Below are 71,496 nucleotides of genomic sequence, written 5' to 3' on the forward strand. Positions count from 1 at the left end.
CAGCAGTGGTGCGAAAATCCTCCTCCGTGTCCGTCATCACCCGAGTATGCTGCGGCAGCGCAGGTGATTGACGGTGATTTTGTGTTGCAGCAAGTACTGCAGCGGCACAATTTGGCCATGATGCAGCTGATTCAGCAACAGAACGACGACTTCTCGCAGATGATGGTGTCTCTGCAGGAGATATTCTTCATTGTTTATATATTTATCTATTTATTTATTTATTCATGTAACGTTAGATAAAATCTTTTTAATGGAGCACCCGCAGTCGAGCAGTTTTTGACAGTTCGCTCCATAAGAAATACATTGTAGAAAAAAGCAAACACTGCTCGAATGGAAGCGAAAAGGCCATATGAGAAAGCGTACGTGTGTCATCTTTTGACCGTCATGGAGTCATTTGGATGACACACAGGGATGATTTGTCTGTGTACACTTACTGAGGTTGCGACTCAGTACTTGTACACAGCCAAATTAGAAGGTTAAAAGACTTGATCACACACGTACGCTTACTCATATGGCCCTTTCGCTGACTTAATTTCCGTCCTTTTCCATTTTTCTTCTAAGACACTAGTCATCTATCCACCTATCAGTTTCATTCCTTTCTTCTAAGTTGTGAGTTTAATTTCACCGAAAACTACCGGTAAAAGCCCGTAATATCAATTACACTACTCGACAAAACAAAACTTGTGTCAAGGGATTGACGATATCTCATCCGTTCCTGAGAGAAAAGGCATCCCCGAATCCGATGCAATCGACAGAATTTGATTTTATGTCCACGCGGACTGATGCGAATCTGGTAAATTTTTTAACATAAAAAATCGAACAATTTAAAAAAAACCATGCGTCTCCTCCCAATTATATGAGCCATCTACAAGAATATGGAAGCGCCTGGTGCATAGCCATTTCCTTTAAGCACAACGGAAACAACCAATACAAATGTATAAAAAAGTTGTCAAGTTCTCGGGGGGTCCACAGCTAGCATTTTTTGTACGATTATAAAAAATAAATATTAAAAGTTTAAAATTAATTTATTTAAAAAACATATTTTTTGATTTATTTGTTTACTAAAATTTTATGTATCTCAAAGGTCTATAGGTACTTCGGGATGTCCATGGTCATCCAAGGAATGCCTGGAGTTAAGATCTACGAGTCTACCGCCGTAACAAGCAAGAGGTCGTCGGATTTTGACCCCGGATCTTGTGCGTATAGCATCAGTGGATATGGTAGACTACTATATGAATGTGTTGGGATGTCCATGGTCATCCAAGGACTCTCTGGAGTTAAGATCTACGAGTCTACCGCCGTAACAAGTAAGAGGTCGTCGGATTTTGACCCCGAATCTTGTGTGTATAGCATCAGTGCATATGGTAGACTACTGTATGAATGTGTTGGGATGTTCATGGTCATCCAAGGACTCCCTGGAGTTAAGATCTACGAGTCTACCGCCGTAACAAGCAAGAGGTCGTCGGATTTTGACCCCGGATCATGTGGTATAGCATCAGTGCATATGGTAGACTACTATATGAATGTGTTGGGATGTCCATGGTCATCCAAGGACTCCCTGGAGTTAAGATCTACGAGTCTACCGCCGTAACAAGCAAGAGGTCGTCTTATTTTGACCCCGGATCTTGTGCGTATAGCATCAGTGGATATGGTAGACTACTGTATGAATGTGTTGGGATGTCCATGGTCATCCGAGGACTCCCTGGTGTTAAGATCTACGAGTCTACCGCCGTAGCAAGCAAGAGGTCGTCTTATTTTGACCCCGGATCTTGTGTGTATAGCATCAGTGCATATGGTAGACTACTGTATGAATGTGTTGGGATGTTCATGGTCATCCAAGGACTCCCTGGAGTTAAGATCTACGAGTCTACCGCCGTAACAAGCAAGAGGTCGTCGGATTTTGACCCCGGATCATGTGCGTATAGCATCAGTGCATATGGTAGACTACTATATGAATGTGTTGGGATGTTCATGGTCATCCAAGGACTCCCTGGAGTTAAGATCTACGAGTCTACCACCGTAACAAGCAAGAGGTCGTCGGATTTTGACCCCGGATCTTGTGCGTATAGCATCAGTGCATATGGTAGACTACTATATGAATGTGTTGGGATGTCCATGGTCATCCGAGGACTCCCTGGAGTTAAGATCTACGAGTCTACCGCCGTAACAAGCAAGAGGTCGTCGGATTTTGACCCCGGATCATGTGCGTATAGCATCAGTGCATATGGTAGACTACTATATGAATGTGTTGGGATGTTCATGGTCATCCATGGACTCCCTGGAGTTAAGATCTACGAGTCTACCGCCGTAACAAGCAAGAGGTCGTCGGATTTTGACCCCGAATCTTGTGTGTATAGCATCAGTACATATAATAGACTACTATATGAATGTGTTGGGATGTCCATGGTCATCCAAGGAGTCCCTGGAGTCTACGAGTCTACCGCCGTAACAAACAATAGGTCGCCGTTTGGCTTAAGTGGTAAGCAAGGATATACGCACAAGATTCGGGGTCAAAATAAGACGACCTCTTGCTTGATACGGCGGTAGACTCGTAGATCTTAACTCCAGGGAGTCCTCGGATGACCATGGACATCCCAACACATTCATATAGTAGTCTACCATATGCACTGATGCTATACGCACATGATCCGGGGTCAAAATCCGACGACCTCTTGCTTGATACGGCGGTAGACTCGTAGATCTTAACTCCAGGGAGTCCTCGGATGACCATGGACATCCCAACACATTCATATAGTAGTCTACCATATGCACTGATGCTATACGCACATGATCCGGGGTCAAAATCCGACGACCTCTTGCTTGTTACGGCGGTAGACTCGTAGATCTTAACTCCAGGGAGTCCTTGGATGACCATAGACATCCCAACACATTCATATAGTAGTCTACCATATGCACTGATGCTATACGCACAAGATCCGGGGTCAAAATCCGACGACCTCTTGCTTGTTACGGCGGTAGACTCGAAGATCTTAACTCCAGGGAGTCCTTGGATGACCATGAACATCCCAACACATTCATATAGTAGTCTACCATATCCACTGATGCTATACGCACATGATCTGGGGTCAAAATCCGACGACCTCTTGCTTGTTACGGCGGTAGACTCGTAGATCTTAACTCCAGGGAGTCCTTGGATGACCATGAACATCCCAACACATTCATATAGTAGTCTACCATATGCACTGATGCTATACGCACATGATCCGGGGTCAAAATCCGACGACCTCTTGCTTGTTACGGCGGTAGACTCGTAGATCTTAACTCCAGGGAGTCCTTGGATGACCATGAACATCCCAACACATTCATACAGTAGTCTACCATATGCACTGATGCTATACACACAAGATTCGGGGTCAAAATCCGACGACCTCTTACTTGTTACGGCGGTAGACTCGTAGATCTTATCTCCAGGGTGTTCTTGGATGACCATGGACATCCCAACACATTCATATAGTAGTCTATTATATGCACTGATGCTATACACACAAGATTCGGGGTCAAAATCCGACGACCTCTTGCTTGTTACGGCGGTAGACTCCAGGGACTTGGGTGACCATGGACATTCCAACACATTCATATAGTAGTCTACCATATCCACTGATGCTATACGCACAAGATCCGGGGTCAAAATAAGACGACCTCTTGCTTGATACGGCGGTAGACTCGTAGATCTTAACTCCAGGGAGTCCTCGGATGACCATGGACATCCCAACACATTCATATAGTAGTCTACCATATGCACTGATGCTATACGCACATGATCCGGGGTCAAAATAAGACGACCTCTTGCTTGTTACGGCTGTAGACTCGTAGATCTCAACTCCAGGGAGTCCTTGGATGACCATGGACATCCTAACACATTCATATAGTAGTCTACCATATGCACTGATGCTATACGCACATGATCCGGGGTCAAAATTATTATTCGTATTGTTTAGGTAGGTGAGCAAATCATGTTTGAAAGTATATTCAGATATAACGAGTTTAATACTGGTTGTTAAGCTGTTCCAATTTACAATGCCTCTAGCAAAGAATGATTGACTGTAGTAAAATGAGTTATGATTTGGAATAACGTAACTTTGGGAAAGGGAACCAATTTTTCAAAAAGATAATGTTGTAATCTTGATCTAATGATTCTATGAATAAGAACGCAAGAACGATATTTACAGAATTTTGAAAAATTGCATCCAATGAGATTCGCTTGTAGGTGGGAGACTCGAGAATATCTATTCAAGTTGTAAACATATTGAACGCACGCATTTAATGCAATACGAAGTCTGTCCAACGAAGCGCCCAGTGCGTTAGAATATATTAAATCAGAATATATAAAGTGCGGGAAGATCAACGTTTTGAAAAGTTTTAATTTAATAGCTGTATCTAAATGTTTAGTTCTCATGTTTAATTGTTTCAGAGCTATTTATTTTTTTCGACACTGAGAATTAATTTGAGCATCCCATGCCAAGTTATTTTTAAAGATAACACCAAGGTTGTTTGCTTCAACTACAAAGTTTATCACTATTCCATTCATTTTTATAATGGGTATTTCGGGTGTTTCCCTTTGATTGTGAATTAACAAAGCTTTTGTTTTTGAAGAATTAATGGGAAGTAGATTAGATACCGACCAATTTATCACTTGTTCTAGGTCGTAGTTTATATTTTCTTAAACTACACTCATGTTTAAATTAGAAGCTACACAGTAATAAATTTGTACATCGTCAGCAAATAAATGCACTGAACAGTGACGCAATACAAGTGGTAAATCCTTGATAAAGAGAGAGAATAAAAGGGGACCTAGTATGGAACCTTGAGGGACCCTAGATTCACAGAGTATAAAAGGTGAAAAAGTGCTATTGGAAAAAACAGACTGATACCCGAGCTGATACCTATCTTTTGAGTAACTTTCAATTAACTTTGCTACTGAGTCAGAAAAATTGTAACGAGAGATTAATTTATTGATTAGTCTAGCATGCGAAACTCTATCAAACGCTTTGGCAGAATCGATCAATAAGAGAATAGCGACACCTTTCTTATCGATAGCAAGCGCAACATCGTCATGAACTTTCATGAGAGCTGTTTCAGTGCTGTGGTTTTTGCGAAAGCCCGATTGAAATGGGTGCAAGTAATTCATATCAGCAATGAACTGTGAGATTTTATCTTTAACTATCTTCTCAAAAGCTTAGTCTCTGTCAAAAATTTTCTTTGTTTGGAAAATCACGAGCCGGTAGAACCAGCTTGGTAAAAGGTTTCAAAGAATCGATTGCGCTGCGTGTCGATCTGTGTTCCAGATCCAAACTACTTGCTTCCCACCTGCGCCTGCAGCAGCCACTTAGTAATCAGTGTGCGCAAATAGCTCGATTCTTCTTTCAGGATCGTGTGGTCAGCTCGTAATATCCTCCTTTCTGACCTTCTGACCGCGCTCTGCCAACTGAATATCGATTCCAGGCTACCCAGTTCACGGTTCGACCCAAGTTCATGTACGAACCGGCTTGTCGCTCTTTGGAGTTTAATACCAATAAGATTGAAGAACTCCGGGACACGTGAACCGTTTTCTTATTCTTCTGAATGTTATTGAGGGGAAAGCTTGAGCTACGTTAACTCTGGAATCCTGACTAACCTCGACCATCTCTGGCAAGAAAACTACAATTACAACCCCTAAAACGTCGAATTCGAAGCCATTGCAAGCACTAAGGTACACTGCCAACCCGAACACGCACCGCCAGGGATGATATCAACCAAAACTCAAGAGCGTATTCATTTATATCGTCGGATTGGCCGTGCACGGCCCAGAGATTCGCATTCTTCCATGTTACCGCAAGAATTGGAAGGTTAAGCAGTGCAAATAACCCGACGTGTTGTGAAGTCGGACGAGTATAATGAAATAAAATACGAAGTGTTCATTGTGCTTAAGTGTTTGAAAAGCTTGGTTTTAAAATTTTAAGAATCATGTAAACTATGTGGATTAAATTATTCGACAAAGCCATTTTCATTTTCATTTATTTATTATTCATGTAGAGTAAGGAAATATCCTTTTAAATTACTACACTTTGTTGAGAACCAGAAAAGCATTTTTTAAATATTAACTAAATTCTAAACTCCTGATTAGTGTAAACTATTGACATTTTAATTAATTTATCCTCTAAACCAAGTGATGCATTCTTTGCGGAAACCTGCAATGGTTTGAATGTTTTTAATCGCGTTAGGAAGTTGGTTCCAGATAGTAGCACCCCTTACTATGAAACTATTTCCGTAATGTGTTGTGCTGTGTCTTGGAATTATTAAATTTCTAGTTCTAGTACTGCGGGCAATTTGTAATTTATCTGCTAAATAGGGTGGAACGGAAAAGTTTACTATTTTAAACATGGTTAAACAAGATCTGAATTTAATAAACTCTTTGAAAGGACAGCCTAACAATTCTTGCTGAAGGTGAGTCACTCTCGAATATCTATTTAAATTGTATACAAATCGTACACACGCGTTTAAAGCTACCCTTAACCTGTTCAAAGAAGCAGATGAAGCATTTAATAGCAAAACATCACTGTTGTGAATGCGGTTGGGAGGAGGGACAGGCGGGACGCAGAGAGAAGGAACACGGCACTAGTTACTGACTAAATACTTTAATATACTTCTAAATATGTAGCACGAACACTAAGCACAATGTTGTTCCTTCTGCTGCTGGTGATGGAGTGACGGATGTTGTTGTTGGTTGCGCGGCAGCTCAGCTGTCAGCGCGCACGACCAGGGTGGTGCAGAAAAGGTGACGCCAATCCTGGCGCGCAGTGTTGCCAAGACATGACAATCACCATACATGAAATGTGGCAACAATAGAGATTTAAAAAGTTTGAGTTTTACATTAACCGGTAACATACTTGCTGAGAGCTTTAAAGTTCTAAGTCCGATATAGATTTTTCTACATTGCCCATTCACATGACCATCCCATTCTAAATCATTTTTTAGAATGAAGCCAAGACTTGGATATTTAAGCACATACTCAAGAACGTTTTGACCGAGCGTTATTAAAGGCTGCTGATGTTCTGAGCTGTTTCTGGAAAAGAGCATAACTTTAGTTTTGGATGAGTTAATTGGTAGAAGATTAGAACATGACCAGTCATAAATGTTAGCTAAATCTTCATTTAATAATTGCGCCATTTGTGGAATAGACAGTCGATTAGAAGCTATGTAAATCTGGACGTCATCAGCAAACATGTGAATTCTACAATGATTAATGTCAGTCATTAATGAATAAGGAAAATAAAAGCGGCCCTAAAATAGAACCTTGAGGTACGCCTGAAATAATACTGGCTGAATCAGAAAAAAGGCCATTTGCGAAAACAAATTGTTTTCTGTTACATAAGTAATTTTGTAACAATTCTGTGGCACCAGATGAAAATCCGAATTGCAGTGATAACTTTTGAATTAATTTAACATGCGACACGCGATCAAATGCTTTTGCAAAATCGATAAAGACCGAAAAAGCTTTTCCCTTTTTGTCAATTACACTAAGAATATCGTCTAGTACCTTAACTGTAGCCGAAGTCGTATTATGATTTTTTCGAAATCCTGATTGATTACTGTTAAGAATATCAAAATTGTCCAAATAGGTTTGGATTTGGATTTTCAATATTTTCTCAAAAACTTTTGAAAGTGAAGAAAGAATACTTATCGGGCGTAAATTGTTCAACTCTAGACTTCTAGACTTTTTTCTGATTGGTATAACTTTAGTCATTTTCCAAGCTCGGGGAAATTTTGATGATAATATGATCATATTGAAAATGAAAGTTATTTTATGAATAATTTCAGGCAAAATAAGTTTAATAAAACGGATAGGAATATCATCCATACCTACTGCATTTGACTTCACCGAATTAATTGCATTAATTATATCATTAGCATTTACCTCTGAAAAACGAAAGCCTTCATTGTTCCTTGGTACTATTGGAGGGTGTGACAAATCTTGAGTAAAATTTGAGGTAAAATAGTTGTTGATTTCTGCGTTAGAGTTGGGGAATTTCACATCATGTTTTGATTTATTAGAAATATTTAGTTGTTTTAACTTGTTCCAAAGGTCTTTACTAGACACTGAAGAATCAACTCGAGATAATTAGATTTAGCCTCATTGATTAGATGTGTGACTTTATTTCTCAATCTCTTAAACTGACTGTAATTAGTAAAATTCTTATCAGTTTTCCATATATTATATGCGAGATCTCTTTCGATCATTGCTTTCATAATATTGTTGTTAAACCAGGAATTCTTTCTAGGTACAAATTTGCGAAGGTGAATAAAACGGTTAAATAAGTTACGAATATGTTGATTGAAAAAGTCAAGTGCAATGTCCGGATCATTCATAGAAAATAATTGTGACCAGTTAATGGAATTAACTGCTTCAATTAAGGCAGGTAAATTGACATTATTGTAATCCCTGAAGTAATATATTTCATCTTCAAAAGAACTTAGATTTAACGATGCAAAAATCATATCATGTTTTGAAAATCCACCAGCTGAGACTTGATTAAAATTGTGAACAAAATTTGTATTATTTGTTAAAAAAAGATCTAAAAGAGAACAACCTCCACTGTGGAAGTGTGTCGGGAAAGAATTCACGCAACAAATTCCAAGATGATCTATGGCATTCAAGAAATTATTTGAAAGTGTTCCTGATTTGCTAATATCGGTGTTAAAATCGCCTACAATAACGACATTTTCATAACTAGTAAAAAATTCTGAAAATAAAGAGGACACAATTTCAGAACAGTTAACACGAGGTGGATTGTAAAAAACACCCAGCAAAAACTTTTCTCTATTGCAATGAATTTCAATCAGTAAATATTCAGTTGTGTTCAATGTATCATTTTTAGATAAAGTCAAAATTTTACAGGTTAAGTTGGATTTATAGTACACAAGAATTCCTCCACCACGAGCGCATTTTCGATCATTTCTTATTAGATTATAACCTTCAAGAGAAATTAGTTCATCGGGTATGTTGTCGGTTAGCCATGACTCAGTTACGCATATTATGCTTACTTTACTGTTGCTAAAGCAAATTTTAAATTCATTGAACTTGCTCAACTGTCGAGCACAAATACTTTGAGCATTGAGATGACAAATATTCAATTTACTGGAGTCGAGAGCACAATTCATCACGACACGTGGAATAAAACAGTTTAATTGTGAAGGGGTGGCACTACTATTATCCAGCATTAGTTAAAAGATAAAAAGTCGGAATTGAAAAATGCATCACCATGGTTAATGAGGACAAAATAAAAATAACTAAGACTAAGAAAAACAAGTTTGAGTTCAAAATAATTAAAAAAAACAATTCAAATAAAGTGAACCTTAGATCCCTACACATGCTCTTTGTGATTCGAATGGAAATAATCAAAAAGGTTTCAACAAAGTGTGATATAAGTGTTTAATCACCAACGACACGGCGCAGCAGCATGATCCAACAAATTCGGTCCATCCAGCAGATCCAACGACCCAGCGACAGCAACGGACTCCACTCGGTCCAGCCGAGGAGTGATCCCAACGATTCTAACGGGCAGCAGCAGCAACGAATCATCAACAGCAACGAGCTCAACTCGATCAAATCGAGGAGCTGGAAGTTGATTTACGAACCGGAACAAGACTTTCAGGAAGGATGGAGTCAAGGATAACGAGGGATCGGAAACAAGGACTAGCTTGGAAGGAAAAAAGAAAAGCAAATCTGGATAGGTTGAACGTTGGTGCTATATTCATAGCCGAACTTTCAGGAGGGGAAGATAACACGGGAAAGAAGGAAAGGAGTCAAGGAAGTTGTCGTGGTAGGAACGGGTGTTTACTAGGAAAGGTTACTCTGCCAACTGCTCCAACGAATTCACAAGCTTCGCTTCGCCCCCCTCCGCCGGTTTCACGAAGATGAATCCATCCTTGGTGTAGACGCTGTGAAGCTTTCCTGACTTCTTGAGTTTGAGTGCCGCACCCTTGATCGACCGAGCTTGATCCGTCAGGTTCTCGTTCAGATAAACCCTCTTGTTCACATTGAAGCCAAGATGCGTCAAGGAGAGATTGTGCGACGATAAATAGCGGAAGTAGAAGTCATCTCTAGCAGCACGGAAGGCGAATTGCAGCAGAATCGGTGGAGTTGAGCCAGGTGCAATCGGGGGCCGAGCCAATCGCTTCGTGTAGATAAGTGGAAGTTCACGTTCGCCATAGCCAAGTGCCGCCGACGCACTCTTCACAAAACCAAGTAGGTCTTCGGGTTGATGATATGGAACGCCAGAGAGCAGCAGATCATTCGATTTGGCATTTTTGAGGTGGCGTTCATGATTGAGATTAACGTTGTTTTGAGTAAGTGCGAGGGCATCAGACAAATTGTTGATCTCCACAGAGCACCGGTCCTTGAATGATTGCACATCCTCGCGAAGTGTAGTGAACTCGGCCTGCAGGTCACTTTTGCAGGTGTCGATTCTGGTGTTGGTGTCATCAAACATCTGTTTCATCCTGGTCAAAAGTTCGTCGAAGGACTGGATTCGGTCATCGGTCTCGTCCAAATCGTCTCTCGAGCGTTTAAAGTTGGTACCATCCTTGCTGGAAACAGATGACTTTTTTTTGTCTTCTGTTTTCTTCGTTCCACTCATGATCGCTGTCAAATGATGAGTGGTTCCAGTGAGTGACTTAGGAGAAGGAGAGTAATCCGACAATATGGCGAAGGTTTGAGGAAAGTCTCGTGTCCAGCTGCAAAACTTCGTCGTCGTATTTGGCTTCTGGCAGCAGGAACTAAAAATGTACTCCAGCAACTACGGGAACTAGCACTCTGTGGCGCGTTGCGAGGGCCATGCGAAGAGGTTCCGTTCCGAACGAGAGTGTGGAAAAATCGGACAAGTGGATATTGGATTTCGCCAAGAAGGTGTGCCCGGACTCGGTGCCGACACAACCATCATTCGACGTTGTTGATGGGAGCGATGCTAATCCTCCCTTCTCGATGGTAGAGCTCTCCATAGCACTATTGACGGGCAACAACACTGCTCCTGGTCCGGACAAGATCAAGTTCAGCTTGCTGAAGAATCTTCCGGACGTCGCCAAGCAGCGTCTGTTGAATCTGTTCAACAAGTTCGTGGAGCAGAACATAATTCCACACGAATGGCGACAGGTCCGGGTGGTTGCCATTCAAAAGCCCGGTAAGCCGGCATCCGACTACAACTCGTATCGTCCAATCAGCTTGCTGTCGTGTCTACGCAAGTTGCTGGAGAAGATGATCCTCGACCGCCTCGAACCATGGATGGAACGAGAGCACTTGCTGTCAGACACGCAGTATGGCTTCCGGAGAGGCAAGGGAACAAGCGACTGTCTAGCCTTGCTGGCCACAGGAATCGACATAGCCCGTGGTAAAAAACAGCAAATGGCTTCTGTCTTCCTAGACATCAAGGGTGCATTCGATTCAGTCTCCATCGAGGTGTTGGGAGTAAAGCTTCGGCGGAGCGGTCTCAATCCGACGATGTGCAACTTCCTCATCAACCTGTTGTCAGAAAAACACATGCACTTTGTGCAAGGTGATCTGGCAATCACCCGGATAAGTTACATGGGTTTGGCACAAGGCTCACGCCTTAGTCCATCCATGTATAACTTCTACGTCAGCGACATCGATGATTGCTTGACCGGAGACTGCACCCTTATACAGTACGCAGATGACGCAGTGGTGTCAATCGCTGCCAAGAAGGAAGTCGATCTGCTAGAACCCTTGCAAGATACCCTGAACAACTTGGCCCATTGGGCAGTTGGAAAGGGTATTGAGTTCTCTCCGGAGAAGACGGAACTGGTCGTTTTTACGGGGAAGCATGAACCGGCACAGCTCAATCTTTCTCTCTCGGGAAAGACTATCGAGCAGTCGGACCACTTCATGTACATGGGTACCATCTTCGATCAAAAGGGAACATGGGGGAAGCACATCAACTACCTGAAGCAAAAGTGCCTGCAAAGAACTAATTTTCTGCGCAGTGTCTCTGGCAACCGGTGGGGTGCTCATCCTTCTGACCTGCTTCGACTGTACAAGACAACGATACTCTCGGTGCTGGAATATGGCAGTTTCTGCTTCCAGTCAGCTGCGAAATCACGCTTGTTGGTTCTCCAGCGGATACAGTACCGAAGTCTTCGCATTGTCTTGGGATGCATGCACTCAACTCACAACATGACCCTCGAGGTCTTGGCGGGAGTATTGCCTCTGCGAACTCGTTACTACGAACTGTATTACCGGTTCCTGATCCGGTGTGATTACAGGAATAAACTGGTAATTGACAACTTTGAAACGTTGCTGAACCTTCACGTTGAGTCTCGGCGCATGCTTCTATACTATGACTTTATGTCATCGTGGGAGTGGAGCCCGAGCACAACGGTACAGCGCACGCCTCCGTTAACCAGCAGCACCCTGATTGGCTTCGACACGTCCATGAAAGCCGATACTCGCGGTATCCCAAACCATCTTCTGCGGGGAGTTGTACCGTCGATCTTCGCATCAAAGTACAACCATGTTCCTCCAAACAACAGATTCTTCACCGATGGCTCCAAGCTCGATGGCTGTACGGGCTTCGGTGTTTATCATTAATCTTATCAGCTGTTCTTTAAGCTGAAGGACCCGAGTTCGGTTTACGTCGCAGAGTTAGCCGCGGTTTACTGCGCACTGCGAATCATCGAGACCATGCCACCTGACCACTACTTTGTAACTTTTGTCTTGCGCGGCCTTAGAGTTACATGCTACCAGGCAAGGGCATCGAAGCATAAAACTCAGTGAGGGTTGTGGGAGGTCCAAATGACTCCCAATTTCTCTCAAGGGTCGGCATGCGCTCCTGCTCACGAGGCAGGAAAACACAATGTGTCGCTTCAAGGTAAACTCCTCGGTTTATTCTTGTTGACGTCACTTTATTCACGGCTACCTTCTCTACCTGTCCTTTCCCTAACCCACTTCCTTACTGGCTATCTCCTACCTTTTCACTCTCTTCTGTTCCGTGGGTGGTACTTCTCTTCGGGGCCCCTCAGCTACGCCTGCCGCTGCTCTGCTTCCGGATCTCCGGAACCAACCTCCGGCCGTCTCGTTCTGCTGCTCGCTGGCCTGGGGGTGGACGTTGAACTCGCCGGCGTCCCGGCGTCGTTGTGGTTGCTGCTGCAGTCTTCGCTGACCCCTTCGTGTGACTGCCCTAGCGCCCTCGAGTGTGGTGACGGACTCGAGCTTCCACGTCACCGAAGCTCTGTGGGACTTGCCCGGTTTCCGGCGCTGGATTGTCGTGGTAGGGCAGGTCTTCGGTGTGGCTTGTGGTTCGGGGGTTTCCAAAATGGAGGACGCAGACGACCTAGCGATGTCGGCTAGTCGCTGCTCGTCGATACCGCAATTGACGACGGTAGACGGTGACGCTAGCGGTCACGGATGTTGGGTGGAACCACGACCGAACCGGGGAATGTTCCGTAGCGAAGCTACGCGAACTTTAGTCCTAGACTAAGGGGTTCTGTGGATGAGATGAGGGGGGGGGGGGGATTGTAATGGCGGTCCTATCTAGTCTGGTCACACGCGGCACGGATCAGGGTTGTTGGAGGGTTCGCGGGGAATTACCTGGAGTTCCTGGAGTTCTCGCTTCTCCCAGTCTCCTCTGTCCTCCGTGAAGTCCTTTGACCGCTTCCTGGCACTGGCACTTCACAACACTCCGTCGAGCTGTAGACGAAGCTACGACGGCTTTCGCGACTTGTCGCACTTCAATACACCGGGCAAATGGCCGATGAAAATCCGGGCCTCATCCCGCGAACCTCTGATCCGGCGAATCCTGGAAAACCCGCCCATCATCATCATCAGTTTCGCCACCCCCAATGGCCGCCCATTCGTTGATCCTCGGCCCTCTGGTGGTGGCTAGCAGAACTGCTCCTCTTTATAGGCGCTTTAGTACGGAAATGGCTGCGTCCGTACACGGGAGACATAAACCGACTCGTCTCACTATCCACGAACACACGCACTCCCCTGCCTCTGTGTCACCGGAATTCTCCCACAACACACCCACTGGTTACACTCTCCTCCCACTCGGGTAAAAAAATATTAGTGAAGCTAATATTTTTTTTAACATTCACTTTAATAAAAGGCTGCGTCCTGCTGAACCTTGTATCATTACCACTACACATTGACAAACGAACTGTACACTTCTTATCTTTTCCGCGCAGTTGTTGACAAAATCTACTGGAATCAATTCGTATTCTACTAGGTCCTGCAGACGAATACCTGAAAGGAGACGTTTCGCACAGTGTGGACTTGTGTTGGGGTCATAAGGTTTCATCGTTGTAACCCGAAGGTCCAACTCCACGCTGTTTAATTGGTTTCACCAGTGTACGGGCCCTCAATGTTTATTCAACTCCGGCCTCCAGCAACACAACACAAAGTACTACTAACCAACAAAGTCGAGGAACAATTCAAAACCTTTAATAAATATTTACAAATATATACAAAACAAAATATTTACACATTAAAAGATATTTACAAATCAAGACTATGAAAAAGTCTGATAAAAAAACCAACGCATGCAAATAAATAACAAATTAAAATTTTGAAGCATGCAAATAAATAACGAAGAAAACAAAGAAAATTATTCCGGAATATTTACAAAAATAAATTATTTACATATTTCAAACTACCGCCCATGTACGGTTTGAAATATTTCATCGCACGTTACGATCTATGCGTGACGCGGTGCACTGTCGGATAGTGCGCTACCGACCTAGTACTTCACTACTTTTGACATTCTTCATCTGTGTATGTGCGAACTCTGTAGAACCATCAGACTGTCAAATTCAATAACAAATGTGGTAAAGATATTTTGTGAAAAAGTACTGCTTGAAGATTCAGTCCGAAAAACTGAGATTTGGGAAGGTTACCGTCAGAAACATTGGCCAAAATGAACAATGACGTAACTAGTTCTCCTCCAAAGTGACTTGTGTCGATTTTTCGACTGAATCTTTATCAGAGAAGTGATTGTTTTATGTTTATGATTTTTAGGTTATGGCATGAGGATTAGATGCGATTCCAGGTAAGTTTAATGAAATAATTCTAAACTGAAGTGAAATTTCTGTTGATTTGGCATTTTCTTGTTAATAATGACTAAAGATTGATTTATGTGGGTTCTAGATTTTCTTAAATTGGGTTCATTGAGTTTATTGCCATCTCAAAAGCTTTGATTTATGATCGTTTCTCAAGGTCATTTTGGTTCATTCAATTATTTGGCACATACACTTACGACAATCGGTTGATCAATGGCTAACACACCTTGACAAAACTCTAAAAACTTTTTTAACAGAGTTCTGACTTAGGTCGTACGGCACAATCAATCATCCAATAACGTTTCATTCTATTATTTCCAATCATCAATTCAAATTCATTCATAGTTCATTCATTCCTCAACATTTCACTCATACTTTTCCATTTTCTTCAACTGCTTCAATGATTTACATCATACAACACCAGCATACAAACTGGTCGCTACTACAACCACAAACTTCTCACGTTACACACGTGTCTACACTTGCTCCACCTGGCGTTACGAGTAAGGAAAGATAGATAGTGTTTCTAGAGAAATTGTTAACAGAAACCACTACTACTAACCGAAATCAACCAAGTTTCGCGAAGCCATCTACTACTTCACCTTCTCAGGTACAACAACCCAAGTTACGGCTGATACCAACAATTATGCGCAGCATAACTCATGCTCGCAGCTGGATTCACTCAAACCGCCGAACTAACTCACCATCCCGATGGATGTCCTATGAGTAGTTATAAAATTGGCAACTCCTGTGCCTAAAATTGGCAACTCCTGTGCCTAAACTTCTTCTTATTTCTGTCCCGGGACTCCCACTTTACTAAATTTTGCCACTCTTGGGCCAAACACGGGTCCTGCACCTTGCAGTCTCGACCCTGGAGCAACGGACACAGTCACCCTAGCCGGTTCGGAGTGATTATGTACAAAATTAGATTGGTAGACCTCTAGAAAAACTATTAGCAGAGGTAGCTACGCCCCAAGTGTACCACTTTCTTCACCAAACTAGTCGCTGTTCCTAATCTCCATTTAATTTTAGGGATTTTTTTTTTGGCCGAATTCATCGCACCTCCCTAACTCCTTCAACATCAACACAACTCACCAACAGGTAAGTCAACACGAAACATACAGTTCCTACTTCTACTAACACGCACAAAAATTCCTAGACACCACATTTATGTTGCCATTGACTCACTGTAAGCATACCTTACAGACTGAATCAGTTGGAGAATCGACGAAAAAAGAACTATTAACTTCCTCGAAACCCATTGATCAGTCCAACTGGTTCGCTAACAGGACTCTGGCTAAAACATAACAATTTTAAGGACTTTTCTAGTAGTTCTAGTACACATTGTTTGCCTCTTAAACAACACATAATCACACTTTACAACATGTGGAAACTCAACTCCACAAACACTTACTTTCCTTTTTATCAGCCTTCAGCTGAACTTCCTTCTTTACTTTTGAACAAGATTAGGTGGAAACATCTAGGAATTCTATTAAAAGAATCAGACTTTCATTAAAAAATTGTTCTACGGTAAAATTTCTTCTTTGTCTCACATAACCCAAACAAAATTTGTGTTATGGAAACTCCTACAACATACATTCTCACAAAACTCACGACAAAAATACATTCAAAATTGTGTGCACATCTGCACAACACCTCATTATTTTTTACTGTGTATAGAAAGCAAACTTTCACAGTTGCTCTAAAGCTTAAGTTTGTTTACTATTCTCTCTTCTAGTACATCATATTTTTTAATATCTTATCAAAAGAGCTTTTTAGTACAAAAATTTTTCCTAGTACAAAAGTTGTACACAAACACATTGGCCATTTTTATGCTTTTCAGGGGTGGTGGGTGGAAAAATCTTTGAAATATTTCATTCTAGGGTCGAATTGGTAATTGTCGCATCATTCATTCAATTCCTTTCATTCAAACTCACTAAAAATTGTAAAAGATCTACTTTCGCTTTCATGCAATCAAATATTAAAGTTTTTATAGCTTTCGTTGATACTAATTTATCACATTTTCGTTTCTTTTCAGCAAATATCACAGAATTTTATCACAGAAGTCTCATCACAGATGTCAAATTTCAACTAGTTTATCGATCATCGTGGACCTGAATCATCAGAACAAATCAGCTGATCCTGTTTTAGTACAATTAAGTAGAATTAGAAAAGAACTAAGGTGATTTGCTTTCCTGTTAATTTATTATTCTTGTTTGAGACAAACGCTTGTTAATTTGAAAAATTGCTAGTTATGATGCATTTAGCGAAAGCATAATTAAAATATTCTATTTGAAACAATCTCAAAAGAGACGAAAAATAATTGGAAAATCCTAGACTTGTTAAAGCTTTCAAAATCTGTTCATCACAGTAAATCACAGTTTATTTCATGTTGTAACTAGGTAGAGTTCCAAATAAATAGGTTTGTTTGTCCGGTGTTTTATTTACAGTCCTGAAAGAAACGCACTCCACAGATCAAGAAATGATCCGGATTTTTGAAAAACTTAAATTTATGACTAGATCTGGTAAATTTCCGACACCTTTTTAAATTGAACCTTCTCTTTGTTGGCAGTCTCTCACTATCATTGACAGAACTCCAAAACCCCTCAAATATGAACTGATTCGTCAGGTAAATTTGGTCAAAGACAGCCGTGCAAGTGTAACTTGTAAGTTTATCAAAGTGCATTGGGAACGACCAAGGGCGTTTTCCCAGAGACTTCGGCAACCTATTATTAAAGTTGAACGTGTTTCCTACACAAGTAGCATGAACTAATTTTAAGTTGGGCGCCAAATTGTAACTTTTGTCTTGCGCGGCCTTAGAGTTACATGCTACCAGGCAAGGGCATCGAAGCATAAAACTCAGTGAGGGTTGTGGGAGGTCCAAATGACTCCCAATTTCTCTCAAGGGTCGGCATGCGCTCCTGCTCACGAGGCAGGAAAACACAATGTGTCGCTTCAAGGTAAACTCCTCGGTTTATTCTTGTTGACGTCACTTTATTCACGGCTACCTTCTCTACCTGTCCTTTCCCTAACCCACTTCCTTACTGGCTATCTCCTACCTTTTCACTCTCTTCTGTTCCGTGGGTGGTACTTCTCTTCGGGGCCCCTCAGCTACGCCTGCCGCTGCTCTGCTTCCGGATCTCCGGAACCAACCTCCGGCCGTCTCGTTCTGCTGCTCGCTGGCCTGGGGGTGGACGTTGAACTCGCCGGCGTCCCGGCGTCGTTGTGGTTGCTGCTGCAGTCTTCGCTGACCCCTTCGTGTGACTGCCCTAGCGCCCTCGAGTGTGGTGACGGACTCGAGCTTCCACGTCACCGAAGCTCTGTGGGACTTGCCCGGTTTCCGGCGCTGGATTGTCGTGGTAGGGCAGGTCTTCGGTGTGGCTTGTGGTTCGGGGGTTTCCAAAATGGAGGACGCAGACGACCTAGCGATGTCGGCTAGTCGCTGCTCGTCGATACCGCAATTGACGACGGTAGACGGTGACGCTAGCGGTCACGGATGTTGGGTGGAACCACGACCGAACCGGGGAATGTTCCGTAGCGAAGCTACGCGAACTTTAGTCCTAGACTAAGGGGTTCTGTGGATGAGATGAGGGGGGGGGGGGATTGTAATGGCGGTCCTATCTAGTCTGGTCACACGCGGCACGGATCAGGGTTGTTGGAGGGTTCGCGGGGAATTACCTGGAGTTCCTGGAGTTCTCGCTTCTCCCAGTCTCCTCTGTCCTCCGTGAAGTCCTTTGACCGCTTCCTGGCACTGGCACTTCACAACACTCCGTCGAGCTGTAGACGAAGCTACGACGGCTTTCGCGACTTGTCGCACTTCAATACACCGGGCAAATGGCCGATGAAAATCCGGGCCTCATCCCGCGAACCTCTGATCCGGCGAATCCTGGAAAACCCGCCCATCATCATCATCAGTTTCGCCACCCCCAATGGCCGCCCATTCGTTGATCCTCGGCCCTCTGGTGGTGGCTAGCAGAACTGCTCCTCTTTATAGGCGCTTTAGTACGGAAATGGCTGCGTCAGTACACGGGAGACATAAACCGACTCGTCTCACTATCCACGAACACACGCACTCCCCTGCCTCTGTGTCACCGGAATTCTCCCACAACACACCCACTGGTTACAACTTCATCTTCACCGATAGCTTTAGCTCTGTTGAGGCTATCCGGTCTCTGAAGCCGACCAGGGAGTCTACGTTTTTCCTCACGGAAATACGCAAGACTTTAAACAACCTGGCGGCTCAGTCCTTCAGCATCACGGTGGTGTGGGTCCGCGCTCATTGCTCGATTCCGGGTAATGAGAAAGCGGACTTGCTCGCCAAGAAGGGTGCTGAGAGTGGAGACATTTTTGAAAGGCCAATTAGCCTACAAGAATGCTACGGTTTGCCGAGGCAGCGTGCGCTCCTGGATTGGCAAAAACAATGGGACGACGACACCAAGGGACGTTGGATGTATTCCATACGACCTAAGGTGCAAAGAAAAGCCTGGTTCAAGGGAATGGACTTGACGCGTGGATTCATCAGAACGATGTCCCGCCTTATGTCGAACCATTACTCGTCCAAGGCTCATCTTTACCGTATCAACATGAGTGATACGAACTTGTGCGACTGTGGGCAGGGTTATCAGGACATCGACCATCTCGTATGGGCGTGTCCAGATCACCAGGCTCACAGAATTAAGTTGAAAGATACCCTCAGGGCCCGAGGAAGACCACCAGAAATCCCGATGCGAGACGCACTATCTCAACTAGACCTTGATGTTCTCTATCCTATCTATCAGTTCCTCTCAGATTCCAAAATATCTATTTAGTTTTCTTCCAGTTAGTTTTCCTTCAGTTAGTTTTCCTCCAGTTAGTATAACTCGCCTTCACACAAAGCCGTCGTTTCTGGTTGCACCGGAAGCAAAGCAAGATCGCCCCAGCAGCTGAACACCGAGTTGCGGCTGAGGACAAAACGCAAAGGCCAGCAGAGCCAAACAAGACCCTTACACAATCCCCCTTCCCATCCCATGCCTTGTCTTTAACATCAATCCCTTCCCTACTAACCCCGAGTAGGCCGCGGGTAATCGGCTCCCCTCCCACTAACATTTACACACAAGATCCTCTGTAATTATCAAGTTTTTTGTAATTACAAAAGCCGACTCGGTCCTAACCAGGTCCCAGTACCGAAAAGGACCTAATAAAAATAATTTTATGAAAAAAAAAAAACTACGGGAACCGCACTGTCGGAGATATGGTGGGTTGATGAATGATTTTAGAAATATTGTGAGTATAAATAAACGTGTCTGTTATACATTGTTAAATTAAATTAACAATTGATTAAAAATTGCATGGTCTCATTATCTATGTCAAACGACGTTTCGTAAGGGCGAAAAGAGAGAGAAGGCTTCCCTAATGATGGTGAGCGCAAGCAGGGTTACCAGGTCTGAAGAGTAAAAAATCTGGCAAAAAATCTGGGAAAAATCTGGCAAGCCACTTTTATCAAAGTAATAAGTAATTTTTTGTTCAAAAACTGTGTATTTTAACTTTTTATACATTATAGCTTCACAAAATAAACAAAATACGTCAATAAAACAATGTGAGGAAGAAATAAAAAAATATTTTTTTCTAATTGGCGCTCAAAAAATCTGGCAATGCCAGATTTATCTGGCAACCTGGCACCCCTGAGCGCAAGAGAGCCGCAAGCTCTCTCACGATTGTTGATCAGTCTGTTGGATACTGCAGTGACGAGCGGTTCGCATAGCGCCTCGGCTCAACTCGCTGAAAAAAATAGAATACCTTCCAAAAGGTGCGACAATGGCGCAGGAGGAGGAAGTAGAACCAAGCGGTGAGTGTAATGGCCGGCAATTTCGGAAACAAGTTCGAAACTGTAGACGAAAACACGGTGTGAACGGCAGGAATAAACTGATTGTTGGCTGGTGATTTTTCGATGGGCCAAATTTCCAACAGATTCCGTTCGATACCATTTGCTGTTCAAGGCGAGGCGAGGAGTTTCGAAAAAAAAAGAAAAGTGAAAAAGTGCGTTGGCCATGCGATGTGGCTGTGAGACAAAGCTTGCTTTGTTGTACACACCCGCATGCATGAGACGATCAGGGGAAAGAAATCACGTTGGCCATACGGTGTGTTTGTGAGGCGAAGCTGTAGTCGCTGGTCACACACACATTGAAACGTATGAGACGAATAAAGATAAAGCAAAATGAGTTGATTCATTGGACATGTGGTATGGTGGTGAGACAAGTTGGTTTGTTGGACACTAACACATTGGTAATCATGAGATGAAGGTAAAGTGGGGGATGAAATGAAAGAGTTGAAAGTTTGGTGTAGTTGTGAGGCGAAATAAACATCGTTGGACACACACATGCAAAAGAAAGTTGGCCATGACATTGAGAAGCAAATTTGGAACGGGAGAACAGGAGAATTCAAAAGATTGAAGAACACATGGAAAGAGAGTGGCAAAAGAAATGTTGGGCCTAAGATGAGATTGACAGGCAATTTGACATATTCAGATCGGGACGAAGTGAGAAATTTATGATGCTGAGAGGTTCATTTGTTTTGTTGCGAGTGTGGCGAGCTGTGTGATTTGATTGCTTTGTAGAGAGAGGAGCAAAGCGGAGGATTTGGGAAATTGAGAGGAGCGACTTAATTGGTTTGTTGTGAGCGGGATGACGTGCATGATTTGAGTAGTTGGTAAATTTGTGCGGCAAAAACAAAATTGCTCTGGACGCACACACATGCCAGAACCTGAGCAAAAGCTGTGTTGCCCATTAAATGGGGTTGAGAAGTATATTTTTTGTTGTCAGCGTAGCGAAATGTGTAAATTGAGATATGACTTCGTAGGCGATGAGATGGTTGAGAGCAGATTGCTTTGTTGAGAGAGGAGCGAAGCGGAGGATTTGATAAATTGAGAGAATCGACTAGGTTCTTTTGTTACAGCGGGATGGCGTGCATGATTTGAGATATTGGTGTAATTTTGAGGCAAAGTATTCTCCACTGAACGGACACACATGAGAAGAATGAGAAAAGAAAAGAGGTGCGTTTGTTTTGTTGTGAGTGTGATAAAATGGGTGATTTAGATATGGCTTTGTGGGCGATTTGGTTGAGAACTAGATCACTTTGATGAGAGTGGAGCGAACTGGAAGCTTCGAGAATTAGATTGAGAGACTAGGTTGTCTTGTCAAGTTGTGTGGCAAAAAAAAAATAAGGCTTTACTGGACACACATGAGAGGACTACAGCAAAAGATGAGTTGGTTATAAAACGTAGTTGAGTGGTACAATTGTTTTGTTGTTTGTGGCGGAATGTGTGATTTGAGATGCGGCTTAGTGGACGATGTGGTTGAGAGTAAGATTGCTTTGTAGAGAGAGGAACAAACCGGAGGATTTGGGAAATTGAGAGGAGCGACTTGCGAGGCGACTTGGTTGTTTTGTTGTGAGCGGGATGACGTGCGTGATTTGAGTAGTTGGTAAATTTGTGCAGCAAAAAAAAATCTCTGGATTCACACACACATGCGAGAACCAGACCAAAAGCTGAGTTGGCCATGAAATTAGGTTGAGAGGTACATTTTTATTGTCAGCGTAGAGAAATGTGTAAATTGAATCGACTAGGTCTTTTTGTTGTGAGCATGATGACGTGCATGATTTGAGATATTGGTGTACTTTTGAGGCAAAGTATTCTTCACGGAACATACACACATGAGAAGAATGAGAAAAGAAAAGAGGTGCGTTTGTTTTGTTGTGGGCGTGACAAAATGGGTGCGATTTGGTTGAGAGCTAGACCGCTTTGTTGAGAGTGGAGCGAACTGGAGGATTTGAGAATAGGATTGAGAGACTAGATTGTTTTGTTAAATTGTGCGACAAAAAAGGGCTACATTGGACACACATACATGAGAGGACTAGAGAGATTAGTTTGAAACGCAGTGAGAGGTACAAATGTTTTGCTGTGTTTGTGGCGAAATGTGTGATTTGAGATACGGCTTCGTGGACGATGTGGTTGAGAATAAGATTGCTTTGTAGAGAGAGGAGCAAAGCGGAGGATTTGGGAAGTTGAGAGGAGCGACTTGGTTGTTTTGTTATGAGCGGGAGGACGCGTATGATTTGAGTAGTTGGTAAATGTGTGGGCAAAAAAAAATCTCTGGATTCACACACATGTTTTGTTGTGTTTTTGGCGTAAGGTGTGAAACGATGTGATTGAGAGCGAAATTGCTTTATTGAGAGAATAGTGAAGCAGAGGACTTAAGAGTAGGATTGACAGACTAGGTTGTTTTGTTGTGAGCGGGATGACGTTCATGATTTGAGTAATTGGTAAAGTTGCGCGGAAAAAAAAAGAAATCTTTGGACGCACACACATGCGAGGATCAGAGCAAAAGATGAGTTGGTCATGAAATGGGGTTGAGAGGTACATTTTTTTGTTGTCAGCGAGATTTGAGATTTGGCTTCGTAGGCGATATGGTTGAGAGCTAGATCGCCTTGTTTATAGTGGAGCGAACTGGAAGATTTGATAATAGGATTGAGAGACTACACCCAAAGTTAAAGAATGAGGGGATAGTCCTCACGAAAAGAAACGTGAGGAAAGTGCTATTTTGCGAGAGTATAGTCCTCTCGAGTGTTCATTCGTTCATTGGAACAGTTCATCCTATTGAGTGGCTTATATTGACAAATGACCGCCACGTAGTCACCGAACCATGGAGGCCCATACGGCAAAGGCACGGTTCAATATGCCGAAGGTCTTGAGTTCGAGTCTCAGTACCGGTACTTTTTTTTATAAATGAACTTTTTTTGAAGATGAACCCATGAGTAAAGTACTCTCGGTAATTTCGAGATTTACCCCCCCGTCCGCACACAGTACCATTTTACTACCGAATCGTGCTCTTTATCCTCTCGTATGCCGATGCCCAGTTCTGGGCTGTTTTGTTATGTTGTGCGAAAAAAAAAACTTCACAGGCTCCAGTACACACATGAGAGGATCAGAGCAAAAAGATTTGTCCATAAAACGTAATTAAATTTGTTTGGTTGTGAGCGGGACGAAATAAGAGTTTTGAGGTATGGTTTACCATGCGATGTAGAGGTTGGTTGAGTGCCAATTGCTTTGTAAAGTGGGGCAAAGTGAGATATTGAGATCTTTGTGTGTAACATAAGATACCAAGAAATTGAACAGTGGAAACTTCGGGTTACGGGTATCATTAAAAAAACAGATTTGTTTTACTGTTCTTCAGTACAGTACAGGTGAAGGCGAATGTCGGAGATATGGTGGGTTGATGAATGATTTTAGAAATATTGTGAGTATAAATAAACGTGTCTGTTATACATTGTTAAATTAAATTAACAATTGATTAAAAATTGCATGGTCTCATTATCTATGTCAAACGACGTTTCGTAAGGGCGAAAAGAGAGAGAAGGCTTCCCTAATGATGGTGAGCGCAAGAGAGCCGCAAGCTCTCTCACGATTGTTGATCAGTCTGTTGGATACTGCAGTGACGAGCGGTTCGCATAGCGCCTCGGCTCAACTCGCTGAAAAAAATAGAATACCTTCCAAAAGGTGCGACACGCACTACTCGCGCAATCAATTAGCAAAACGATAGTCGTTGTCGAGTTTCAAAAACGGGGTTAAAACTTCCCACGAATCACGAGCAAAAGTTTCACTCACTATTCCAAGTCATTGTTTTGACAGGAGTCTGGATTTTTTGCAATTTGCTTGGTTTAGCCGCCACCGTCGCCGAGGCTCTGATCAGGATACAGATTCGCATACTTTTTCAGCTGGAGGGTTTTGATATTAAAAATGGCCTCTTTTGATCACCATGAGTCTGGAATTTGAGGCCGCCTTCTTGACGTTGTTATGAAAAAGATTGAGAAAATAAAATAACGCTAAATATTCTATACCAAGAGACAAATTACAAACCATTAGAATATTGTCCAAACTCCCCCAGCAATAGCATGCATTAAAGAAGTGCTTCTGGTGGCATATATTTCTCAAATTGTGACCATGTCCTCGATATCCGTAGGGACACTTTCAGAAGCGCAAATGCGCCTGCTAACCTCTCATTTGGCGACGTTCCTTTTTACTCAAAGAATTAGACTACCTCCTGCTTTGGGTGGATTAAAATCCGCTCCTTTTAGAAGCATTCTGAAAAACAAGACATCTAATTTAATTTTCCCGATAATTTTCAAATTTGCTCACCACAATTTGTTTATCTTCAAAATGTCAATGACAGATTTTGTTGAGGAGTTTGCTGCGATGGAAAAATTTTGCACCATTCATTTGCATTCATTTGCCTGAAAACAGTAACGCCTCATCATAGGCGTTACGAGTGTACCTTTGGTTGGTACCATGAATCTGGCGGATATTTGCTCCATGTCCGCGCTCTATTTTCAATACTCTTTGCTATAGCCTTTCTCGTTCTGGTTTAGTTTGTTTCTCTTTCTTTGAATTTTCTAATATTTTTGCCTGCAGTTAAAATATGTTAATGCATCAGCAGCTCAACCAAGGGCACATTTTGGTATTTGTTATTATGCCCGAGCCACGTAGCCTAGTGGTAACGCTTCCGCCTCGTAAGCGGTAGATCGGGGTTCAAATCCCGACTCTGACCAACACAACTGGTGATCTTTTCCCTTCTGGATTCGATTGCTTAGTAAAGGGAAGGTAGTGTATCGCCACAAACTGGACCTTATCACGACACCTTAGGGAGGCGACCTATGGAATGTTAACATTAACCTAAACATGTAAACATTAGTTGAGTGAAAAACTGCCACTGAATCCGCTTTGTAAATGCCGGCCCCGATACTCTTCACGGGTGTTCCCCCAGGAACTGGGAAAGATTTACTTACTTTACTTACTTATTATGCCAAGTAATACCACAGAGAACAGATATATATCATTGAACAAACAGCATTGAAAAACGTGTGTACAAATTCAAACCAAAATACGTTGAAAAGAGCTAGGGTGTGCAGCATCCGCCTAGATATCGCCACTTCCAAAATCATGATGGGCTACAGTAGCAGAACGTTGGACCATCTAATCAATGCATAAAACATTCCGTACGAACGACATCAGACCAATGTCTGACTGCCCTTCATCAGAGGGTTGCAATTTTACGCGCCAAAGAAGGTAAAAAAAACGAAATCGGACATAACATGTGTAAAGGGACTATTTTAAGTTGTCGCTTGAAAAATCATTTTTGAATGAATTTTCTGTTATGTTTTCGTTAATGTTAATGCATTTTTGCATTATTTTTAGTCAACTGGAATTATACAGAAGAGAATTTTATATTTAAACGAGGTTATCATTTATTTTCTTTCGAAATTATTGAGCCTTTTTCATTGTTAAGTCAAGTATTCTCAGCCGCGACGGTGGCGCCGCCAAGCGTATCCTGCACACTCTAATTTGATTGATGCAAGATTGTATGCAACGCATTTTTTTTAGTTTTTTACGGTTTACACACAAGTTAGAGCCAAGATGTACATCTGTTCTCTGTGGTAATACCAAAATATGGTATTCCCGTGTTATTTACCTCTGCTCGGGCGATGAACCGTGGACTGGGAGTAGCTCGTCGCTTCAAGTTAAGTTTTGCGGTCACGCAGCAAGCAGAAGTCGTCGACAAACCGTCGGAATGTTCCTTGTTGAGAAGTTGAAGTTCGCCAGCAGAGATGAAATCATCTACGGCCAAGATCCCGCGGTGTTTATAAGCCGGGATGTGCCGACATTCGTCCTACACCACAAAAGAGCCATTCGGAGAGCGAGAATAAAGAAGCTGTTTCGCTCTCATCAACCTCGTCTGCGCCCAAGACTTTGTGGCGCCAGTCCGTCGAAGCGTGAACCATTGCTTCGTAGATTGGGTTCACCGTTTCCCGAGCGGGTCAGATCTCCTCGCTGTTCTTCCTTGTCCAGAGAACCCGAGTCGAGTCCGGAAGTTGACCTTCGGAATTTAGAGGGGAGATGTTGTGGACGGCAACACTGCGAGAGTGTACACCAGAAAGCCGAGTCTATTCGTGCACTCTGCGCGCCGCTGGGCTCTCCAGTTGCAGCATAGCTGTCACTAGTTAATGCGCATAGATGTGATCTGTCATTTTGAAGTGTTGTTATGTTTTGTTGATTCTTTCGTTGTTCGTGAATAAATATAGTCGTTCGTTTGTTAGTTCTAGTAAGGAACCTTTTTTTAATTTGTTTGTATCTGTCCGTAATCGTCTGGTCTTTGTGGTGTGGACCGCGTTAAGATGGGTCGCGGTCGGATCCAACACTAAACCACGACTACTTCTGACACCATGTTTTAGTATGTGTGATTATATAGCCAAAAAAGAGACCGGTTTACTAAATAAAACAGAGCGAGTTATTGTACGTCTTGGCTCTTGCACACTCAAGCACTGAATGCGCGACCCGATGAATGACGTTTCAGGGGATGTTCACAAACTACATTTGGGGGTCTTACACAAATGACGCATAATATAACACCAAATTTCTGTCGGAATTCACTGACCTGTTCCAATCCGTGGACCGTCTTTGCGCTAAAACTTGCAAGAAAGTTTCCAAAAAACTGCTTAATTTCGCTAAGTCCAAAATTACACTTTTGGAAGTTGGCTATACACTAGGGTGCCCAGAAAAAATGACCCTCTGCTCCACAAGCGGAAAACGGTCTTTGGGTTATTTTAAGCATCTGTGTAAATTTTGAGCGAAATTGGATGAGATTAACCCATTGATACCCGTGCCTGAAGTTGGTGGAAAAAATGTTTTTCATGCAAAAATAACTTTTTTAAATCGCTAATAACTTTTAAGGATCGAGTTTTACAGCTTTCGTATGTTCTACAAAGTTGTAGAGCATTAAATTTCCAATAAGAATCTCACTTTTGAGAATATTTGGATGGAAGTAGCGCACCGTGTAGACCAAACCGTAAGAAACTTGGGGTTTCCATACATTTTTTCGATTTTTCCCATACAAACTTCACCTCCGAGTATCAATGGGTAAATATTGCCGGTTTTGCTCATAATTGGTCCAGAATCCTAAAATAGGTCAAGGAACAATATTCAGCTTGTGGAGCGAGGTTTTGAAAAAAAGTCCCATATTCTGGGCACCCTACTATACACACACACACGAGTTCATTCATCAGCTGGGTGTTCTCCTTGTCGACCGTGGTCGGAGCCTGCTTGTTTTTTTCGCTTCAACCACCGCTTCGTCAACCGGAACCGGAATGTTTTGCTGTTGGAAGAAATTCGTTAGAAATTTGTCAAACAACAAAATTTAATTCTAGTCATACTTTGATTTTAGCTCTTGGTTTGAGATGGAAAAGTTAGCTGGGTGATGCAGAGGTACTGGCACGCCTCGATAAATGATGACATTCGTCGTGCCTATATACAGCTTGTTCGCGCTGAGATGCACAATCACGTTGATGAGGGCGTTGCTGCAATTGCCTACGCCGGAACACGCATCAATGTAAACATTAATTCCGGCCATCGGCCGTCGGCGTGCACCATAACTACCCCGTGATGTTCTGGACACGTCAAACTTGCCGTAAGTGTCTCTCCAAGGCGGTGATTTTAGCGCCCTCAGCTCCCGGATTTGCGTTGAAGTCGATGGACTCAATCATTAGATCTGAGCAACGCAATTGATCTACAAAAAACAAACACCCAAACAGTTATTCTGGAACTTCCAGAAATCTAATACAAAAGAAAATCTCTTACCATCGGATAAGATCAGCTGTTCGATCGGAGTTCCTAGCGAGCAGCGGCCCCGGAAAGCTAGTTGACCACTCGATCGTGCAGCGCATGGTCACCGGAGTGGCCAGAATCTTCAGATTATCATGTTAACGACATGGTTAGCGACACGGCCCTTTTCCGCTGAGATTTCCGATAATTTTGCACCAGCTGCTGGATCTCGAACACCCGGCAACGGGCCGCGTCCAACCGCACCTTCGCGCTGGGACATGTGGTCAATCATAATGGTTAGATGACGCACCTGCTATCCGGCCGGATGTTGCACATTCAGCCATCCGGGAAACCGAAATATTTCTGCAATAAGAACGCCTGTAAACAACCTGACAAAAACAAAACCGACCAAAACAAACTTTATTGCAAGAGATTTTCGATGCCCCCCTTTGTGCGGATGTCACAGTCTTCTACGACGGAATGGTGGTAGGTGTACGAAATTGGCTAAAATCTGGAACAACTCCGGTAAACTAAAAAAACATTAAAAAAACACGCCACACGCACGAGCACGATCAGCACAATCCAAAAACTCACAACAGATTTAATTAGCTGCCTGTATAAAAACCAGGGCGGCGCTAGTGGTACTCGCTGCAAAGGGAGTTACCCTTTTGAAAGGGTTGTCGGAATACATGTCGGCTGGCTTTCCCCGACGAGCCACAAACCGACGCAGTGCTTGGAGGAACTTGGCGGTGGACAGGTCCGAAACCAGCTCCAAATGGACAGCTTTAGTTCCAAAGCAAACGAACACAGCTACGTAAGCCTTAACCGGCCCCCTTCTATACCCTTGCCTAATGTAGACTGGCCCAAAGTAGTCTACGCCTGTATTGGTGAATGGTCGAGCGGCGATTGTTCTTGGAGTTGGTAGTTGTCCCATAAATTGCTGTAGAAGTTGAGGTTTCGCCTTGAAACAGTCCTTGCACTGGTGTGTGGTCTGCCGACACAGGTCTCGTCCTCTCAGCGGCCAAAACTTCTGTCGCATCGTCGCTAGCATCAGCTGGGTTCCGGCGTGAAACAGTCGTAGATGTAGACAGTCGGCCAGAAGTTTGGAGAAGTGGTGGTTTCCTGGGATGATAATCGGGTGCTTGAAGTTCTCGTTTCGGTCGGAGTTGCCCAACCGTCCTCCCACGCGGATGACACCTTCCTTGGAGAGTTGCGGGTTGAACCACCGTAGCTTCGACGTGTTGTGAACTGGTTTGCCCTTGGCCAGGTCCTGGAGTTCTCTGCCGAAAGCTTCTTGCTGGACCAGCCGTGCGAGACACCATTCCGCTTCTCGTAGTTCCTTGGTGGTTAGCGGGACTGACAGGGTACGCTCGGCTTCCGGTAGACGACGATTGCGCAGGTACCGTCTCCAGCAGGCGGTCGTGCGGATCAGCTTCCAGTATTCGTTGAACTTCCCAAAGTACGATTCGTTGAACGACTTGGCAGAAACTGCAGCAGCTGACTCGACGTGCTTTCTCCTCTCCTTGGCGCAATCTTCGGTCTCCTCTTCGGGTGTTGCTTGGGCAGGCCAGGAACTCGTCTCGTACATCCACAACGGGTCCCAATCTCCGTCAATGAACTCCTTGGGGTCCAGTCCTCTGGACAGCTGGTCAGCTGGGTTCATGACTCCGGGTACGTGAAATAAGTGACAACCTTGGGTAATATGCTGGATAAAGGAGACACGGTTGGCCACGTAGGGATTCCACGTTCTTGGGGGTTTCGCAAGCCACTGAAGGACCGTTCTGGAATCCGTCCAGAAGAAGGTTTCGAAACGGAAGGTTGTGCACTCCTTGAACTTCCGGTACATGTCTGCGGCTAGCCAAAATCCGTTCAGCTCGAGCCGGGGAATGGGTTGTCGCTTGAGAGGAGCGACCCGGGATTTGGACGTGAAGAAAGACACCTTGACTCTCCCCTCCTTGTCCTCAGAACGGATGTACAGATTCGCCCCCAGTGCCTTCTCGGAAGCATCGCTACAAAAGTGGAGTTGAATGTGGACTGGATTGGGAATCATCGCGAATCTTGGAATCCGCAGGTTGTTCAGGTAGTGCAGCTGCTCGTAGAACTGCATCCACTCGTCCAGCATCGACTTCGGCAGAGGATCGTTCCAGTCCCAGGGTTTGCCCTTCGCGTTCTTCAACTCCCAGATTCCCTGCATAAAGATCTTTGCCTTAGCCACCACCGGTCCAACAAGCCCCAAAGGATCGAAAATTTTGGCAATGATAGAGAGGATTTTGGCCTTGGTCAGCTCGTTCGGTGGAATCAGCGCCGACTCAATCTTGAACCGGAACGTGTCAGTTTTCGGCTCCCAGACCAACCCAAGAGTCTTCACGGTCCTCTCTTCGTCGAAATCGATCCCCTTCTCTTTCGGTAGCGCCAAGTTGTCCTCACTCACACCCTCGAGCGCTTCCTCACAGTTGGAGACCCACTTGCGAAGCGGAAAACCTGCTCCCAGCGTCATCGTGTCGAGTTGCTCACGAATTTGTTTCGCTTCGGCAGGGTGGTATGCACCAGTGATTACATCGTCCATGTAAACATCTCTCGCAATCCTCTCGGCAGCCAGTGGGTACTTGGTTGCATCATCGACGGACAGCTGCTTCAGGGTTCGGGTGGCCAGGAACGGCGCCGGTTTGGTGCCGTACGTCACGGTTAACAGCTCGTACGTGTCGATGGGATCGTCCTCCGAGAAGCGCCAGCGAATTCTCTGCAGCGGTAGGTCCTCGGCGTCCATCCGAATCTGCCGAAACATTTTCTCCACGTCTGCGACGAGAAGGATTGGAAACAGGCGGCTTCGGGAGATGATGGTGCGCAGGTCGTCCTGGATGACTGGGCCGTTCAGCAGAACGTCGTTTAGGGATGTCCCAGTGGAGGTTTTGTTTAACGCATCAAACACGACGCGGACACGCGTTGTTGTGCTGGAACTTCGGATGACGGGGTGGTGTGGGAGGTAGTAGGTGGTTGCGGTACTTGTCGGGTCTTCGATGATCTTGCACATGTGGTTCCTGTCCAAGTAATCCTTCATGAACGCATGGTACTCCTTCTTCAGGTCATCGTCACGAGCCAACCTTCTCTCCAGGAAAAGAAGACGACGATCAGCAGCGCTTTTCGATTCTCCTAGCTTGATGTGCAAATCAGCAGACTTTGGCATTCCAACGGTATACCGACCGTCTCCACCTCGCTTGACGGTGCGCACGTGGTGGTCCTCGCACGTGCTCTCCTCCACGGAATAATCAGAAGTTAATCCTCCGTCCTCGCATTCCCAGAATTTGGTCATAATCTCCTCCAAGGTTTCCGTTACGGTTGAGTGCTGGCATACGATTGGTGCTTCTCCACGGTTCCAGCCGCACCTGCCAGTCACGATCCAGCCGAACACCGATTCGACCAGGGATGGTAATCCTGCTCCAAGCGAGATCCTCTGTTTGGATGGGAAGAAGTTAAAGAAGAACTCTCCGCCGAGCAAAACATCAATAGGGTTGGTTCTGAAGAATTCAGGGTCCGCCAGTTGGACACCTTCGGGAACAGTCCAGCTTGTTGGTTCCACCGGGGAGGTTGGTAGATCTTCAGTCACCTTGGCCAAAACGTAAAACTCCATGACCTCGCAGTACTTCGACAATCTGGACTTGACCGTGGCACGAACCTTCTGCGAAGTTTTCGTAGGAACTTGACCAACACCGGAAATCTGCACGTTTGCCTTGTTCCTGGACACGTGCATTCGTTGAGCGAGTTTGGTGGAGACGATGTTGCACTCTGACCCAGAGTCCAAAAGTGCCCTTGCTGGAAACTCCTGTCCAGCATCGTCGACGAGCAAAAGTACTGCGGTTGCCAAAAGCACCTTTCCGACCGTAGCTGCAGAACTGGTGTTCGTCGGGCGTGTCTCCGTGACAGCAGCAGAGGACGACTCAGCGGTCGCCGCCGTTCCTGCCTCCTCCTTGGTTGGCCTTGCTGGGATGGCTGGACATAGGTTGGGTTTTACTTCCGGTTTGTAGCAGACCAGCGTATGGTGGCGTTCCTTACATCGCTGGCACGAAAACCTAGAAGTACAATTCCTAGCGATGTGGCCCTTCCGGAAACAGTTTCTGCACAGCGCGTTCTGATTTATTTATTTATTTATTTATTTATTTATTCAATTAAGTAACGTAAGACTTCATGTCTTTTAAAATGTTACAATGTTTCAAACTGAGTGAGGTGGTTTTTGTTTAAGCTTCTTGCTAATTTTGTGTTGCTCTCATTCCCTAACTAATTAGTCTAAACGATTGAGTTCTTCTAATAAACTCTGCTTAAAACTCACAATAGTGGTACACGATTTGGTAGATACTGGTAATGAATTCCAGAAGACAATGCCTCTTGCAAACATTGACTGACTATAATAAGAAGAATTAAAATGAGGTAACAAGTAGTTTAATGTGCGCGTTTGTCGAAAAGGTCTTAATTTAGATAACAAATAATTAGGTTTTTTAGTGAATATTATTTTCTGTATTGTACAACATGATCTGAATCGATAGAACTGGGCAAAAGGACAACCAATTAGTGATTTTTGCAAGTGGGTAACCCTGGAGTAACGAGACAAATTGTAGACATATCTGATGCATGCATTAAGTGCGATACGAAGTTTGTTGATAGCTGCGGCCGAAGCATTAGTATATACAAAATCTCCATAAATGAAATGAGGAAATATTAAGGTCTTAAAAAGCCTTGTTTTCGTGGCAGAGTCAAAATGTCTAGTAACTAAGTTAAGGCGTTTTAGCACTCCAAAGATTTTACCACATTGACTGTTTATGTGGGCATCCCAATCTAAATCAGATGTAAAGATAACACCTAAATTGTTAACTCTATTTACAAATTCGACCTGTTCGTTTCCAAAAAGTAAAGCAGGACAAACAATAGAAGATCGCAATTTGCTAAAAATTATTGCTTTAGTTTTGGACTGATTAATTGGCAAAAGGTTGTGTTGAGACCACTTGTAAATATTTAAGAGATCTTTGTTTATTTTATTTCTAATAACAGACAAATCAAAAACGGAATCAGAACAAAAATAAATCTGAACATCATCAGCAAACAAATGGATTGAGCAATGTTCTAAAACTAAGGGTAAATTATTGATAAAAAGAGAAAATAGTAACGGTCCTAAAATGGAACCCTGAGGAACACCAGATCCAATATTTTGAAAAGTTGATAATATCCCATTACAAAAGACAGCTTGACTGCGATGTATAAGGTAAGATTCAATAAGTTTTGCAGCTGACTCAGAAAAGAGAAAATCAGAACGAAGTTTGTTTACAAGTTTTCGATGTGATACCCGATCGAACGCCTTAGCAAAGTCTATTAATAACAGAATTGCAATTCCTTTTTTATCTAAAGTTAAAGCGATATCGTCATGGACTTTCAGCAAGGCTGTTTCTGTGCTATGATTTTTACGAAAACCAGATTGATACGGATGCAGTAGGTTCAAATCGTTGATGAATGAAGAAATTTGAGTGTTAATAAGTTTCTCAAAAACTTTTGAGAGTGCACTCAATATACTAATTGGTCGAAGGTTAGCAATTGCAGAGGAATTACCTTTTTTCTTAATAGGTATCACTTTAACGGTTTTCCAGCCCTGGGGATAGATAGAGGTCTTAATGATGCTATGAAAGAGGTGTTTAATCAGCGGTAAAATTAGTGGAAGCATAATTTGTATAAATTTGATCGGAACACCGTCTAGGCCAAAAGCGTTGGATTTTATTGAAAAAACCGAATTAATAATTTCATAATCAAGAAAAGGTTTGAAGGTAAAACCATTTGGACAGGCTGCAAAAGTGGGTATCGTTGAATCATCCATGGTAAAATTAGAAACGAAATAGTCATTAATTTGCTCACTAGAGATATCAATACTATTACTACATCGATTATCATCTTTGAGTCCTAGTTTTTTAACGTTATTCCATAGTTGTTTGCTTGGAAGATTTGTGTTGAATTTCTTTCTATCATGAGTTGATTTTGCTTTTCTTATCAAAAAATTGGTACGATTTCTAAGAATTTTATAATTCACTTTATCACTATCAAGTTTAGAGGATTTCCAAGTTCGATAGGCAAGATCTCTGTTCAACATGGCTCTTTCAATATCAGAATTGAACCAACAATTTTCATGTTTTATACGCATTGACTTTAATGGAACAAACCGATCATGAAGATATGTTAAGTTTCTCATAAAAAAATCTAAAAGAACATTAGGATTGTCAATACTATAAAAGTCACCCCAGGCAAAGTCATAAAACGCATTTTGGAGTTCAGCAAAATTAATTCTTTCGTAATTTCGAAATTGTACGGTACTGTCAGAGGTTTTAGATAAAGAGTAATTTAAAGAAAAAATGATCATATCATGATGAGAAACTCCAGGTAAAGAGATCTGATCATTATTAAGAACCATGTGAGGGGAATCAGTGATAAAAAGATCAAGTAAAGAACAACCTGAACTGTAGAAATAAGTTGGCTCGGAGTTGATGAAAGAATAACAAAAATTAGATACAACTTCTCGAAGGTGTTGCAAACGATATGAATTATATAATAAGTTGGTATTGAAATCACCTATAAAATACGTAGAATTGTATTTAACGCTAAAATTTTCAAAATGGCTTTTTAAAATATCTGCACAGTTAAGATTAGGGGGATTATAATATACCGCAAGCAAAAAGTTTTCATTAGCATGACGAAAATCAAGTAGAAGAAATTCTGTAATTTGTCGGCCATAATCAGCATCGTAGATGGATTTATTTACAATACGACAGGACAAAGTGTCACGATAGTAAACACAAATGCCACCACCATGTCTGTTTCGATCATTTCTTATAATTTTATAACCCTCAATTGCAATCATTTGATCAGTAATCTTATCACTCAGCCATGATTCAGTCATACATATAATATCGAGTTTACTGTTTAATAAGACCGATTTAAGTTCATAAAATTTTGAGAAATTCCTAGCACAAATGCTTTGAACGTTAATGTGACAAATGTTTAGATGATCTTGATTCAACATAGCATTTAAAACAATACGGGGAATGTTTGCAGAGACACTTCTAATTCGGGAATTATCCATAATCAAAAATAAGTGGAGGTAGTTTCAAGACAGAGCATACTATAGGACCCAATTCATTTAAACTAATATCTAGGGATGAGAGGCAACACTTAAATCTACTTAACATTCTATAAGATTCCAAATCAAACTCCTACAATCGTCGCAGTTCACCCAGTACAAAAGTAAATCAGCAAATCGATGTTAACGGTCAAAGAAATGTTTAAAAATACAAAAAATATTATCAGTACACCATCACCTTCAGACTTCATCAGCAGCGGCACCAACGCGGTTCAGGTGAAACCAGGCTCGTCTCCAAGGGGCAGCAGCAACAGCGCAGCACCCATAACAGCACCCAGATCAGCAGCAGCAACTCCAACGGCACCCAACAACAGCAATAACTTTCAGGACGGAAAAGGGAATCACAGGATAACTCAGGGAACGGAGTCAAAGGATGGGGGCTTACGAGAAAGAATAACTTGAAGGAAAAGGAAGATTGTTAACTTTAGGGTTTTTGACTTTCAGGAGGGGAAGGAATCATGGATAGCTGTGGATGGGAATCAAGGGAAAAACTGGGAAGGAAGGAGAAAAACTTTTAGGAAAGGGGTTTCTTGCAGCTCGCCAACAATTGCCCCGTCGAAAATACGCCAACAGGATCGGCACCAGCAGCAGAACGGACGCAAACGATGCCATCACGGGAGTAGACCTGATGAAGATGTCCTTGCTTCTTCAACTTGAGGGCTTCAGAGCGTACTTCACGGGCCTGGGGTGTCAAGTTTTCATTTAAGAAGATCCTGTTGTTACTTTCAAAGCCTACGTCTCGCAGTGTCAGGTTCCGACTTCGTAGGTAGCGGCCATACAGCTCGATCCTCTCGTTCCTGATAGCAAACTGGCACAAGATCGGCGGGGAAGTTCCAACGGTTATGGCTTGTTTGGACAGTCGTTTGAGGCTCACAATAGGCGTGTTTGCGGGGTTGTACGCAAGTTTGGCAGCAATCATTCGAAACAGCACCTGCAGATCTTCGTTCTGGCTGAATGGGACACCGTTGAGGATCAGGTCATGGGCACGTTCCAGGCGGTCCAGTTGATTTGACACAGCATACAGATCATTGCGGGTTTCGTTGAGCCGTTCGGAAACTTGTTTTACGCTGACACTGCAGTCAGTTTTTAGCTCCAACAACTTAGCTTCCACGCTGGTGATACGGATTTCCAGGTCCGACTTGCAGGAATCGATGCGTGAGTTGGTATCCTCGAACAACCCTTGAATTTTGGCCCACAGATCGCCAAGCGAAGAGACGTCATCACCCATTTCGTCGATTTCCCTTCGACTACGTTTGTTGATGTTATTCTTGAGAGCGAGAGTACTCAACTTGTTCAGACTGGAAGAGCGTGTCACAGGTCTGTTTATATTCATCTGTCAACAGCGTTCGCAGTTGAATAGAATAGGCGATCTTCACTTTGCACAATTCTGAAGGGCTCGCAAAGAAAACGTGGCCAATCGCAAATTGTTTTCGAGAAAAAATACACCAATTGGTGGTGCAGCTGCAGGCCTCCACGATCAGACGATCACAGCACTGGAGTTCTATCGCGACCGAACGTTTTGAGACAGTTTAAAATCAAACTTCAGGTAAAAAGTACCGATTTCGCCGCGACGATAGAGTTCTATCAACCGATTGTACACATACCCTTCAGGATTTATCTATGACGATCTTCTCCCTCTCGCTGACTGACATCCTCGCAAACGATGGACATTTGAAGAGGGGGTGTGAGTCAGAACATGCCAAACAGCCGAAGTTGGGGTTGGAATGGACCGTGTTTTGGTTGGAGACCTTGGTGGCGAAAACTTTACGGGGTTTGGACTGGTGGGACTCTTGGTGTTTGGTAGGCAGAGATTCCAGAACGCAAATATGCCGACGCAGGAAGTCGATCAGATCCTGGAAAGTCTCTTCAGTCTTCGTGGACACGTGCTCCTCCCAGCTGCGCAGCGTTTTGTCGTCCAAACGAGAGCACAGCAGATGAACAAGAAGAAGATCCCTGTACTTGGCGTACTCCACAACTTGATCCAGAACTCGAACGGTTTTGTCGAATCCTTCCACCAGTTCGCGTAGCTCAGCAACCGACTCCTTCCGCAAAGTTGGCAGGTCAAACAAACTCTTGATTTCCAGCTTCTTCATGTGCTTGGTGTTACCGAACCGCTTTTCCAGTAACTCCCACGCCACAGTGTAATGGTCTGCAGTAAATTTCACATTCGCGATCTCCGTTTTGGCTGGACCGTCAAGTTGATTCCGCAGATAGTGAAACTTTTCAATATTTGGCAATTCCGACGAGTGAATCAGCGACACGAAGAGATCTCGAAAAGGCAACCAATCCTCATAGTTCCCAGAGAACCTTGGCAGACTGATAGTAGGCAATTTAACGTGTTGGGTAGAAGGGGTGGTGTGGGCGGACTGCGAAACCATGGGCAGGGCTTGGGCTTGATCGGGGAGCTCCCGAATTTTAGACTGCAGGAATGCTTTGACCGTAAAGTATTTATTTTGGAAGGCACTCCGAATGTTGGCGTACCTCTCCGGTTTGGACCCCTTTTTCTCACCACTCTCACTTTTATCCTCACCCTTATCCTCACCTCTCTCCTCCTCGCCGGTCCCCTCCTCACTGTCCGCTAGCTCCGCCTCCGTGATGGCATCGTCGATTTTGTCCCATAGCGGTTCGAGCTTCTCCAGCCGCATAACCAGCTCGCCGGCCTGCTTGCTTGCGTCGTAGCTCTCCATGAAAGCGTAGATCCCGTTGAACGACGTCATCAGGTTGCGCAGGCGGGTCACGGTTGAGCGTCGAGACATCGTGGCAGATGGAAGAATGCGCAGCTAGAATAAACAAGCACGAAAGGAGCACCCTTGGGATGCGCGGGGAAATATTGGAATGGTACTAACCGATTGCCAATTAATTCGTGCCTTGAATTAATTATGCACCGTTTTCCTGGTACGGGCCTTCACCTCAAGGTGGGAAATGGAGCGACCTCCTTGTGCACGAACCTCAGGGCTTTGGGGAATGGGACGGTTCACGAACGATCGCTGCCCTCGCCGACAGTCCGCTGTCGACTTCAGTGGGTGGGATTGTGGGTGGTTGGCGCCGAATATCCAATCGGCGGCACGCAGTGATCGATTCCAGGCGACGATCACTCTCTCTTGATAGGCGGGACCACACGGGGTGTGGTGGACCAATGCCGACTTCCGGTCGACGGGTAGCTCAAGTCCTTTCGAGCTTCGCTGGGCGTGGTCTCGTTCAAATCCAGTGCCGAATCCAAATCGGCTCGAACGATCGGTTGTCGGGCGCGTGCAACGGGGTACCGATGTGCGAATCGGTTCGCTGGGGTGGACCAGGACAGTCCAAGCACGGGTACGGTCAATTCCGATGACCGTTCGGGAACGTTGCAGCGTCGGGAGGCTGGCACACCTGGATGCGATTTGACTCGCGGGAGGGAAAAGTGCCAAAGCGTAACACCGACTAAACCGATTTTAGGGAATTGGGGCGGTACTAACCTGCTCCCGATTAAAACGGGCCTTGTAAAGTTTAAATCAGGAACTCTCGTACACTGGCCGGCGCGGTCGGGACGGCGCTCGGAAAATGGCACCAAACTCGGGAACCTCGTACAAGTGGCGATCGTGGTAATCGCCGTCAATTAGTGGCACAGTCTGGGATGAGTGCCAAACCGTTGGAATCAGGCCAATCCTTGGCCGGGACGGGTGAGATGACGCTCGGGAAATGGCGCCAACCTCAGGGAACCTCGATGGCGGAACGTCCTTTGTACCTCCTCGACAAAGAACTCGGGATTTGTAGGGCTCCTCCGACAATATCCAATTGTCCGCGGTGGCCTATTGTGCGTCCTCGCGACAATGGCGGTCCGATCGGCTTGGTCCGGCGTGTTCCGGACGCGGAAACCGACTCCAGGCGGGTACCTTCAACCGATCCGGTTCGAAGGACCAAATGTTGGAACCGGTTTTGGTTGAAGGTACCTGGTTGGTTGTTGGGATGTGGGATGCTCCGGACTCCGGAGCTTTCGCGCGGCCACTCCTGCGGCAGGCGGTCCTTAAGGTTGACGGCCGGAACCGGGACGGGATGGAGTACTCCGGCGGTCGTTCTGGCACGACTTCAGCGGCTTGTCGTCGGACCACTGGGTAGGTCGCCGACTTCGGGTAACCGGATTTCTCAGGCGGTTCTATGGCCTACCGCCAAAAATCACTCGCACACACGGTTTAGGTTTAAGAACAACGACTTTATTTAACCACGAATATTTATTTAAAAAATTACTAAGTCTCCTAACTTTATTGATCTTAAATGTAAAAACACAATTTGTTATTTGTCGTTCAGAGAAGGTTTTCGTGCGGGTCTTCGCGGAGTGAAGCGCTGAAGCGTACTGTCGCGCAAACTGGATCGCAGAATCCTCGAAGGCTCACCAGCGGAGATCGCGGTCCAGTTTCTCTCTCACCTCTTCTCTCGCGGCCTTCGCGGCGAAATGGCGATCAGAGGGACCTGCCGTTCGCGGTTTAGAATTCTCGGTCCACACGGTCCGAGGGGTTTAAAGAATCCGAACAGGGTAAAGCCAGTGAGGTGAAGTCAAAGGGTGGTTTTCACTCTTTTAAAAGGATAAAGTGTACCCTTTTGCAAAGGGTAATCCTCGAATACCGTTTAAAAGGATGAAAAGGATACTTTCAACCCTTTGAACCGGTAACTTTAGTTTTGAGTGTAGCCAACTCCCAAAAGTTTAATTTTGGACTTAGCGAAATTAAGCCGTTTTTTTGGAAACTTTCTTGCAAGTTTTCGCGCAAAGACGGTCCACGGATTGGAACAGGTCAGTGAATTCCGACAGAAATTTGGCCAATTCTGACAGAAATTCGTCACTGAGTGCCGCACTCGTTAAAAGCCAGTTTTGGTTCAAACGAATGGTCTAGTTTTGCTCTTAATTTTTATGATTGTGTTATATTATGCGTCATTTGTGTAAGACCCCCAAATGTAGTTTGTGAACATCCCCTGAAACGTCATTCATCGGGTCGCGCATTCAGTGCTTGAGTGTGCAAGAGCCAAGACGTACAATAACTCGCTCTGTTTTATTTAGTAAACCGGTATCTTTTTTGGCTAATCACACCTACTAAAACCTGACACCATGTTACCAAGTAGTCGTGGTTTAGTGTTGGATCCGACCGCGACCCATCTTAACGCGGTCCACACCACAAAGACCAGACGATTACGGACAGATACAAACAAATTAAAAAAGGTTCCATACTAGAACTAACAAACGAACGACTATATTTATTCACGAACAACGAAAAAATCAACAAAACATAACAACACTTCAAAATGACAGATCACATCTATGCGCTGTCACGGCATTAACTAGTGACAGCTATGCTGCAACTGGAGAGCCCAGCGGAAGGGTACTGGCCCAGTATCCTTTGAAAGGATACTTGTCATGGAGCGGCGCGCTCACTAGCGACATCTATGAGTCAATCAGATTTTGTTGAACCAGTGGCGCCATCTGTTGGATTTTTAATAAGTAGTGTTAAAAATGCAGTTTATTTGAATAAAGGTTAAATTTAATTTGTTTATTTAAAGAAACAATTAGTCAACAGTAATATTAGATACTACTAGGTGCCGTCCACCTCGAACCCTCCGGTGGCGGTCAGATCCGACTTGTCCTCCAGAAGGTGGACACCTCGCGGTGTGAACCAATCACGGGTGTAGTAGTCACACACGCGGTAAGTTTCTTCGCGGGCTGTTCCGATCACGATGTCTGTGCAGTCCATCGCGTTGAAGTCGTGCTGCGGGGTCCACGTGTGTTGGTGGTTTTTGGTTTGAACAACTCTAAAAGTTTAAAAATAACTTGGAAAAACTTAAAAAACACGCACGAGCACGATCCAAAACGTCAAACAGATACTTTTAACCCTTTCAACCGGTAACTTTATTTTTGAGTGTACTCTTTCTCGAATTTTGAAGATTTACATCATTTGGTGGGTTCGCGATTTTACACTTTTTCGAGTTTGCTTAAGTGAACTGGTAAAAGTGTGATATCTGAACTCCCAAAATTGGGATTTTCTGTAACCGTGCGGAACGATTTTGCTTAGTTTTGTTATTGTTTACAATCCATCGGAGAAAAAAAGGTTTCCTGCGTTAGTTTAAAAGTTCAGCTAAACATGGAAAATAAAAATAGCAACGTAAAGTTTATCCCGCCCAAATCATTTGTCCATTTGGACTTCTGGTTTAAATTTGCAGATGTTAAATTAAACGTGGATAAGCTTTCTGATGCACCGAGGCACTTATTTGCATCCATCAATAGCACGTCATCAACACAGCCAGTAATCGAAATAGATTGTACTGGATTTAATAGGTAGGAAAACCATGAAGTGAATTCTAGGGTACGTTATCCATTAGTGGACCACACACATTAAACGTACGCAAAAAAGTTTCGTCAATTTTAAATGACTAGAATGTATTACAATTATGTTAACGGGCCTGACCCAATATCAATAAACAACAACTAGAGTGGATGGTCGACACTTCTCGGACGTGATGGACGTCCGATCGTACGGAGGAACCATCATGATCACTTCCTGGTAGCGTGCAAGATCCGAGCTAGGCTGTCGAACGTGCTGACGGCGAGGAAAGCGCGGTTGAACGTTCAGTGCCTCGAGCAGCGACGTTTCTGCAGAGTACAGTGGGAAGTTCGACGAGATCGAATTTTAAAGTTTTGAGTTTTTGAGATTACTTACATCAGCTTCATTCGCCGCATCTGCTAGAAGCACCCAGGCACGCTGATCAATAACAACGACCAACAAAATTTCTGCACAGGCTCAACTCAAGGGGAAGCAAAAAGTTTAGGTTCCCCTGAAACGCTTGTACTTTGAATTTTTATGGAGAATTAGTGCTGTTCGCTCCCACATATTACATGCAATTTCTGGACTGTATGCAACAGCGACGAATCGCCCTAATTCTCTATACAAACTTTGGAGAAAAACCATTCGGCTATGTCTAAATATTTTTAAAAATTCTAAGAGCACGTGATTCTGGGGACCTTAAACTTTATGCTTCCCCTCGAGTTGATCCTGCGCAGTCATTTTTGTCATTTTGTGTGGGTCAGTGTAACTGCTACCTGGTTATTTATTGAAATAAGATTTTATCGCAAATAATTAGGGCTAGTGATTTCGGCTAGTGAAAAAATCGAAATTGGGCGGCATGTTAGTTTTTGAAACCATGGATTTAACGGCACTCTAAAATCTGCTGAAAATAAACAAAAATGTTTATTTTAAGCATAATTCTGTACAGAAAATCCGGGACTGGGTGTAGGGGTAAGCGTGATTGCCTCTCACCCAGTCGGCCTGGGTTTGATCCCAGATGGTCCCGGTGGCATTTTTCGAGGCGAGATTTGTCTGATCACGCCTTCCGTCGGAAGGGAAGTAAATGTTGGCCCCGGACTAACCTAGGTCGTTAGCACAGTCCAGGTGTAGGAGTCGTCTCCCTGGGTCCTGTCTCGGTGGAGTCGCTTGTAGGCAGTTGGACTAACAATCCAAAGGTCGTCGGTTAGAATCCCGGGGTGGATGGAAGCTAAGCATGAGCATGAGAGACCACCCATGGTTGTCCTTCTCCGTTGCTGAACAGGACCGTAATATCCTATCAGCACTACCACTCAACGGATTCAACGATCTATGATGTTTCTCTTATCAACAGCATGCATGAATGCGCTGAAAAGATAAAACAACAAGATCATCAAAACTAGAGCAGGTGCGAATAAGTAACAGTCATTGGCCACCAACGGCGCCCGCCATGTCAGTTTGTAGATCTCGGGGGATTGGGGCGGGAATGTTAGTTAGCACAGGTTGCTACCAAGGGTGGGTTCTATACGATATCAACACCCCCACGTGTGCCGGAAAAACTACTTCTACTTGGGATTATGTTAGTGGGTAAGGGTAATGGTCAGGATTCATCATAGAAGATGATGATGTGACCCAAAAATCAATAAGTTTTGTTTATAGGGTGATGTATTATTCTCAAGACAAACAATCGGAATTTTAGACAGCCGGCTGTGGAAAGAAGAATCAAAATTGTATGTAATTAAATGTTGAAATACTATACTCAGCATAACATTTACATAGACTAAACCGACCATGGAGTAGAAACGATTTAAATTTTTGAATTATTATAAAATAACCAATAAATGACTGAGAAGTTACGATGTTCCCTGGGCCTTGTAAAGTCAAGGGGCATGATTTGATCCTAGTGCATTAGTTAAAATTTGGGTATACATTCTTTTTAATAAGCACTATGGACACCACTTCATGCTACGAGAACTCGCTTTGCCGCAGCCCCAGGGCTTAAGCGTTGACCGATAAGCTGTCTTCGTGAACTAGGTAGTTCTCCGATAGTGAAAATATCACAATTGCACAAGACACCGCTGCTTTTGTGACTTTTTCACTATCACAATGTGGGATTTAGGTGGGACTTTTTGATAGTACAATTGATTTGTTGCTTAGCATTAGCATTTAAAATAAATCTGTATGCTTTCCAAATCTATTTGATGATAAATTTAGTTGCAATTGTTAAGTTAGAGTAATGCTGTCAATAAACTTTGATTGATGTAGAATACTAGGCATTCTTTTATGTCAAATTGTCCATAGAATCTCGATCAATCAATAATGTAATGATATCGGACAAAATTCGTTGATCTGTTGAACTAACGGTTTTCGGATTATGGTTGTATTGACCATTGTTGCGAATCGAGGAACTACGGATCTTTTGACGTAAATGGTCATTTCTTTTTCAAATCGCGATTTCTATCCTATTTGTATATCAGTTCACACATTTTTATTGTTTTTTTTTATAGAAGTAGTACTACAACAGTTAAAGGAACGTTTAGTTTTGAACATTAAGTTTAGAGGATTTTAGATTAAAATTTAGATTTTCAATCCAAAGTAGTTAGCAAATGAATATTTGGACATAAATGAATAATTGAATTAGTTGGACTTATGAATAACACACAACTGTGCATTTATTCTAGAGTCAGATCCATACAGCGTCAGTGTTTATTTGGTCGAAGTGTACTAATTCATTGGCAGATCTGATTCTAGTTGTAATGTACGACAAGACTACTGACGGACGTGACAGGACGAGGGCCCAGTTTAGAGGTTTCAACATCAACGATGTGCGGCTGGATCACCCTCCAAAAAAAATAAAAAATAAATAAATGACTGAGAAGTTACGATGTTATGGACAGGAATTAAATAATCACGTTGAATTAACATTCATTGCCATGCTTCACGAGCAAAATTACTAAGCGGAAGTCTTATCACGGGACACGACTAGTCGAGTTGTAAGGTGATGTATATCTAGCGCGTAATTTAAAACGAATCTTCTTATTAAACAATTACATAAAATAAAGAAACCCGGCTGTAATGTGTATCTCGACAAACTAGAAAAACGATCGCGACATTTCAACAACAACATCTACCCGGGTAGAAAATTAAATTTAATAGGCTGAACGAAACGTAGATAAGATTGACTAAAAAATATTTCAAAAATCATTCGAGTAGAATGTTCCTTAAAGGAACGAGCTCACCAATTCAGTGTCTGCTTGTCTCTGGAATCCATACGATCCCGAAAAACACCAAAATATTCCGACGACGAACGCGAAAAATCAAGCGACCCGACGGAACGACGCTCCAAATCGAACTGGCGAACTGGTTGTCATCGAAGCAACCAGAGCCAGCCGCAGACGCACGCGCACACGCACACCCGAAAAACACCAAAATATTCCGACGACGAACGCGAAAAATCTAGCGACCCGACGGAACGACGCTCCAAATCGAACTGGCAAACTGGTTGTCATCGAAGCAACCAGATCCAGCCGCAGACGCACACGCACACACTCACCCGAAAAACACCAAAATATTCCGACGACGAACGCGAAAAATCAAGTGACCCGACGGAACGACGCTCCAAATCGAACTGTCAAACTGGTTGTCATCGAAGCAACCAGATCCAGCCGCAGACGCACACGCACACACTCACCCGAAAAACACCAAAATATTCCGACGACGAACGCTAAAAAATCAAACGACCCGATGGAACGACGCTCCAAATCGAACTGGCGAACTGGTTGTCATCAAAGCAACCAGAGCCAGCCGCAGACGCACGCGCCCGAAAAACACCAAAATATTCCGACGACGAACGCGAAAAATCAAGCGACCCGACGGAACGACGCTCCAAATCGAACTGGCGAACTGGTTGTCATCGAAGCAACCAGAGCCAGCCGCAGACGCACGCGCACACGCACATCCGAAAAACACCAAAATATTCCGACGACGAACGCGAAAAATCAAGCGACCCGACGGAACGACGCTCCAAATCGAACTGGCAAACTGGTTGTCATCGAAATAACCAGAGCCAGCCGCAGACGTACACGGAAAAAAAAGTGTGCGAGAAATCGTGAATTTCGATTCATGAATTCTTGAATAATTTTGTGCATGATTTCGTGATACCTTTCATGATTTTATGAATTTTATTCATGAAATCATGCATAAAAATGCACGAATTTATGAATTTTATTCATGGCAAAAATATTTTTACGAATATTCATGAATTTTCCTTCATGAAATCATGCACATCACTATTCATGATTTCATGACTGATTTTCATGAAGTCATGACTAAACTTCATGGATTTATGAAAAATATTCATGATTTTACGATTATTTATGCATGCGTAAATTTTACGTCGTAAAATTTTATTCGCAAATTTATGAATCATGTTTTTCATGATTTCATGAAAGTTTACATGTTTTCATGAATAAAATGCATGAATTCGTGCATAACATTCATGGGTTTATGAATTTTTATCCATGTTTATGACGAGTGATCTTGATCAATCAGGGACAGTTTCGTTCGAACTGTCAAGTTTGTTTTTCGCTTGCCAGTTCAGCCGCGTGTTTATTTGCCACGAAGTCAATCGCGTTGTGACTTGTCGCGTCCTGTTGTGTTTGCCGGTGAAAGTGACCGTGATTTGCGGACCCGGGATTGTGAGGTGCTGTCCATAGGAACCGGGAAAAGATCTGCGGCCGTTCCGTTGGAAAAGGCAACGGAGCCAAGGGCTAGCAGGAAGAGGACCGAGCTGCAGGAGGAGGACCGAATGGCAGGAGGAGGACCGAGTGGCAGTAAGAGAACCGAGTGCGGGAGGAGGACCGGGCGGCAGGAGGAGGACCGAGCGGCAAGAGTAGGACCGAGTGGCAGGAGGAGGAACGAGCGCGGGAGGAGGATCAGGCGGCAGGAGGAGGACCGAGCGGCAGGAGGAGTAACAAGGTAAGAGACAGAACAGTTCCCGGTTTGTTCGCGTCTTTGTTCCCGTGTTTTATCTCCGCGTGTGACAGTTTCTTGGTCGTGGACTCGTAGGGATTTCGGTTTTCTGTCAATTGCCGGAGCATTCTACGCGTGTGACAGACAGTGAGGTTTGTTTTGATTTTGGAAACGAAAAAATTTAAGTTTTTGTAAATATTATTATTTTAACAGGTATATTAATATTGTGACTTCTAAAAGTATTTAAGTATTCAAGTATTTTATTTATTAGTATTTAAAGTTTGTTGAGTATTAAAATAATTTTAAGCATTTGATTTTTTCTAGGTATTTTAATATTGTAAGTATTAAAAATATTTTAAGAATTTGAAATATTTATTTTTTAAGTATATTCATTTGTTCAGGTATTTTAATATTAAATGTTTTTAAAGTTTTCAAGTATTTCAAGTATTTGAAATAATTGAAGTGTTTAAAGTTTGTTAAGCTTTTAAATAATTTTAAGCAATTAATTTTTTATAGGTCAGCAATTCCCCACGAAAACAGCATGATTCGAAAAAAAAGTTATCCGATCGGGCTCAAAATTTTTCTGGGGGATCCTTGGCCGAAATAATTAGACCCGTATTTTTTTGTTTGGCCATTAGGGTGACCTACGCCGTGTTAGGGTGGTTCAAAAAATGGCAATTTTCATCGATTTTCGCAAAAACCACTTTTTTCAAAAAATCATATCTCCGCGCCATTTCATCCGATTTTAGCTGTCCTAGACGCAAAAGAAAGTTGATTAGTTTGGCTATTTGGGAAAAATAGTAAGAAGTTTCGAAAATCTAGCTTAACATTTGAAAAGGTCATATGAAAACTTAAAATGCTGTTTTGAAGGTCTCGGGACAAAAGAGCCTATGTCTGAAAATATTTTTATCGGATTCCTCGGAAAATTTCACATAACATATCAAAAATTGGTGAAGTTATGTTTTCGATACTCTGAGATACGAATTTTTGAAAATAAAAACTGTGTTTTTCGACGCGCCACGCGCAAAAATTAGAAAATGACGAAAACGGGAAAAAATCGACTTTTTTCACTAAAACTGCGATAAATTTAAAATTTCAGCGATGACCTAAACATGTTAGGGTACTAAAATTTTCGTAATTAAAAGACGCAACTTTTGGTACCATAACATCTATAGGTCATCGCTGAAATTTTAAAGTTATCGCAGTTTTAGTGAAAAAAGTCGATTTTTTCCCGTTTTCGTCATTTTCCATTTTTTGCGCGTGGCGCCTCGAAAAACCCAGTTTTTATTTTCAAAAAATCGTATCTCAGAGTATCGAAAACATAACTTCACCATTTTTTGATATGTTATGTGAAATTTTCCGAGGAATCCGATAAAAATATTTTCAGACATAGGCTCTTTGGTCCCGAGACCTTCAAAACAGCATTTTAAGTTTTCATATGACCTTTTCAAATGTTAAGCTAGATTTTCGAAACTTCTTACTATTTTTCCCAAATAGCCAAACTAATCACCTTTCTTTTGCGTGTAGGACAGCTAAAATCGGATGAAATGGCGCGGAGATATGATTTTTTGAAAAAAGTGGTTTTTGCGAAAATCGACGAAAATTGCCATTTTTCGGACCACCCTAACACGGCGTAGGTCACCCTAATGGCCAAACAAAAAAATACGGGTCTAATTATTTCGGCCAAGGATCCCCCAGAAAAATTTTGAGCCCGATCGGATAACTTTTTTTTCGAATCATGCTGTTTTTGTGGGGAATTGCTGAGGTATTTTAATACTTCAAGAACTTAAAATATTTTAAGTATTTTTAGGTTTTTAACATAGTTAAAGTATTTTAAGTATTTTAAGTAATTTAAGTATTTTCAGTATTTTAAGTATTTTAGGTATTTTAAGTATTTTAAGTATTTTAAGTATTTTAGGTATTTTAAGTATTTCAAGTATTTGAAGTATTTTTAGTATTTGAAGTAATTGAAGTATTTGAAGTATTTTTAGTTTTTTGAGTATTTTAAGTATTTTAAGTTTTTTAAGTATTTTAAATTTTTTAAGTATTTTAAGTATTTTAAGTATTTTTGGTATTTTAGGTATTTTAAGTATTTTAAGTATTTCATGTATTTTAAGTATTATAAGTATTATAAATTTTTTAAGTATTTTAAGTTTTTTTTAAAAGTATTTTTAGTATTTTAAGTATTTCTCCCGGGGTGGATGGAAGCTAAGGTGTAAAAAGAAGTTTGCAATTGCCTCAACAATCAATCTACGAACTATTTTCGATTTGATTGATTTGATTGGATTTTTTATGTACAGAAAAGTGTCTAAAAAAGTAAGCAGTAGTGTAAGATACAAATAAAACCCCTCACACATATTATTTCCCTTAAAAAATATTGATTTTTTTTTAATTATGCAACAGAATATCCGTCAGCTAAGCTAAGGTTTAGCTATTTCAACTTTACTGAGATTTTAGAAATTGATTTTGCTAAAATATTTCAAAAAAGGAGCAAATCTTAAAAGTATATGAGCAATTCTCTACGAATTCGGTCTTTTTTCTTCAATTTTAATTTTTGTATTTTTTAATCCGACTGAAACTGCTGCCCCCGTCGCACCGAGTAGAAACATTTGGTTTTATTGTGAAAACAAACATTCGATACGGATCATACGCTTATGATCTTTATGCTTTTATAGCAATGAATATATTAAATATTATTTCTTTGTAAGTGCAAAACTTGACTTTTTTTTCTTTCTGGAAACTGCAAAGGATTTATAAAAGATTTAGCCAACATTAAGGACTCATAACTTTTAAAAAGGCTGTCGGAACTTAATCTATTGAGCCAATCGCAAAGGACCTCTGATTACTCGATTAACTTTTCATAGGGTTATCAGATCTTCAATGTTTTAAGCTTAAGCTCATTTGAAAGGTTTTTCCATAATCTAACTAACGACGGGTCTCATAATTGAGTGGTAAATCATTTACATCAATAAATTTTGAAAACCGGTTTCCAAAAAGTGCATAAATAACACTTGAGTGCAAATAACTTTTGATAGGGTCATATATCTTCAAAGTTTTGGGATCTTTAGAAAGATCTTTCAATTATCTAACTAACGGTGGGTTGCATGATGAACCCGGACATAATTTTCTTCGAATTTTTTGAGATCCGGCCTCCAAAAAGTGCATAAATAACACTTAAGTGCTAATAACTTTTGATAGGGTTGCCAGCTCACCATACAAAAACCACCCTTTTTACAATTTTGCGTACTTGAGTTAAAATGGTTTGGCATAACTAACTAACCATAATGGTAGGAAAATATGACTCATGGGAACTGAAGACGGATCTAAAAACACAGATCCGGACAAAATCAGTCAAGCCAGTTCCGAGAAAAGTGAGTTAGAAAAATCTACGCCCACCAAAACACACACAGACATTTGCTCAAAATTTGATTCTGAGTCGATATGTATACGCGAAGTTGGGTCTACGAGGCCTATAGGGACGTGGCGTTACATCGTGCTGCCATCTGGTTTTTTTATGTGCAAGAGTGGAAAAGTGCTGAGTCATCGTCTAAAAATAGACGGCGTCCTATCTCGCCCAGCAAAATGAAGTAGATAAAGTAGTCGGTTTCGATGGAGAAAAAGTGGAAAACGTGGTCTAAAAATAGCGACGCCATCCCCCTATTAAAGAAGTTCATTTTTCGAGTGATTTTATAGTGAGGAAACTCTTTTCAACTTTACATTTCGAAACATTTACATCAGAAACATGTGTTCCGGATCGAGCCCTTCAAATGTGGACTGTATTTTTGGGGGGTTTCACTGCTCGTCCAGAGCACACTTTCGGGAGGTCAACGACCTCAACTTCAAAACACGGTCGAAGCAAAAACACGGCTTGTTGCGCGGAGTAGCTTTATTCGCGGCGATCGAGACGGTACAACGTACGCGGGGGCTTCTACAAACCGAGCCGTTTGGGTGTTGGCTGAATACTTAACCTTATTTCTAAACGTAAACAAATTGAACCCGTCGGGCACTCCCGTACGGTCTCTCTCACTCTCTCATACACTCTCTAATCACTCACTCTCTCTCTCACAATTCATCTCGAAACTAATCTAATTTATAGGGTAAAGGGTGCAACTATCGATCTCAAACATGCCGCCCGCCTTGAAACCTGTGGTTTCAACAAATTGAAAAAGAACGCTACCTACTTTCTTACACTAATACTAACATAAAATTGAACACTCTTAGGGCTAACTTCACGTCACATCGTTTCAATAGCATCAATCGATCTTCTCTTCTGGATGTAAACAATCTTCTGCTGCTGCCATCGTGGATGCATCGTGGACGACAACGCATTTTGTGCATTATCGAGTGCAGCTGAACTGCAACTCTCCTCCCTGGAACTCATCTGCTGCTTCGGTGCTGCCTTGGTGCAGCATGCGCGTGGGGTCGTCGCCGAGTAGCGTTCATGGTGGTGTTTTTGCTGCTGTTGCAGCTTGCAGCCTCGAACTTCTCGTCGTCAGCGTTCGCCAGACCGCTGGCCGTGTGCCACGATCGCGAACCGTGCTGAACTTCTGGGGCAGCCTCGTGCTGCGCTTCTTCGGTGTAGGTGGGGGGTGATGCTCCAGCGGAACATGCTCTTCTTCGGGTGGGACAAACGTCGACCACAGAGTGCACACGGTTTGCGGTTGCATCGGTTGATGCCTTCCTTCTTCTTCTTCGTGCGGTGTGCCATCTTGTTGATGCTGTTGCTCGTTGCAGGTTTCCTCGGGAGAGATGCGATGTAGTGCGTGTAGAGAAAAATGTAAAACCGGAACAACTTACCCAGCCAGGTAACGTTGATGCTGGGCCCGCAGGCAATAAAGGTGTTACGCTGGGGTGTCTCGTTCGCCGGTGTGCTGCTCGTCGGTGTGCTGCTCGTCGGTGTGCTAGTCGCCGGTGCGCGGTTCGCCGGTGTTGATGCGGACGTGGATGTGCGTCGTGCGGGTGGTCTTTCGGACGTCGGTGTAGGTGGTTGAGTTGGTGGTGTGCCTCGAACAAAACTTGATGTAGTAGGTGTATGTAGCGTGCGTAAACTGGAACAACTTACCCCACCAGGTGAATTCTGGACTCTGGTGCTCGATCCGCAGATCATCGGTGAATTCCTGGGGGCGTTGTTCTTCTTCGCTGGTTAGGGATGTCTTCTAACTTCGACTTCAAAACTTCGTGGTCGGGATGTCGATCGGCGCGTGTGAGCTGGCCAAGCCCAATGTCAAGCGAGAAATCGAGACCGACTGGCAGGATCCTAGGCTTCCTCCAGTGAGATGTGGTAGCGTGGGTGGGTGTGCTACCGATGATAGGGGTGATTAGCGACTTTTTGACAAACATGCAATCCCTTAACCAGGTGAGCGCCTTGTGCGCTGAGCTCGGGCAGACAGGTGTCTACCGAAACACGAAACTGGACAGCGTCCAGCGAGCTTTCTTCAACAACAAACATGCACACATACAAAACTACAAATACCAACATAAACTTCGAGAATGGGGGACGCATAAGCGTCGAGGCGCACTCAGCGAGTGCTTAAATCGAGGTTTGAACAAATTCTTGACTATTCCGGATGGAAAGCGAGCAGATCTTTGAGCTCACACGATCGAAGCGTCCGTTTGCAAAGCGAAATGTTCGACAGACGAACACAGACTCGCATGACGCCGTCCACCAGTTGTGTGTTGGGGCGCGTAACCTTCTCCGACGCCTTGACCATCTGCCAGGTGACATCTCCAACCGTGGAATGTTGACCTTCTTCTCGACCATGAGCTGTCGAAACGTGACGGAACCGTCAAGCGCAGTGCAGCGGAGGTAGAGACTCGCACCGTAAGCTCGCTCTGTCCTCGACGCAATCGTTGCTGAACCCAATGCGGCACGACACATTTCTCGTCGCGACCGCTGTCAACCTCATCTTAACTCTCCACAGCTGCTGCAACGATTCGTCTGACGGTTGATCCCGGTCGATCTTGACTCTCCACAGCTGTTGACACAAGACACAGGCGTGCACGACACTGTGCAGCGCGTTGAGCGTGCTGCGCTCATCTTTCAGGTGCTTCGGGAGCTGCTTGAGCAGCTCTGGGCAGTGGGAGATCCACTTTTTCACCGTGACATCAGCAGAATCGGTGACCTGCCGGACTTTCTTCATCAGCGTGCTGGCTTCTTCAACGGTGTCTGATCTTCCCGTCGCATCTTGTTTCGTCGTCTTCTTGAACAGCTCTTCGCGGGTGGGCTCCTCCACAGAGTGGGTGCTGTTGACGTGGCTCGACTCCAGTTCGCCGAATTCCTTCAGGTCAACTGCTGAGCTGAAGTAGGTCGCCGTACATGGAACGCTGGGTGACGAAACTGGAACTTTCCCCGAGACTATCCATCCAAACACAGTCTCCTGTAGCGTCGGACCGTCCTCGACGATCTTACGACGACCAGCCGCCAGCAACTCAAAGAAGAACTCAGCGCCGATGATCATGTCAATGGGACCAGGTTTCCCAAAGTGCGGATCAGCGAGAATGATGTCACAGGGAAGCATCATCTGGCTGACGTCAACCGGTGTGACGGGCAAATCGATGGCGATCTTTTCCAGCACGTGGAACCGCATTTCCTTCGAGAACCTCGAGATCGTAGCCAGCCGTGGCTGGATCTTCGCGCGTACGGCCTCCAGCGACAACGCTGAGCCGTTTCCAATGCCGTGTACCCTCAGTACATCTGGAGCTGTCCGGAACTTCAGCTTCTTCGAAAACGTGTGAGAAATGTAGCAGGACTCGGAACACGAATCCAACAGTGTACGAGCGAACAAGAAATTTCCGAACTGGTCTTCCACGCGAACAACAGCCGTAGCCATGAGGACTCGGCGGGAAAGTGTGGGTGCATTTTGTGCGGGGAGGGATGCCGCTTTGAGGGTGGTGGTATTACGAAAGTCTGTGGGTGGTGGTGGGTGAGTGTTTCGAGAAGTGGATTGGATCACGGAGTAGAAACTTGTGGTTGGTTGGCTGGAAATGTTCTGTGTCTGGTCTTGCTGTCTCGTGGGTTGTTGTTGTCCAGCTTCCTGGGATTGACTTTGCGTATTGGGAACGGAGGATCTTTCTTGTCGAGCGCCAGCAGAAGCCGGCGTGTCGTAGTGCAGCAACGTGTGATGTCTACCGCCGCAGCGGGAACAGGAACCACGAGAACATCCGTCAGCGTAATGACCAGCATGCAAACAATTTCGGCACAGTCGCCATCGATTCACTTCCTCCACTCGTTGGGACACAGACATGTTCCTCAGCTGCAATTGAACGGCATGTGGAATGTCTCTTCGCAGAACAGGCAGCGCCGTTGCGAGGACGTGTGAGCGGTCGAGACTCTCGAGCGGTTCTGCAGACCGTCTCCTTCGCTGGGCCGATTGGCCCTGATAGATTGCAACACCGTGCACTGACCACGCAAAAACTCGATCAACACGTCGTACTTCGGCACAGCTTTCGAGTTGTGGTGTGACTCCCACAGACGCAGCGTGGTATGGTCCAAACGCGCACAGAGCATGTGAACCAGGATTGTCGAAGGAACGGACAGCTGTTCCTTCGCCGAGCTTCTTCAGCATCTGTAGGTTCGTCTCGAACTCGCTGATCAAGTGAGACAGACCGTCACAGCTCTCCTTCCGCAGCGGCTCGATGTCGAAGAGCGCGTCCAGGTACGCCTTCACGATGCGCTTGTGGTTGTCGTACTTCTTCTCCAGTGCCTTCCAAGCAACGTCGTAGCCTTCTGCAGAAAAATCGACCGACAGGATCTCCAGCTGTGCCTCACCTTGCAGAGCGGACCTCAAGTATGTGAACTTGTCGATGTCCGGCAGCTGCATGTTGGAGTGGATGAGGCTCTTGTAGGTGTCGCGAAACGGGATCCAATCCTTAAGCTCACCGCTGAAGTTGGGCAACTTGATGTCCGGCAACTTAATGCGCGAAATCGACCGATCGAAGCAGGTTTCGTTCAGGTCAGCACCAGGAGTGGGCTCAACCTTGACTGGACGCAGCGCGACCAGCCTTGCCTTCACCACGAAGTACCTCTCCTCGACGTTACGAAGAGCATTGTTGTACTCCATCTCACGCTGAACCATCAGATCAGCCAACCGCTTCTTCCGAGCCTCCTTTGACTCTCCAACAACTTGATCCTCATCCTCGTCATCGATCATGGCTTCGATCTTGCGGCGCACCTTGAAGAACTTCCTCATTGCCTCCTCCAGGGTGTCCAGCCGAATCGAGATCTGGTTCTCATGCTCCGCCTTCTTGTACGCCTCCACGAAATCACATACACCATTCATGGTCAGAATCAGCTGCCGCTCCTGCTGCAGCAAATCCTTCAACTCGTCCATTCTTTACCGCCTTCACTCACCGTTGACCGCCAAAAATCCAGAACACTGCAACCGCGAACACCGAAACGATCAACTCAACGTTCTACGCGACCCGATTGACAGTGGGGAGAGACAGCCAAAGTGGAGAACCAGCAGTGGACCGACCGACAGAGACCAGAACAATCCAAAAATCAGGGCTTGCGCAGGATTACCCAGACCACAACTCCGGAAAGAAACGCAAACGCGTAAAAAATCCAAATAAATCTTTATTAAAAAAACCTCTTTCGAAAAACGCTCATTCACTCAAACCCAAATCGCACACACCTCACCACAGACACACACACACACACCTCATGCACCACCCGGTCCGTGGGGACATGTGGAGGGTCCCCGCGGGAGCTTAGCTGAGGCTACCGGGCGGGTTGCAGTCGGCGGATAGCTGTATGCTCTTGCATGTTTACACTGCTGAGCACCCGGACCAACAGCGGGAAGTCGATCAGGACGTGGTGGAATCCAACTTGGGCGATGATGTCGTTGCTTTCCTACAAAAAAGCCACATCAGTCCGTTACATAAATCCTTCCGACAAAGCGAACGAACGCCGCTTTAAGCGTTCAAAGGCCCACACTTCACAAACCTAGATCCAAGATGTGCGGCAATCCGTGTTGAGGGATTCGTGGCTAGGGGGGTTTAAAACAGCCTAGTCGCTAACGGTAGCCTGTGGGGCACCAGGGCGCACCCCATAGTATTGTAGCCCTTACCGCGCTAATGCAGGGCAATGGCGGGGCGGACGGTATAATTCCCTAGCGACTCGTGGGATTAACCAGCATGTTGTCAAATCCAAAAATTTCCAAAGAGGGTTCCGATGCACCCAAAGCATCAGATCAAGAAGAAAGTCCGGTGGAAAACGCGGAGTCTGGGGGGACTACCTCCCAGCCTGCCTTAGTAGTACCGGCCGTGGCGATAGCGAACCAGCCTGAGACTGCGGTCAATGGCCCGCTGATCGTTAAAAATGCTGTGTACCAGTTCGCGAAGACTGGGGCAGGGCATAAAGCGGTGGGAACCTACAAGCGATCACTCTCTGAGGAGAAGATCCTAGGGGACCCAAAACGTGTGAGGACAGGGCCATTAGAGCGGATGATAACTCCGAAACTACCGCCCATACCGGGACGAAATAGGAGGAAACCTCCTACCATAGATAGTGACGCAATACGCGAACGAGCGCACGTGACGCTAAGCGACCTCCTGCCCGAGGGTAGCAAGACTAACGTCTACTACACCCTCGAGGAAGTCGCAAAGCTAAACGAGCACATCAGAAGCGCTGGCAATATCAGAAGTGACATCACCCGATCCGGACTGTCACTAACGGTGCTAGTGCGTCAAGCGGAGGAACTCTGGAAGGAGATGCGATCGAAGTACAATACCCTCGCTGAGGAGGCCAGTACGGAGAAAGCTGCGAGATTGTTGCTGGAGGATAGGGTGAAAGCCCTTGAGGTCCACAACGATTCTCACTCCTCCATCGAAGTAGAGGACCAGGTAACCCACAGTGAATTTAATTCGCTACGGGAGCAGAATGCAGCCCTACAGGCAACGGTCGAGGAACTATCCAAGACCATTGCGGAGCTTGCAGCTGCTAAGCCGGCCTCCACCCCAGCTGTGCTCGACAGCGAAGTGTACGCACTTCGCGAGCAGAACCAGGCGCTCAGCGCCGAGGTAGCAGCCCTGAGAGAGACGACCGTCACACCTCCTGCGTGTGAGTCTCAATCAGGGGCCCAATCGCCTCTTTCTTCAGAGCTTGCGAAGGCACAGCAGGAGATCCTTAACCTGCGCGAAGAACTGAAGGGCCTCAAAGAGGAAAAGGCCAAGTGGGAGTCGGGACCGAAGCCTGGAAAGTCTGACAAGACCGGAAAGGACAAGGGCAAGAACAAGGGTAAGAACCAACAAAGTCAGAAGCCAAAGCAGGCGAAGGGTGGCGTCCAGAACGCAGATCCCAAACCTACAGCTCCAATCACGCCTTCAGGTAGCAAGGAGGTTGGCACCAGCCCCAATGGGGAGTCCCAAGGTGGCAACCCGGGCGACGAAAGCAGTGATGGACACGCTAATGATGGGTTCACGGTGGTGAATCGAAGGAAACCTAGGTCTAAGCACAAGCCCCGTACGAGGAACGAGGCTATAGCGATAAAGGCCGACGAGAAAAGTTACGCGAGCCTATTGCGAAACTTGCGCTCTAACGAGGAATTTAAGGAGCTTGGTGAGGCTACTAAGTCGGTGCGGCGAACTCGTCAGAACGAGCTTCTCCTCATTCTCAAAAGGGGTACGAAGCCCAGTTCCGAGTACGCCCGACTGGTCACCGAGAGCGTTGGAAGTGACGAAATCAAGGTCCGGTCACTCTGTACAGAAACCACTCTCCAGTGCAAGAACCTGGACGAGACGGCGACGGCAGAAGACCTCCTTGACGCCATAACAACACAGTGTTTATAAATGTTGAATACCAATAAAAGTTTTAATTGTATTGATGAGTGGCTTATTTCCAATACCAATCTACCCCATGAGTCGTCTTTGAGAATTATGCAGCTCAACATTCGCAGCATGAACAATGTAACAAAGTTCGACAGCATAAAAGAGGTTCTACACAGATTCGACAGAAGGGTAGACATAATTGTACTAGGTGAAACGTGGATTCAACAAGATCGCGTTTGTTTGTTCAGCATTGCGGGGTACAAGTCTATGTTTTCCTGTCGGAATGAATCAAATGGGGGCCTGGCAGTTTTTTACCGAGATGAACTCGATGTGGATGAATGCTGCAACACAATTAAGGACGGTATGCACCATATCCAACTGGTGCTGAAGCGGGGTAAGCCGATTGATTTCCATGCGATTTATCGTCCACCAAATTTCGAAGCAAGGAGATTTATTTCCGAAATGGAGCAGTTTGTGTCCAGCAGCAAACCAGGGCACGATTGCATAATTGTTGGAGACATGAACATAGCAGTAAACCAGCCATCCGTCAACACCGTTCAGGAGTACACGCGTGTTCTGGAGTCCTATAACACTTACGTGACAAACAATGTGGTTACTCGACCTATGAGCTCAAATGTGCTGGATCATGTCATCTGCTCTGAAGCGCTGCTTGATAAGGTTGTGAATGAAACAGTCTTTCATGACCTGAGCGATCATTGTTTGGTGCTGTCTTCATTCAATCTTGGTTGCAGCACAGCGAGAACGACTCTGGAGAAGGACATCATCGATCATAGGCGACTAAACCAACAATTCCACGAGTTTATGATAGGGTTGCCGATGGAAATGTCAGCCAATGAGAAACTTACAGCAGTAATTACCAACTACAACAATTTCGTCAAGCAATGCACTAAAACAGTAACGGTTCAGGCTAAGATAAAGGGTCACTGTCCTTGGATTACGTTTGACCTGTGGACTATCATGCGCTGGAAAGAAAATCTTCTTAAGAGAAGCAGACGAAATCCGCTGGACGAAGAAGTAGCAGGCCTGCTGAGTCACGTGTCACGGATGCTGCAAACCAAAAAGGACAGGTGCAAGAAAGATTACTATCAAAGATTGCTTTCAAACACCAGCCAGAAGAACGCGTGGAGGATTGTAGGAGACGTACTTGGAAGGAACGGTGTAAATGATGCACCTCGGTCTGTTTACGACAACGGAGGCGTAACGACTACGGACATGAACAAAATCTGCCAGCAGTTCAACGAGTTCTTCTGCAGTGTTGGGCACAAACTTGCGGCCACTATTCCAAGTGATCGAAATATATGTCGCTTCAACACTCTGCCGCGCCGTCCCGATTCTATGTTCCTCAGTCCCACTACGTACAATGAAGTAGTCTCGTTGATTAACCAGCTGGACACCAAGAAATGTGCAGGACCGGACAACATATCTGCAACTTTCATTAAGGTGCATTACGAGGTGTTTGCGCAGCTGATAACAGATGTCTTCAATGAAATTATCATGACTGGACAGTTCCCGGATTGCTTGAAAGTGGCTCGAGTCGTACCAGTTTACAAGGCAGGAGATAAGAAGGACGTCAACAATTATCGACCGATCTCAACCCTCTCAGTCTTAGACAAACTGATAGAGAAATTGATCGTTTGCCGCGTTAACGCATATGTAACAAGAAAGACCGACGATCGCCCTGCAATTCTTTACTCACACCAATATGGGTTCAGACCGGGGTCGAGCACGCTTACGGCAACGTGTGATCTAGTCGAAGACATATACAGCACGTTGGACTCTAAACTACTTGCAGCCACCCTCTTCATTGACCTCAAGAAGGCATTTGACACCATAAACCACGATCTTCTCCTACAAAAGCTGGAACGCTATGGGATCAGAGGAACACCACTTGAGTTACTGAAAAGTTATCTACAAGGACGACAGCAGTACGTGTCTATTGGAAAACACAGAAGTGGGTGGTGTCCCATAACTGTTGGAGTGCCCCAAGGGAGTAACTTGGGTCCGTTACTGTTCTTGCTCTTCATCAATGACATCGGCAAACTGCAGCTCAACGGGAAAACTCGACTGTTTGCGGATGACACGTCAGTGTCATACAGAGGAGGAACCTGCGAAGAATTACAACGACAAATGGCAGCAGACATCGTCCTCCTGAACGACTTCTTCAAAACGAACGTGCTATCCCTTAACCTTGCGAAAACCAAATACATGATCATCCACTCGTCAAGGAGGAGAGTTCCAGATCACCCTCAACTTATTGTAAACGGACAGACTGTTGAAGAAGTTTCCAGTTATCCCTTTCTTGGCCTTGTTCTTGATAGTACCATGTCCTGGACTGCTCATATAAGGGCCCTCAAAAGCAAACTCAGCTCTCTGTGTGGAATATTTTGGAGAATCTCGTCGTTCATTCCTTACCCACAAATGAAAATGCTGTACTTTGCTTTGGTACACTCCAGAATCCAGTACCTAGTTGCAAACTGGGGAGCAGCCTGTAAAACGGATCTACACGACTTACAAGTTCTTCAAAATCGCTGCCTGAAAATTATTTCACGCAAGCCATTGCTGTTTCCTACAACCCAACTTTACTCGGATTGTACTGATTCGATCCTTCCGGTGAAAGCATTGTATGAACTACAAACCATGATGCTGCACCGCAAGATCTCAACGGACGCCAAGCAACATCACAACTTTGCACTGAGGAGAAGGGAGTCATCTCGCGCATCCCGACAACTAGGAGATTTCATCTTACCACGGCCGTACACGGAGTTTGGAAGGAAAAAATTCTCCTACCTTGGGGGGAAGTTGTACAATGCACTGACAACCGACTGCAAAAAAACGACAACCATCGCCGCCTTCAAACGGTTACTCACCATCAACATGAAGCAGAGAATCCACCTTTTTGTGTAGAAGTCAAAACTAATGTTCTGTTACATCTCGTTTCATGCCACCACCGCCCACCGCCCACCGCCCGCCGACCACCGCCCACCGCCCACCGCCCGCCGCCCACCGCCCACCGCCCAACGCCCACCACCCACCAGCAACCGCCCATCGTCAAACGCCGCTCATCTTAGTCAACAACTGCCACCACCGCTCGCCATCAATACCAAATCATAGAATGTAGTTAGAATATAAGAAATGCACTGCCTTAAAAGAGCTTAGGCTCACTGGCTAGTGCAACAGATTATTGTGGAAGGTTAAAGATCAATTGAAAAGAAGGGAGCCCATCCCCAAACTTAAAAAGACAGCCGAGCCTAACCCCAGGTCAATCTTGGAGTAGGTGAATATTCCAGCAAAATGCTGAGAAGTGTGCAATTCGGTCTTTAATAAAAAAAAAAAAAAAAAAAAAAAAAAAAAAAAAAAAAAAATTTAGAGAGGGGTCTTTCAGACCGTCAATTTGGCTTTAGAAAAGGAAGGTCCACGGTCGACGCGATCAAAGCAGTCCTCGAGAAAGCTAAGATCGCAGTCGAGCCTAAGCGTCGAGGGATGCGCTTCTGCGCTGTCATCACTCTAGATGTCAAGAATGCTTTCAATAGCGCTAGTTGGGACGCCATTGCGAGATCCCTCCATAGATTTCGTGTCCCCAACTACCTGTGCAAGTTGCTTAAAAGCTACTTCGAAAACCGAGTTCTTCTCTATGAGACGGACGAGGGTCTTCGCGAACTGATCATCACGGCGGGAGTCCCACAAGGCTCCTTGATCGGTCCTGGGTTGTGGAATGGTATGTACGACGGGGTGCTGACTCTGGAGTTACCGGCGGGCGTTAGCATAGTTGGCTTTGCCGACGACATCGTCCTAATGGTGCTCGGCGAGTCACAGCTCCAAGTCGAGGTACAAGCAACCGAAGCAATACGGACAATCGAAGAATGGATGGGATTGCACCATCTAGGGCTTGCGCATCAAAAGACAGAGGTAGTTGCCGTGAACAACTTCAAGTCTGCACAGTGCATTAACGTCAGAGCAGGGAACTGCTCGATCGCCTCCAAGAGGTCATTACTCTACCTGGGTATCCGGGTAGATGACAAATTGAGTTTCAATAGTCATGTTGACTATGTATGCAAGAAGGCTATGAAAGCGATAGCATCCCTATCTCGTATGATGGGGAATAACTCTGCTGTCAAAAGTAGTAAAAGGCGTCTACTGGCAACAGTGGTCGGCTCTGTCCTCCGCTACGGAGCACCGGCATGGGGCGCCGCCCTAGAAGTAAAGACTAACCTCCAGAAGGTTACGAGCGTCTATAGGCTAATTTGTCTTAGGGTATGTAGTGCGTATCGCACCACATCAGCAGAGGCGGCCTGCGTATTAGCTAGCATGACCCCCATTGGACTACTCGTCCAAGAAGACATGCGATGCCACGAGCTAAGAGGGGTCAGGAGGCATCGTGCTTCGGCCAGGGCAGCCACTATGGCTGTTTGGCAACGAAGCTGGGATGACTCGACCAAAGGGCGATGGACACATCGCGTGATACCCAACCTAGAGAGGTGGGTAAACAGGACGCATGGTGAAATAAATTTCTACCTAACCCAAGTCCTAACGGGGCATGGGTGCTTTAGACAGTACCTACACAGATTCGGACACGCAACCTCACCCAATTGCCCGAACTGTTCAGGCACCGTTGAGACGGTGGAACATGTGGTATTTGAATGCCCCCGGTTCCAAAGTAGCAGGGAGATCTTGTTGCTGGGATGTGGTCCTGACACATCGCCAGACAACCTGACAGATAGAATGTGCCAGAGCGAGGAAGCATGGGGTGCAGCTTCCACAGCTATAACGCAGATAATGCTCAAACTGCAAGAGAAGTGGCGCACGGACCAGCGTGCGTCCCGGAACGAAGGGCCCCTGGCCCAGTAGCTCCGCTGATATATTAAAGATGATATACTAAAAAATTTGACGAAAAGGCACGCGATGATAGAGCGTGCCTCCCGGAACAATGTTCCGAAAGGTGAGCGCAACTAGCGCTGCTCCTCCCCGACGTAATATCGAAAGACAGTTCCGGGGAGGTTGTAAGCTTACCGTGATATTAGGACGGGTACGTCCTATGCAAAAGAAAAAAAAAAAAAAAAAACACCTCATGCACCACATGCAACCCAATACTTCCTCTGGAACGCTGCTTGGCCCTCCTGGAACCTCCGGTGGCAGCGTCCAGCACACGCAAACACTCTCGAACACACAGCTTCCAACAGCAGCGCAGCTTCCGTCCGCCTTAGAACAGCTCCCAGCAGACCACGATCGCTCCTGCTGCTTCTTCCAGTCAGCACCGCGCGCAGAACAGCATAAAAAATTGCAGCACAAAACCGCAAATCACTGCGCGATGGCGCCAACTGCCGCGGACTCGCACAGTCCGAATCGCGATGGCCACTGTTCAGCGAACTGGCCACTTTTCACGCGCGCGCACACAAAGGTTCTTCCACTTCGGGCCGGCCACTTCGATCCGGTTCGAAGGACCAATGTTCCGGATCGAGCCCTTCAAATGTGGACTGTATTTTTGGGGGGTTTCACTGCTCGTCCAGAGCCCACTTTCGGGAGGTCAACGACCTCAACTTCAAAACACGGTCGAAGCAAAAACACGGCTTGTTGCGCGGAGTAGCTTTATTCGCGGCGATCGAGACGGTACAACGTACGCGGGGGCTTCTACAAACCGAGCCGTTTGGGTGTTGGCTGAATACTTAACTTTATTTCTAAACGTAAACAAATTGAACCCGTCGGGCACTCCCGTACGGTCTCTCTCACTCTCTCATACACTCTCTAATCACTCACTCGCTCTCTCACAATTCATCTCGAAACTAATCTTATTTATAGGGTAAAGGGTGCAACTATCGATCTCAAACAACATGTTTACATGCTCTTTATATTTTAAAATTTTTGATTTGCCAGAACCAAAAGTTATATTTACTCGCTTTTCCTTGATTACGTTTAATCTCATTTTACATGAAGGTTGTTTAAATGCAAAACAACTATTTAAATGGAATTTCAAAATTACACATCGGGCCCTGCTGTACAGTGTACCCAAATATCAATCGCAAAACTCTTAAAATTTCGGTGATTGGCCATGAAATAATGTCAATAGCCAAACACTTGAATTTTAAATGATGTTGAAAAATAATACACCCAAAACAAATAGTGGTTCCATTCACGGACACAGAGAACACAGCTTGAGATGGGCGAAAGAATTCTACTCTCGAGGTTCATTTGCAAAAAAAGTTCATCCGTCAAACAAAACACCAAAAGTGTCGACTACGGGAATCGAACCAGAGACCTTTGACAGACTAACCCAATGACTTAACTGCCTCGGCCACCACAGTTTGGTGACTAAGGAGTGGTCAGATATCGATGTATGACACTTGTTGGAGATTAAATGTTTTTAATGTGTGGCATCTCGGCACTTTGTGCAACGTCGAAGTTGTTCGAGCTGGTAGTATAAGACCCGGTATCCTCCCACTGCAAGAGTCTGATCGACGACACGACAAGACACTCGGTGGAAAAACTTTCGCAAAAAGTGTACCCCACCGTGAACCGTGAAACAACCGTGAATGTCCAAAGTCACGGTAAAATTGAAGGACCCCTCGTTATTTCAGCTTTCAGCTTCAGGAATCAGCTGTTCTTTGTTTATTGTTTTTGAGAACGATCAGTGCGCCTTCGCGGGAGAGTGGCCACTTTGTGGTGTTGGCCGGGTACTACGTTATCCGACTAGACTGAATGGAAACGAGCGAAAGGGAGATGTCTTGGCTAGACCAGTACGAGACGGATATCGAAATATTTACGCTTGGCCACGGTAACCAAGTTGTTTTTACACCAGGTTTGACTGAGTCCAACGAAACGGAATGTGGGAAGTGTTGGTTGTTGATGTGTGGTCGTGGACCGGAATGAAACAGCCGCGTACAAAAGTCCTGCCTTGAAGGTTTTCCGGGTTTTCCAGCTGCAGGCTGTTTTCGGACGTTTGAGGGCCGAAGATCCGCTTGAGGGTGTTAATCGCTTCGGCGAGATTGAAATAGCACGGAAGCTTGGGCAGGATGATGTTCCGGTGCTGCTCGTAGCACCGGAAATCGAATTTCCTTACCAGGAACCGTGCCAAGGCCGCATCTTCCAGTTTGGTCGCCTCCCGCTAAGGACTTAGTGCCGACGGAACCACCAGTCTTAGGTCTGTCTGTGTTACGGCCCGGAACGTGAACTCACTAGTGTGCATTGCTAGGCAAGCCAGAACTTGCGTCGCGTCGGCTTAAGCAGGAACTGGTGGGTCAATATTCTCAATAAGCTTTATCAGCAGGAGCAATGCTTGCTTGAGATGTTCCATTCTTCTGGGTTGTTGAAGAATCCTCGTCGCCAAATGATGTATCCGGCCGTAGACCTGGATGAAACAGTAGAAAAACGAAAGTGGAAAGTTAAGCCAGAGGCCTGACCGGCCTACCTGTAGTTGTGACAAATGTGTTTGATCCGGAAAGGATGAAGGGGATTGGACTGCAACCAGAGAGGAATAAGCTTTCCGTGTCGGGTTTTGGAACCGTCGTTGGTGGTGTTGATGACCCTTCCAATTGATGCTGGAGCTTCAGCACGGTACGTTGGACCTCAGATTTCTCCTTTCTCTGATACGAGACGAGCCAATGGAATCGATCCCGTATATGAAGATGATTAACGGGGCGCGTTCGCGGGCCGCCACTAACAGTTCGCGCACCAATCGGGAACTCTTACTTTGGGAACTGTTGCACGTACTTGTAGATGGTCTTGCCCTACTTCAGCAACGCGAATTAACTCGTCGATCTTGTCCGCTTCCAGATCATACAGCCGCTCCCACGGGCAGATCTTCTCTATTTTCTTCTCGATCTCATCTGGCATCTTTCGGAACTGGCGTAATGGGGACATGCGCCGATCAATCATTTTGCACAGCATTAAACACTTGTCCGCTAGCTGGGCCCACTCGCGATGTAGGACGATCTCGTAGATGGCACGCAGCAGACGGGATGCGTTTTGGGTTACGTACACGGCGTACACCATGTTAGCAAAGCCCTCGAGTTTGAGGTGGGATCCGAAACGCGACCCGCTCCATCAGCTTCTGCAGATCGAGTTTCTCCTCCTCGCGGACTTCGGACTCCAGACTCACCGGACATCAAAAACACGTGGAAAAGTTCAATCTACCTGAGCGTCGTCTTCAGCACCTGGTTTACGTCAGCACTGCGAGGCGATTTGATCACTTTTGGTGATCTGGAAGTGGTCACTTTTACGGTCTTACTTGATGCGGCCGCTTTTCTCCAGATGCAAGGCTGTCGTGTGGAAATGATTGGCGCGGAAGTGTGCCGGCAGCGTTCTGAATCGTACCGAGCACGATTTCGGCGTTCCATATGTTAGGCATATCTGTTGTCAAACCGGTCAAGACCGCACTCGCAGGAATTTCGCAATATCTTGGTAATTTGGAAGGGTGTACAACCCAACAAGGCGAGCATCTTTCTTTGTGGTTTAATCTTACGGATCTGTTGGGGCCAAATCTCCCAACTGGATCTTCGGGTGGACTGTATTAGGGTTTCTCCGGGTGATCAAAACACTTTGCGGAATTCTCTTTCCTAACAAAAAACTTTTATTCCGATCACTATTTACAAGCACGTCTTTACTCAAACGCGTCGCGAACTGGAGTGAAAATCTCCACTTCTCTCTCTCTCCTCCTTCTCCGTTTTGCGCGCGCATCCGTTGCGCGCCAATTCCCACCTTCTCGATCGTTCCTTGCGTCATCGCAGGCGGCGACGAGGGGTGTCGCGTTGGTGAGTCGATCGCAGCAACCAGTGTTGCCGATCGAGCTGGTTTTTCAATTGTCATCAAGAATTCGCGGAGGACGGAAGTTATCCGACTTTCTCCCCCGCGGCTGCATTCTCCGAAGCTACTCCGAAGTACCGAAGCGCTCCAGAAGACGGTCGTTGTCCACGGTCGGCAAGGGTGCCAGTTTGGAAACCGACCGTTTGAAGACCGCTCCAGAACCGGTCTTCACGTCCACGACACGCACCAGCGCGTCCATTCCGGGGTAAGTCTCGACGATGATGCCGACCTTCCAGGTCTGCGACGGAAGGTTGTCCTCGACGAGAAGGACCAGCATTCTGGGCTGCAGGTTGTGCGATTTCTTGGTCCACTTCGCACGATTCTGCAGACTCGTTAAGTACTCTCTGGACCAGCGGCCCCAGAAGCACTCACGAAGCTTGTCCAGGTATTCCCAGCGGTTCAGACGGTTGTCTGCGACACCGCTGCGGGAGGGCTTGGCGACAGGACGCAGCGGCCTGCCGAGTTGAAGATGCGCCGGAGTTATCGGAAGAGGATCTCCGGGGCTGTCCGACAAGCTGAAGAGCGGCCGAGAGTTCAAGACCGCTTCAACATGCGTCAAGATGGTAGCAAATTCTTCGAAGGTAAGCACCGCGTTCTGCAGCGTTCGTTTCAGGTGTGTCTTGACGCTCTTCACGCCCGCCTCCCACAATCCGCCAAAGTTGGGAGCCCTGGGCGGGATGAAGCTCCACTCGATGGCCTTGGGCACGAGCAAATCCTGGATTCCGCGCTTCAGAAGGTCCTGCTTGAAGAGCTCGTGCATTTCGCGCAAAGATCGTGACGCCCCGACGAAATTCGTCGCGTTGTCGGAAAAGATCTTGCGCACCATGCCTCGTCGGTTGACGAAGCGATCCAGGGCGGCCAAGAAGGCCTCTGTTGTCAAGTCTGACACCAATTCCAGGTGGATGTTCTTGGTGACCAGACAAACGAACACGGCGATGTAGGCTTTGGTAAGTTTGGGTCTGTACTTGCCTTGTTTCACCGTTACAGGTCCAGCGTAGTCCACGCCGGTGTACTCGAAGGGGGCGGCAACGTTCACTCGTTCCGCCGGAAGCTGTCCCATGAACTGTTCAATCCTGCGTGGGTTGGCCTTGAAGCACTGCAGGCACTTGCGGGTCACGTCGCGCACTACGTTGCGCGCTTTCAGCGGCCAGTACTGCTGTCGAACGATGGCCAGGAGTCCGGAGGGGCCGACATGCAGGTTCTCCACATGCAGCGCTCGAACCAGCAACGTAGTCACGTGATGACGGGGCAGGATCACGGGATGCTTGGCCTCGTACGGGAGGCTCGAATGTTCCAGACGTCCGCCGACTCTCAGCAGACCGTCCTCGTCGACGATTGGTGCCAGGCTCGCAAGCTGGCTGGATGTTTGTTCGGTCTTCGCTAGATAAAACTCATCTGGTAAGGCTGCCATTTGAATCGACCAGATGATGGACTTTAACGCCGCTCTTGTTTCAGGAACTGTCACGTAGGCGCACGTTGTCCTTGGTTGTCCAGACTTCTTGTTCCTGCAGTTCTGGACGAATCTGCGCACGTAGCAGATCACGCGCTGGAGTTTCCGGAACTCGCCGAACCGTTTGAACACCGGCATCTCCTCGACGACGGTGACTTTGTAGACGATGGCTACCAGCCCTGGCAGCTCGTCGTCCTCGAGTTCGGGGGGTTCTTCAGGAACGTAGGCAGCGCTCGTCAGCGGTAGAAGCCCCTTCCACCACTTCGGACACCGACTCAAGAGTGTGGGTCTCATCCCACGAGAGACGATGTCTGCCGGATTATCGGCTGACCTCACGTAATTCCATCGGAACTTACCTGTGAGGTTGAGGATCTGGATGACGCGGTTGCGCACGAAGGTCTCCAGGAGATTCGGATCCTTCTTCAGCCATGCGAGCACAATCTGGCTGTCCGAGTACAGCTCGATAGCCGACAGCTCCAGATCCAGCGTTTCGATGACCTTCACGACGAGCCGCGCAAGCAACAGCGCTGCACACAGCTCCAGGTTCGGCACGGACAGCTTCTTCAGCGGAGCCACTCGGGATTTCGCGCACAACAGGTTGGCCTCGGCCGACCCATTCCCGCGGACGCACCGCAGATAGACGTTGGCCCCGTAGGCAACGGTCGACGCGTCAGCGAACCCGTGCAGCTCGTACAGAACCGTGTTGGGCACCACGACGCATCGCGGCACACGAATATCGTTCAGCGCTGTTAGAGACTCTCGAATCTCGAACCACTCACACAGAAGCTCTTCGTTTAGTTCGGTAGCCCAGTTCATCTTGCTGGCCCACAACTTCTGCATGAACACTTTGGCCAGCACGATGACTGGGGCTACGAAGCCAAGTGGGTCAAACACTTTCAGGATGTCCGAAAGCACTTTCGTCTTCGAGACGGGTTTGTCGTCGCACTCTTCCAAACAGTTCACAAAACGAAACTCATCCTCGCGTGGGTCCCACAGGACACCCAGAGCCTTGATGGCTTCGTTCGCACTATATTCTTCGATCGGTTTCGGCTTCTCCCGATCTTCTTCAGGCACACACTTTAGCACTTGCTCTGAGTTAGAGCACCACTTCTTCACTGGGAAACCTCCCTCTTCCAGGATTTTCTTCACTTCCAGCACAAGTTTCACTGCTTCCTTCTCGTTGCTGGCGCCGGACAGCATGTCGTCGACATACATGTCCTCGATCACGATCTTGGCGGCTGCTGGGAACCGGCCTTTCGCCGACTCCGCCTGCTCCACCAGACACCGCGTTGCGAGGAACGGGGCGCTTGCCGTTCCGTAGGTAACGGTGTTCAGCTCAAGCACTCGCAAGCGCTCGTTCGGGTCCTTCCTCCAGAAGATTCGCTGGTACGGTGTATCGCTCGGATGCACCCGCACCTGCCGATACATTTTCACCACGTCGGCGGTGAATGCGACCGGATGGCGACGGAACCGGAGAACCGGGTGCCGCGAAAGTGCTCTTCCACTGCCTGTTCTTCGTTGGTTTGCAGTTGCTTGTCTGCAAGTTCTTCGACCAGCCAGAACTTCTCGATGGCGTTGTTCAGCTGATCCTTCAGCGTGATGTTCGAGTGGACGACTTGGCAACTCAGCTGCTGGAACGGGTCGTACACGCCGGTCACGATCCAGCCCAGATCGGTTTCACGCAGAGTCACGGTGCCGTTCGCCAGTTTCACTCGATCCGTTCGCAGCAAGTCCCACACGTAGTTCGACGCCATGACCAGATCGATCTCGTGCGGCTCGCTGAACTTCGGGTCTGCCAAGAACACGTCGCTCGGGATGTGCCAAGCAGCTGTCTCGATTCTTGCCGACGGGATCCGTCCCGTGGGCTTGTCCGAAATCAGACACGAGATGTTGTCTTGGAACTGACAGTACCTCGACGAGAAGGTAAGGTTGACTCCCTTCTTTGCTTGCGTCTTCACTGCGTTGGCTCCAATGACCGTCACGTTACACTTTTCGAAGGTTAGGCCGAGGGTTCGAGCCATCGCCTCCGACAAAATGTGCGCCTGGGAACCAGAATCCAATAACGTGCGACACGGATGGAACCTGCCGGCCTTGTCCGCCACGTTGATGATGGCTGTCTGCAGCAGAACCTGCTGCGGTGACTTCAGCGCTCCGCTGCTGAAACATGACGTTGCCTGCTGCTCGTTCTCGTCGTTCACTTCCGGCGCACCCGTGCCGCTGGGACCAGCCTTCACGCTGGCGTTTGACACTGCCGACGGCGCCTTCGCTGATACCGGAGCCGCTTCTGGCTTCGGCTTGGTTTGCTGCTGGTTCTTCTCTTGGTGCAACAAGCTGTGGTGCTTCTCGCCACACTTGCAGGATCGGTCCGACGAACACTGTCCGACTCGGTGACCCTTGCGCAAGCAGTTGTAGCACAGCCTCGCGTCACGCACCTTCGACCATCTCTCCGCAACACTCATGCCGCGGAACGAGCCACACTTGTAGTTCGCGTGAGACCCGTCACACAGATCGCACTCCAGATCGTTGGATGTCGCGGCTGCCGAGGTGATCTTCGCCGATGGCTTCGAGGACTGCACCGCCTTGGGAACTGCCGACCGGGCAGCAGACGACGCAGGGGCAGCTAGCTCGCACCGTTCCAGGATGGCGCACCGCTGCTTCAGGAATTCGATCGTCTGCGCATCCTTCGGGAGTTCACCCTTTTTGACGGTAGCTTCCCACTGCTCACGAGTCTCACGATCCAAGCAAGACGACAGAATGTTGACGACGAACAACTCCGATACACCCAGCAGCTCCTGCTTGTGGTACCGTAAGTTCTCAACGTGTCTCGAACACTCCTCGTACAGCTCTCGCAGCTCCTTTGACGACTTCTTCGCCATCCTTTTTAGCTGCAAGATTCCGTTGATGTGGATGTCGATGATCAGGCGTTGGTTCTCGTACCGGTCCTCGAGGATCTCCCACGCGTGCGCATAGTTGTTGTCCTGAAGCGTCTTCGTGTCGATCATGCTCGTCGCCGCTCCCACCAGGGACTTGTCCAAGTAGTGCAGCTTGATGGCGTCCGAGTCTGGCGAGTTCTTCATCAGCTCCAGGAACATCGACTTGAACTTCGGCCAGTTCTCGTACTGGCCGTCAAACGTTGGAATCGGTGCTCGCAACGGCGTCTGCTGGACAATCACCTGCTGACCAGCCTGTCCGGCAGGGACGACCGCTTGGACACGATTCGGTGGTGCTGTGAGCTCAACGATCTTCTCAAGCACCTCGTCGTAGAGCTGCTCGAAGTCCAAGAACCGTGCTGTGTTCTCGTCCTTCTGGTCTTCCGACAGCTTTGCGTCCATAATATCGTTGTTAAGACTGTTGTACT

The 71,496-nt window shown here is 45.5% G+C and overlaps 5 protein-coding genes across 8 annotated transcripts in view; all 5 read right to left on the reverse strand.

Moving 5' to 3' along the window:
- Positions 1 to 6,004: 6,004 nt before the first annotated feature.
- On the reverse strand, positions 6,005 to 25,439 carry LOC120426381 (uncharacterized). 3 transcript variants are annotated; one of them, XR_008211756.1, is made up of 4 exons: positions 25,232 to 25,438; positions 24,953 to 25,177; positions 24,701 to 24,877; positions 6,005 to 7,063 (listed from the first exon to the last, which is right to left on the reverse strand). XR_008211756.1 is itself a non-coding variant. In XM_039591139.2 (4 exons), exon 4 carries the CDS (start codon positions 10,635 to 10,637, stop codon positions 9,849 to 9,851), a length of 789 nt encoding a protein of 262 aa, XP_039447073.1. In that variant the 5' UTR covers positions 10,638 to 10,805; positions 24,600 to 24,874; positions 24,953 to 25,177; positions 25,232 to 25,439; the 3' UTR covers positions 9,415 to 9,848. The 3 variants fall into 3 exon arrangements, 2 of the variants coding, with proteins under 2 accessions (XP_039447073.1, XP_039447072.1); XM_039591139.2 differs by lacking the exon at positions 6,005 to 7,063 and adding an exon at positions 9,415 to 10,805 and having other exon boundaries at positions 24,600 to 24,874; positions 25,232 to 25,439; XM_039591138.2 differs by lacking the exon at positions 6,005 to 7,063 and adding an exon at positions 9,415 to 10,805 and having other exon boundaries at positions 24,600 to 24,877; positions 25,232 to 25,439.
- Positions 25,440 to 29,560: 4,121 nt separating this feature from the next.
- Positions 29,561 to 37,083, reverse strand: LOC120426371 (uncharacterized). Its single transcript, XM_052705943.1, has 3 exons — positions 36,579 to 37,083; positions 29,649 to 32,674; positions 29,561 to 29,566 (listed from the first exon to the last, which is right to left on the reverse strand). Exons 1-3 carry the CDS (start codon positions 37,081 to 37,083, stop codon positions 29,561 to 29,563), a joined length of 3,537 nt encoding a protein of 1,178 aa, XP_052561903.1.
- Positions 37,084 to 49,121: 12,038 nt separating this feature from the next.
- On the reverse strand, positions 49,122 to 67,208 carry LOC120426374 (uncharacterized). Its single transcript, XM_039591132.2, has 2 exons — positions 62,958 to 67,208; positions 49,122 to 55,766 (listed from the first exon to the last, which is right to left on the reverse strand). Exon 2 carries the CDS (start codon positions 55,435 to 55,437, stop codon positions 52,894 to 52,896), a length of 2,544 nt encoding a protein of 847 aa, XP_039447066.1. The 5' UTR covers positions 55,438 to 55,766; positions 62,958 to 67,208; the 3' UTR covers positions 49,122 to 52,893.
- LOC120426372 (uncharacterized) lies at positions 66,753 to 69,566 on the reverse strand. The gene has a single exon (XM_039591130.1). The coding sequence runs from the start codon at positions 69,564 to 69,566 to the stop codon at positions 66,753 to 66,755; it is 2,814 nt and encodes a 937-aa protein (XP_039447064.1).
- Positions 69,567 to 69,568: 2 nt separating this feature from the next.
- LOC120426373 (uncharacterized) overlaps positions 69,569 to 71,496 on the reverse strand; it is a 9,581-nt gene continuing 7,653 nt past the window's right edge. For both annotated transcript variants that reach the window (XM_039591131.2, XM_052709211.1), the window contains one exon: positions 69,569 to 71,496. This exon is cut by the window's right edge and continues 2,598 nt beyond it. In XM_039591131.2, the coding sequence (XP_039447065.1) occupies positions 69,569 to 71,496 (1,928 nt within the window).

Source organism: Culex pipiens, chromosome 1 (genome assembly GCF_016801865.2).
Source record: "Culex pipiens pallens isolate TS chromosome 1, TS_CPP_V2, whole genome shotgun sequence".
Classification (NCBI taxonomy): domain Eukaryota; kingdom Metazoa; phylum Arthropoda; class Insecta; order Diptera; family Culicidae; genus Culex; species Culex pipiens.

Excerpts from the sequence above, each read along its gene's own strand:
- LOC120426381 (XM_039591139.2), bottom strand. The coding sequence starts at position 10,637 with ATGAGTGGAACGAAGAAAACAGAAGACAAAAAAAAGTCATCTGTTTCC.
- LOC120426371 (XM_052705943.1), bottom strand. The coding sequence starts at position 37,083 with ATGGGTGATGACGTCTCTTCGCTTGGCGATCTGTGGGCCAAAATTCAA. Across the intron at positions 32,675-36,578 it reads GCGAGACGTAGGCTTTGAAA|CCATCCCAGCAAGGCCAACC; the intron begins GTAACAACAGGA and ends ACCTATGTCCAG.
- LOC120426374 (XM_039591132.2), bottom strand. The coding sequence starts at position 55,437 with ATGGACGAGTTGAAGGATTTGCTGCAGCAGGAGCGGCAGCTGATTCTG.
- LOC120426372 (XM_039591130.1), bottom strand. The coding sequence starts at position 69,566 with ATGTATCGGCAGGTGCGGGTGCATCCGAGCGATACACCGTACCAGCGA.